The sequence below is a fragment of the Nicotiana tabacum genome, chromosome 22 (genome assembly GCF_000715075.1).
Source record: "Nicotiana tabacum cultivar K326 chromosome 22, ASM71507v2, whole genome shotgun sequence".
NCBI lineage: Eukaryota > Viridiplantae > Streptophyta > Magnoliopsida > Solanales > Solanaceae > Nicotiana > Nicotiana tabacum.
The window spans coordinates 159,119,707-159,191,795 of NC_134101.1; the positions used below are offsets into that span (position 1 = coordinate 159,119,707).

The 72,089-nt window shown below is 36.3% G+C and overlaps 2 protein-coding genes across 2 annotated transcripts; one reads left to right on the forward strand and one right to left on the reverse strand.

Annotated features, from left to right (window-relative positions):
- Positions 1-32,880: 32,880 nt before the first annotated feature.
- On the reverse strand, positions 32,881-34,146 carry LOC107801680 (putative galacturonosyltransferase-like 4). The gene has a single exon (XM_016625041.2). The coding sequence runs from the start codon at positions 34,100-34,102 to the stop codon at positions 33,014-33,016; it is 1,089 nt and encodes a 362-aa protein (XP_016480527.1). The 5' UTR covers positions 34,103-34,146; the 3' UTR covers positions 32,881-33,013.
- A 26,261-nt stretch (positions 34,147-60,407) lies between these two features.
- Positions 60,408-65,910, forward strand: LOC107816261 (exosome complex component RRP4 homolog). Its single transcript, XM_016641960.2, has 7 exons — positions 60,408-60,710; positions 60,800-60,901; positions 60,984-61,029; positions 61,674-61,763; positions 62,830-62,895; positions 63,078-63,146; positions 65,233-65,910. The coding sequence occupies exons 1-7, from the start codon at positions 60,559-60,561 to the stop codon at positions 65,683-65,685; spliced, it is 978 nt and encodes a 325-aa protein (XP_016497446.1). The 5' UTR covers positions 60,408-60,558; the 3' UTR covers positions 65,686-65,910.
- The last annotated feature ends 6,179 nt before the right edge of the window (positions 65,911-72,089 follow it).

A 72,089-nucleotide genomic window follows, 5' to 3' on the forward strand; every position in this document is an offset into this window, starting at 1 on the left:
TTTACTAAGAGATAGCACATGGCATGATAAACTTGAAGTTTTCATTTGCCATTTTTAAAATGAGTTATTTGAGAATTCAGATAAGCATATACTAAAGAACTAGAAGATTCTTCAGGAATTCTCATGTGTTGCTTGTTCTCATAATGAATTGATTATACCAGCTAAAGTTGGGACTAAGACCCCTGATTCTGAAATATATAAAAGGTGAATATGGGCCCATTCACCTATCATGTGAACCACTTATAGGTGCATATATGAGATGGTTACATGTGTAATTATTGTCAACCTGCAGTTTGGCATTTGGAATTGCTTTTCTCGATTAAGAGCATAATTTTCAGATTATGAAATCAAGACAGTTCATCTTGATAATGCTGGTTTATATCCAAGCTGGTTTAGCATTGAATACCTCATATTAATGGCTAAATCATTGCTTATGAGAACAAAGCTTTATGTGTTGGTCTAAGATTTTCTAAATTGCATATAGCAGCACTTGTATGCATCAGATCAACAATATATGATAAGTCCTCCCTTCACAATTGGTTTAGGATCAGAAACCAAATATTTTTACTATCTTTTGTTGCGTGGTATATGATTAATTTCTCTACCATAATACACAAAAATATGTTTCCCAAAGATGATTGGGGATATATGTTAGTTTTTCTAGCATTTGGGGGATGGAATAAACAGTTGAAAAATATGCTATATGAATCGAATTATCATGATCCTCACTTAGAAGATAATTCAAGTCGAATGCCAGAAGCATTTGCTGATCCAAAATTAAATATCATATTTCAGCTGCAAATGCTCCTATTAAAATTAAAGTCCCTGAAGGATAGAGTTTACTGTACGCATGAAGCGTGGTAGACCAATCGGTTCCAAAGGTAACAATCCTTGAAAAATAGTAGGAGCTAATGATCGAAATGATCATAATGAGGAGGAAATAAGCTCTAGAAGAGCCCACGACATAACATTTCATGAAACTCCCGAAAAAGTTCAGGTACCTAAAAATAAAGAAAGTGATGAGATCTCCACAAGTTATGTCGCTTCGGAACTGACACAAAATGATCGTCGACAATATATTTAATACAATATAGTGCACAATATTATAAAAGATTGTGAGGATCGTACTAGCAGTCTAGACACTTGAAGATGTCATACCATTTAGATACAAGTCTTAACCTATATGACTTATTTGGCTAAATCTATATGAAGATCCTTGAAGGATTGAAAATGCCCGAAGCATATAATTCAAAGTCTTGAGAAATGTACTCGATCAAATTATAAAGATCTTTGTACGGTTTAAAGCAATCTGTGCGCGTGTGGTATAATCGCCTCAGTAAATATTTGCTGAAAGAAAGTTACATAAATTATGTTATTTGTCCATGTATTTTTATAAAGAAAATGTCATCAAAATTTGTTACACTTGTTGTTTATGTTGGTGACATAAATCTTATTGAAACTCCGGAAGAGCTCCAAGAGGGTCTTAAAAATACTTTTACATGGACAAAGTGTACCCATTAAGTACACCAATGAATATTCAATCACTTGAAGTGAATAAGGATCCGTTCCAACCTCTAGAAGAGGATGAGGAGCTCTTTGGTCCTGAAATACTCTATCTCGGTGTAGATGGTGCACTTATTTATCTTGCTAATGCTAACAAAATTGGTGCAAATCGTATTGGTAATGCAGATGCAGGTTATTTATCCGATACCCATAAAGCTCGATTTCAAACCGGCAAGCAGGGAGTGCATATGATTGAGATCAGTGATTCATTCGAGAAACATGTGGGTTGGAATGTGATAAAAGACCCACAATATTATACGGAGACAATATTTCATGCATAACACTATTAAAGGGAGGATTTATAAAAGGAGATAGAACGAAGAACATTTCACCAAAATTATTCTACATACATGATCTTCAGGAAAATTGTGACATTGATGTGCATCAAATTAGTTCAAGTGACAATCCAACAGATTATCTTTACCAACATCAATTTTTGAGAATATGATATACAAGATTGGAATGTGGAGACTCAAATATTTGAAATAAGGTTTTCTTCAGGGGGAGTAAAATGCGCGTTGTACTCTTTTTCCCTTACTAAGGTTTTTCCCACAAGGTTTCCTTATAAGGTTTTTAATGAGGCAGCCAACAATGCGTATTACTAAATATGTGTACTCTTTTTCCTTCACTAGGATTTTTTCCCACGTGGTTTTTCCTAGTAAGGTTTTAATGAGGCACATTATCTTTTAATGAACATCCAAGGGGGAGTGTTATAAATATATTATATTATGGATGTTCATTTAGTACTCCGTTGTAAATAAGCTTCCTAAAGAAGCTTATCCATATGGGACTCCACCGTAAATATGTTTATCTATTTAAGTACTCTATTGGAAATAAGCTTTCTGAAGAAGCTTATCACTTCGATACCCGGTTATGGATAAACATTACCCCCGATAGAAGATTATCCATACCGGGTATAATAAGCTTATCCTTTCAATACCCAGTTATAGATAAACATTACCTCCAGTAGAAGATTATCCATACCGGGTATAATAAGCTTATCCTTTCAGTACCCAGTTATGGATAAACATTACCCCGATAGAAGATTATCCATATCGGGTATAATAAGCTTATCCTTTCAGTACCCAGTTATGGATAAATATTATCCTCGGTAGAAGATTATTCATACCGGGTATAATAAGCTTATCCTTTCAGTACCTAGTTATGGATAAACATTACCCCCGGTAGAAGATTATCCATATCGGGTATAATAAGCTTATACTTTCAGTACCCAGTTATGGATAAACATTACCCCCGGTAGAAGATTATCCATATCGGGTATAATAAGCTTATCCTTTCAGTACTCCGTTATGCATAAATATTGCTTTCAGTAGAAGATTATCCATATCTGGTATAGTAGCAGCTTACATAACAGCTTCCTTTCTTCTATAAATAGAAGAGATTTCAGTTCATTATGTACATCAGTTTGAATTCGAATAATATATCAATTTCTCTCTATACTTGTCTTTACTTTATAGTCTTTGTTTTATAACATTTCTTATATTATTGGGCCTGAATAACCTAAATAGAGGCATTTGCATCTATACCCGCTTTTTGGGCCACGTTTTAATTTGTGCCCGCTTTGCACAAAAAAATTACAAGCGTAACCACTTTTTCACGTAACTTCAGCATACGGGGCTGAAGTAGCAAAGGCAATCACGCAAAACTTCAGCATTCTAGTAGACGGGACTGAAGTAGCAAGTGTGCTGAATCAAGTGTTCTGACGTTTTTGTTTGTAATTGCTGAACTTAATCATAGTAGCTGAAGTTTTGTTCTCTATTTGCTGAAGTTTTTGTTTGTAATTGCTGAAGTTTTTATTTTTGTAACTGGCGAACTTCAGCTCTACAGCTGAAGTTTTTATTTTGTAACTGGCGAACTTCAGCTCTAGAGCTGAAGTTTTTGTTTTTGTAACTGGCGAACTTCAGCTCTACAGCTGAAGTTTTTGTTTTGTAACTTGCGAACTTCAGCTCTAGAGCTAAAGTTTTGTTTTGTAACTGGCGAACTTCAGCTCTAAAGCTGAAGTTTTTGTTTGTAACTGGCGAACTTCAGCTCTAGAGCTCTAGGGGGCATTTTGTGTCTCCTTTTGTTTATCCTCAGCTCTGCTTATATTCCCTACTGTCTGTTTCTTAAGTTTTATGCTGGCATGTTGTTTTGGTCCAGTTGGGATAACTAGTCCTCCCACTATTGGGAATTCCATCTCAGTGATATTCCAGTAGTCCATGCTCTTGGTTGTTCATCTAATGATGCATGAATTGCATCTGATGTCTACTGTTCAGGTATGTGATGCAAAGAAAGACTTTCAAGGAGTAGGAATTGATAACTTGTAAAGAAAACAAGAGAAGGTAAACACTTAAGAGTACACCAAGACAGAGAACTTGTCCCCTTCTTTGACGAAATTCACCTTCCCGCCTAGTTTCATGAACCTTACTTCTGAAAAAAGAAAAGATAAAACTTTGAGGAAAACGAAGGAGGAGGAGAAAAGGGGCTGAAATTGTTTAAAAAATGGGTACAAGTTAAAACTTTTAAAAAAATGGGTATAGGTTAAATGGGGGCGACCAAATAGGGCGCCCTGTGCAATTTTTATTATTTCTATGAAAATCCGAATAATAATAATAAAATATATATATATGTGTATATATATATATATGTGTGTGTATATATATATATATATATATATATATATATATATATATATATAATTAGTGTATAATCTATGTATACCAGCTACAAAAAGTAAACAGTAAATTCGAGCGGCTATTTGTGTAAAGATACCTAGCTTAAAGCCAAATTTTAGTGTAAAAATAGCACGGTATAGCCAGTTTTCGGACTGATCATTCAAAAATAGCCAGTGTTTTCGAAGTTAATGAAAAATAGCCACTATTTTGCTGCAACAGAGACGGGTCCAGCATAATATACTGGAGTTCGGTGCACCTGTACTCCAGCATATTATGCCGGACCGGTATATTTTGCTGACTCCGGTATAATATACTGGAGACTGGAGCACCGGTGCTCCAAACTCCAGTATATTATACTGGACAATTATACTTGCTAGAACTCCAGTATATTATGAGTTCCAGCATACTTATCCTGCAACTCCAGTATAATATGCTGGAGTTCAAGCATACTTATGCTGGAACTCCAGTATAATATACTAACGTATTTTTCGGGTTTTGAACAGTGTTTTCGCTCAGATTTATCTTTACATAAAAAGTGGCTAAATTGTAATTACTTTTGAAATTGAGCTATTTTTGAACGACCAGTTGTAAATCTGACTATTTTTAGTTTCTCCCAATTTTAGTGGGCCACAAACAAGGTAGGAATTGCACAGGGTAACTGGTTGTAGCACTCCTATTTAAAACATATTCGATTTTTAAAAATTATTTAAAGTTTAACTAATTTTGGCAAACTTCATACTAAACCTCATGTTGTTGCTACTTCGGTTCGCATTTGAAGTTGGACTCTATTAAAGTTTAAGTTCACACCCGAAAGTCCGAAGTTTTGAAAAGGCAAACTTCAAATTTAGACATACTGTCAAAGCCTAACTCAGCCACGTACGTCTAAAGTTTGAAAAAAGGGAGAACGACACATTTATCCATAAAAATAAAATTATTTATCTTTGTCTATCCATCAAACTAATTATAACTTTTACCCATAGTAGTTTATGGAGAATTTTGTCTTTTTTCTTCAATTCTTTTTTATTTCTATGCTTCTTCTTTTTTCTCCTTTTTTCTCGTTTTCTTCGTATTTTTTTCTTTTTTTCTTTTCTAATTTCATTTAAACTTCCTTTTTTTAATATTTTTTTTTCTCTTCATAATCTAATTTCATTTACTGTTTTAACTATTTTTTATTATTATTTTTTATACAATAAGAAAAAATAACTGATATAGTAAATATTTGTTTACCTTGTTTAATATAACTAGTATAATATACCTTTTGCCTTTTTCTCATTTTTTAAATTCAATTATTAAACTGAAATAATATCAGTTGTCACTTGATCTAATTCACTGAATATCACACTGACTATTGTTGGGCACCGTAAATTACATAATCAAATTCTAAGAATCAATACGTGATTGCCATGCAATGATGCAAACCTTGATCTCCTTCCCTACAAATACTAATACACACTCTACCATTAGCAGTAACACAACCAGTTATGGAGCAAGAAAACATAATCTACGGCCACCAAATCTCCATATGTACTAGTTAAAATAGAAATGCTAATAAAATATTGGAAAATGCAATAAAAGTATAAGTAGCAAAAAAGACTTCTAGTACCATATGATACCAATATGGTATACATGTATACCAACAGAGTATATGATTGCTCTAGAATATTGTTAAAACTATCTGCGACTATACTATTGTACCAAAACATTAAAGGATGCAATAAAAGTATGAGAAAATTACATGCTCGCATTCTAAGCTAAATATTCGCAAAACAACTTGCTCATTCCATATATTAACAGGGTATATAGTTGTATGGGGTCGTTCCAATAATTGCCTATAACTATAGAAACATTACATAATATACATAATCCATATACATCGGCACAAAAAAATTCCAACACTATAAATCATGTTCATATAAATAATTTCATAATAGAATTCACTTAAAAATACAGCTAAAATACCATATAATACCAATATGGCATATAGCTATACCAACATGATATACAACTTTACTGGTTAATTTTCCGCAACTATATGACTATACTACTATTACATAATACATATGCATAAAGAGAAAAATCAAAAAATAGTGTACCACATATTAATATATTAAAGTTTTCAAGATATTATACTACATTACTATTATTAAAAAAAATTAAATAGTGTATCAATTAAATATAGTTAATACAACCAAAAAATATTTCAATTATCATATAATACCAGTATAGTATATAGCTATACCAACGGGGTATACAATTGTACGCAAAGAGTTAAATTTTTTTATTTAATTATTAAATTGAAATGATATCAGTTGTCACAAAATCTAATTAACTCAATGAGAGATTATGCAATGAATAATACCTCCATAGAATTCCATTAAATAGTTCATTTAGAAAAGTATTTGAAAAACAAATGAGAGCTTCGTCTAAATTTTGAAAAAGGACATGGATATTTCAAAAGGCTGAAAAAGGATCCAATTATAACAATATATTGTTGCAGGATATTGTATACTATTACGGTATAATATTATCATATATTGTATATTATTACAGTAAATTATATGCTATTATAGTATATTGTTGCATTATGCTGCAATAAACTGTATAATATAACAGTATACTTTTATCGTATATATATTATAGCGGTATACTATTGGGTTACTATGTTTTTCTTTTATAATTTCCAGCTGAAAAATTCGATTCGAATCGCCTCAAATAAGCTTCAAATGCGACAAAATTTCAATATGAACTTCCCAAAAGGTAGTATAAATAATATTTTATAACAACCACTTTGAATCAAACAACAAAACTTCAAAAAGGAATTTTAAATTTAAGAGTTTCAAGCTCAACAAATGGTGGGTCTTCAAACACACACAAAAGTCCAGATTTGGAGTTTAACAAGAAAATCTCTAAAAATAACTTTGAACACAGCATCCAATTAAGTAATCAGGTGTTTTTAGGTGATTATTGTCATACCTCCTACTTTCCGCCCCCCGGCGAGGGTGCGAAGGGAGTTTTCTCCAGTTAAAGGACAGTCGAAATGGGATTTGTTTGTTTGTTTCAGAGTCGCCACCTGGGAATTTTAAGGCGTCCCAAGTCACCGGTTTTAATCCCGAATCGAGGAGAACATGACTCTATTTGTTATTCTGCGAACCAGAAATCTGAGTAAGGAATTCTGTTAATCCGGGAGAAGGTGTTAGGCATTCCCGAATTCCGTGGTTCTAGCACGGTCGCTTAACCATTTCTATATTTGGCTTAATTATCTTGATTTGTTAAATACATTTTTTATTGCATGATTTTTTTTTGTTACCGCTTTAGATTGTTTATAAATATAGACCCTTAAACGAATCACGCGTACGTATATTCGTGTTATATATTTTTTATGAACGTGAAGAATCGTGTCACGCATACGTGTACACAATAAGATTGATAATGTTATTTTTTGTTTATTTTTATTATAAAAATAGACTTATGTTCGAAATCGTGCTTAGAATAAAATTAAGAACGTTCGTCGCTCTTATATAATTAAATAGTGAACCGCACATATCGGGTTATATTAATATTGATATTCTCCAAAGAACCCCCTTTTTATTAAATGTTCGCTCGAAGTTGCGCGAACGCATAATCCGAATTGCTTTTAGAAATATAATCAGGTTACGCGAACGCATCCCTAATCACGCAAAATATTCTTAATAGTAGTATAGATTTTCCACAAATTGTTTATTACTTCCATATATTTTATATGAAAGTCATGAGAAATCACTATTTGGACTAAATCAAACTTAATTACTAACCTGCTTTCTGATTTAAACAGCTATAACCAATTTTCTTAAGCTCTGGACTAAATCTTAACTGAGAATGCAACCTTCTAACACAATTGTATCTAATCAAAACTTGTGAAATTACATTTAAACCCAACATCACAATCACACTAAACAACAGAACAATTCGAACTAACCTTGAAATAGAACTAAAATCAAACAAATGCAGGAGCATTGTCAGTATTGACACTGCCTGAAACCAACTGCTCAGAAATCAATACACAAATGTTTGATAAACTTTCTGACTTATTAAACAAGAACCAACTAATTGGCAAGAACTAATTAACTGATTACAACAAAATGATAACAGGTAAACAGGTTATTACAATCAACATTATCAGAAACAGGATTTTATAATATAACTAATCGACGAACTTAATCGAGTCGATTACACACATTGTCAATAATCACAACCAACAGAAACAATGCCCCTATTTGATCACATGAACGGGTATGAGACAGAATCAAATAAACAAATAGAAAAATTACACAGACTACTAAAATAGGCAACAATATACACGTAGGAAAAAAAAAAGAATACCTCTGAATCTTCAAATTTACACGGACAAAAGCTCAACTTTGGATTCGGACCTTTTGAGGCTGAACAGACTTTATTCGAAGTATTCTCAATTGAGAATACCTCGGTTAAAGTCTCTTAGACCTCAATCCCTTAATTAATCCGGACAAAATTCCACGATTGGCATTTTTTAGGGTTTCAAATTTTTTTTGATCTCAAATTCGAACACTTCTAGATATGTTCGAATCAAACCAATGGTGTTTTAGGCATGAGGGAGGTCAGGTGGATAACTGGTGTGAGTTTGAATTGAGTTGGGGTAGGGTTAGGTTTCACTCGAATCTTCAAATGAAGATTAGAGAAGCTCTGAGGTGATTCGAGGCCAACGAATAATAGATCCGTAATGAGGGTAGTTAGGGGAAGCTAGGGTGTTAATTTGGAAGTCATCGAAGAAGGTTGGGTTTTCAGACCAACCTTCGATCGAAGATTCGAGACGATATGGTCTGATTCGATGGAAACTAACACCAGATCCGTAAAGATGGGGTTGTGAGGAGTCGAGGGTGTTAAGGTGGGGTTGTTTGGACCACCGGAACCGCCGTGAGGTGATTTCCGGTGGGCGGTGCACGGTGGTGGACGGTGGAATTCATCTGACCTCTTTGAAAGAGATGATGAACAGGACAAGGGGGTGGGGTGTTTGGTCTGGGGGCTGGGGTAGGATTTAGGCTTTTATAGGGATGGGGTGGATTGATCTTGACCGTCCGATCAAGTAAGATACACGGTCAGGATCAGCTCACTTAACCAAACGATGTCGTTTGGTTTAAGTTGAGGGAAAGGGTTGGCTCGGGGGTGAAGTGGATCGGGTCTTGGTGAATTCCTGAGGCCGTTGGATCAAGATAGATGAACGGTTCAGATCTGATAGCTTAAAACACCGTCGTTTCATTTAAGCAAGGGCTGAACTGGACCGTTTGATTGAAACGAATCAATGGCCCAGATTTGAAGTGCCCATACGGTGGCGTTTGGATTTGGTTGTATGCATACTGGACTTGGCCGGGTCTTTTGATCGTTGGGCTTGATTTTATTTAAAAATTCTTGGCCCAGATCCGTTTTGCCCATTTAATCAACTCTTTTCATTTTCTAATTTTGTTCCTTAATTATTAAATTCCTAATTTTAATTATAAAAACAAAATTATCCTTACAAAAAATATTAATTACCTTTTAACAACTATTAACACATAGACAAAACACTAAACACACAATGACACATTTAAATGACAAAAATAGAATAAATACATATTTTTTGTGATTTTCCCTTTTAATTCTTAGATGCATAATTAAATCCTAGCATGCAACATGTATTTTTTTCTTTTTTTTTTTCATTTAACTATGACAAAGTAAACATTTACGGACACAACACAAATAATTAATAAATGCCTCATAAATTCTAAAAATTGCACACTAAGAAAACAATTATTTGTGATTTCTTTTGGAGTAGTTCTTGTGAGGCAAAAATCCTGTGCTCACAGCTGCCCCTCTTTGTGCGGAAACTCGAAGAGTTTTCGTACAAAGATAAAAGTGAGCGGTTACGAGCGATTTTTGCCTGTTTGAATACTCCGTGTGAAGCATTTTTGAAAGATTTGACCGAACCTCTGCTTCAAAGGTTTCCTATATATCCTTGGCTATAAAGGAATCAGGTCAATGTAGTTCGGGAAGTTTTGGGTAGCTGGGACTACCATGGGACTGTGATGCTACTGCTGTTTCGTGCTGCTTTTACTGCTTGCTGACCTCCTTATTACACCCTGCTTTAAAGGTAAAACAAAAAGCTAAACTAGACTATGGTATATGAATTACAAAATCTTATCTAGATCCTGCCCTTGCGTTTATTGTTGTCTTGATGTCTTGGTGACTCTTGGGCATCTTTTGCGCATTTCCTTTCATTGTGTTTCGTATTTCCTTTATCTGTTTGGGACTCTTGTTGTGTCCTGCTGGGGACTTAGTTGGTCTCCTCTGCTTTATTGACTCCAAGTGTGCTCCTTTCTTATATGAGTGGGCTCTTGACTGCTGACACTTCCATTGTATTCCCTTATTCTCCAGGTGGGCGCCTGACTGCTGATACTTCAGTTGTATTCCCTTATTCTCCAGGTGGGCGCCTGATTGCCATTTCCTTTCTTCATCCTTGTTCTTCAGGTGGACGCCTGATTGCTATTTCTTTCCTTCATCCTTGTTCTCCAGGTGGACGCCTGATTGCTATTTCCTTTCCTCATCCTTGTTCTCCAGGTGAACGCCTGATTGCTATTTCCTTTCTTCATCCTTGTTCTCCAGGTGGACGCCTGATTGCTAATTCTTTTCCTCATCCTTGTTCTCCAGGTGGATGCCTGATTGCTATTTCTTTTCTTCATCCTTTTTCTCCAGGTGGACGCCTGATTACTTCTTTCTTCATCCTTGTTCTCCAGGTGGACGCCTGATTGCTAATTCTTTTCCTCATCCTTGTTCTCCAGGTGGACGCCTGATTGCTATTTCTTTTCTTCATCCTTATTCTCCAGGTGGACGCCTGATTGCTTCTTTCTTTATCATTGTTCTCCAGGTGGACGCCTGATTGATATTTCCTTTCCTCATCCTTGTTCTCCAGGTGGACGCCTGATTGCTATTCTTTCTTCATCCTTGTTCTCCAGGTGGACGCCTGATTGCTATTTCCTTTCCTCATCCTTGTTCTCCAGGTGGACGCCTGATTGCTAATTCTTTTCCTCATCCTTGTTCTCCAGGTGGACTCCTGATTGCTATTTCTTTTCTTCATCCTTGTTCTCCAGGTGGATGCCTGATTGCTATTTCTTTTCTTCATCCTTGTTCTCCAGGTGGACGCCTGATTACTTCTTTCTTCATCCTTGTTCTCCAGGTGGACGCCTGATTGCTATTTCCTTTCCTCATCCTTGTTCTCCAGGTGGATGCCTGATTGCTATTTCCTTTCTTCATCCTTGTTCTCCAGGTGGACGCCTGATTGCTAATTCTTTTCTTCATCCTTGTTCTCCAGGTGGACGCCTGATTGCTAATTCTTTTCTTCATCCTTGTTCTCCAGGTGGACGCCTGATTGCTATTTCCTTTCTTCATCCTTGTTCTCCAGGTGGACGCCTGATTGCTATTTCTTTTCTTCATCCTTGTTCTCCAGGTGGACGCCTGATTGCTATTCTTTTTTCATCCTTATTCTCCAGGTGGATGCCTGATTGCTAATTCTTTTCCTCATCCTTGTTCTCCAGGTGGACGCCTGATTACTTCTTCATTTCTTCATCCTGGGCGTTTCCTTACACAAATGTTATTTTTGCCCCTGTTTCAAATCAAAGAAAATTCCGTTAGTTTAAAGCAGGGTGGTTAGTTGTGGCATTCTTGCTGAGGGTGGGGTTTCTCTTTGTCTTGTTTTGCTGCCTTGGAGCGGTTGAAAAGACAGTTTTGTCTTTGTAATTGATCCTTAACCACAGGATCCCCAACTGTTGTTTTCACTTCAAGCCCTTTCAATTGTAATCATATGTCTCTCCTGATATTGTTGAACCACTTTTTGATTCAACTTTTCTTACACTCATACCTTATTTTTATCCTATTACTTCCTGCCCATCATGGCCGTATTTTGCCTTATGCAATCTTGAATCTTGGTAGTATACCTTGACATTCCTTCTTATTTGATCGGGAACAAAACTTACCTCAAAATCTTTAGAAGAGTAAGATTATTAGTGACGAAAACATGACGATTTTCGGCAATCTTAAATGAAAAGAAAAAATCCTAATTTGGATGACTGTTGGAGAAGGAATAAAGAACTTATCTGATTGGAGTCACTGGCATCAATGATCAGGGTATGCATTTTGGATTAATCAACCCAGTCTTTTTAACCAATCTCTTTTTTCGATTGTTTCATTTTGTTTTCCCAAAATTTCCATAACCCAACTTTACTTTCACCAATTTACAAACCTTGTTCGACTTGCAGTATCCAAAAGAGTTTTCACCGACAAATCTTCCTCATTTGTTCATTTCTTAATTCCTTTTCGCCTTATGGTGTCTGCGAAGGTTTTCACCAATAAGACTCTCTCATTTTTCTTTCTCTCAGCTTCTGTCGCCTCATGGTGTCCGTGAGGGTTTTCACCTATAAGACTCTCTCATTTTCATTACTTCTTCTTGTTTGGACCAAAGTGTTATGAATCATCTTCATTTGTTTGACTCGGCGTTCTTTCTAAGATTGGTCGAAAGGTCTTTTGGTATGTGGTTGGAATGAAAAGGTATCAAAAGTTAAACAATTTTGATAGGGGTTAAAAATTACAACCCTTGGAATCATTTTTCTTATTTGCCAACACAATTACTGCCCCAGTTTCTTGATTGGGGTCTCTTGATGTTTCCTTTTGTGCACATTATGCATATTATGCACCCTATGACCGAGCCGTGAGGCACCTACGTATCCTCTTTGAGGAATCAGGTCAAACGTAGTTCACTACAATAATAGTGATTTTCTATTTTTCTTTTCTTTTTTTTTTGTATATTTTTTTTATTTGACTTTCATTGATTCCAAGAGAGGGTAAGAAAGAAACGAGTGTGGCTCAAAGGGGAAACAAAGGGTACAATGTTTGGATAGCAGAATAAATTACCTTTGTCATTCCAATCTTCGAAATAATGCCGAATACAAACATTTAATAACTTATACCAAGGAAAAATCATGCATAATATCTCTTTACCGCATCAGAATTGATAGCCATGTCTATGCATTTTCCTTCAATATCTGTTAAACATAATGCACCATTGGATAATACTCTGGTTACCAGGAATGGTCCTTGCCAATTCGGGGCAAATTTGCCCTTTGCTTCAGCCTGATGTGGAAGAATACGTTTCAGCACATGTTGACCCACTTCAAACTTTCGGGGACGCACCTTTTTGTTGTATGCCCTTGCTATTCTTCTTTGATATAATTGGCCATGACATACTGCTGTCAATCGTTTTTCATCAATCAAGTTTAACTGTTCCAGACGGGTTTTGACCCATTCATCATCATCAATCTTAGCTTCGGCGATGATCCGAAGGGAAGGAATTTCAACTTCTGCAGGAATTACTGCCTCAGTGCCATATACCAACAAATAAGGAGTTGCTCCTACTGAAGTGCGAACAGTAGTGCGATATCCCAACAACGCAAATGGTAATTTTTCGTGCCATTGTCTGGAACCTTCTACCATTTTCCGAAGTATCTTCTTTATGTTTTTGTTGGCTGCCTCGACTGCTCCATTCGCCTTGGGCCGATATGGGGTAGAGTTGCGATGTATAATCTTAAACTGTTGGCATACTTCCCTCATTAAGTTACTGTTAAGATTAGCACCGTTATCTGTGATGATCACCTTTGGGATTCCGAATCGACATATGATATTTGAGTGAACAAAATCGACCACAGCTTTCTTGGTCACTGATTTGAATGTTTTGGCCTCAACCCATTTGGTAAAATAATCAATGGCTACCAGAATGAACCTGTGCCCATTGGATGTTGTCGGCTCAATTGGTCCAATCACATCCATGCCCCAGACGACGAAGGGCCATGGTGCCAACATTGTATGCAACTCAGATGGTGGAGAATGAATCAAATCCCCGTGTATCTGGCATTGATGACACTTGCGTACAAAACTGATACAATCTCACTCCATGGTAAGCCAATAGTAACCGACTCGGAGAATTTTCTTTGCCAACACATATCCACTCATGTGGGGTCCGCAAACTCCTGCATGTACTTCAGACATGACAGCCGTAGCTTGTCTGGCATCTATGCATCTTAACAATCCAAGGTCTGGTGTTCTTTTATACAAAACTCCTCCGCTTAAGAAGAATCCATTTGCCAATCGCCTAATGGTTCTCTTTTGATCCCCTGTGGATTGTGCTGGATATATCCCAATTCTGATATACTCTTTGATGTCGTGGAACCATGGTTCACCGTCAAATTCCTCCTCAACCATATTGTAGTAAGCGTGCTGATCGTGGACTTGAATATGTAGTGGATCCACATAAGCTTTGTCCGGATGGTGCAACATTGATGCCAGGGTAGCCAATGCATCGGCAACCTCATTATGGATCCTTGGAATATGCTGGAACTCCACTGATTGAAACCGCTAACAAAGATCATGTAGACATTGTCGGTATGGTATGAGCTTCAAGTCTCGGGTTTCCCATTCTCCTTGAATTTGATGTACCAGAAGATCTGAATCTCCCATGACTAAGATTTCCCGGATACCCATGTCTGCAGCTAGCCTTAACCCCAAAATACAAGCTTCATGTTCAGCCATATTATTGGTGCAATAAAATCGAAGTTGAGCCGTAACAGGATAGTGATGCCCTGTTTCAGAAATAAGTACAGCTCTTATCCCGACTCCTTTCATGTTAGAGGCCCCATCAAAGAAAAGCTTCCAGCCAGGTTTTTCAATTTGATCCATCTCATCGATATGCATTATTTCTTCGTCGGGAAAATAGGGGTTTAATGGCTCGTACTCCTCGTCGACCGGGTTTTCGGCTAGATGATCGGCCAATGCTTGGGTTTTCATTGCAGTCCGAGTCACATAGATGATGTCAAATTCTGTGAGCAATATCTGCCACTTTGCAAGTCTCCCCGTTGGCATAGGTTTTTGAAAAATATATTTCAACGGATCCAGACGCGAAATGAGGTAAGTAGTGTAGGATGACAAATAGTGTTTCAATTTCTGAGCTACCCAAGTTAGGGCGTAACATGTCTTCTCCAGATGAGTATACTTAACCTCATAGGCTGTGAATTTCTTGCTAAGGTAGTAGATAGCCTGTTCTTTTCTGCCGGTGAGGTCATGTTGCCCCAATACACAACCAAAGGAATTTTCTAAGACCGTCAAGTAAAGAATCAAAGGTCTTCCTGGCTCTGGCAGAACCAGCACGGGTGGATTTGACAAGTATCCTTTTATCTTATCAAATGCTTCTTGACATTCGTCAGTCCACTTGACCGCAGCATCTTTCTTCAACAATTTGAAAATAGGCTCACAGGTTGCCGTGAGCTGAGCAATAAACCTGCTGATGTAATTCAACCTCCCTAACAAACTCATTACTTCAGTTTGGTTCCTTGGAGGTGGTAGTTCTTGGATGGATTTGATCTTTGATGGGTCTAGCTCGATGCCTCGCCGACTGACTATGAATCACAACAGCTTTCCAGATGGAACACCAAATGCGCACTTGGCAGGGTTAAGCTTGAGGTTGTACCTGCGAAGTCTCAAGAAGAATTTCCTCAAATCCCTAACGTGGTCGGCCTGATGCTTTGATTTTATGATCACATTATCCACATATACCTCAATCTCCCTATGTATCATATCATGAAACATCGTGGTCATTGCTCTCATGTAGGTTGCCCTGGCGTTCTTCAAACCGAATGGCATTACCCGGTAGCAATAAATTCCCCATGGTGTGATAAATGTCGTCTTCTCCGCATCTTCTTCATCTATTAGAATTTGATGATACCCGGCATAACAATCCACAAAAGATCCTATCTCATGCTTGGCACAATTATCGATCAAAATATGGATATTAGGTAATGGGAAATTATCCTTTGGACTTGCTTTGTTGAGATTGCAATAGTCGACGCATACTCTGATCTTGCCGTCTTTCTTTGGCACAAGAACGATATTAGCCAACCAAACAGGATATCGAGTAACTCGAATGACCTTTGCCTCCAACTGTTTGGTGATTTCTTCTTTAATTCTCACACTCATATCAGGCTTGAATTTTCTTAATTTTTGCTTGACAGGAGGCACCATTGGATCAGTGGGCAACTTGTGAACCACTAAATCAGTGCTCAAACCTGGCATGTTGTCATACGACCATGCAAAAATATCTTTGAATTCTATGAGTGCTTTAATTAACTCTTCTCGGATCTTTGGTTCGAGATGGACACTTATTTTAGTTTCTCGGATATTATTCGTGTCCCCTATGTTGATGTCTTCGGTATCACTCAGGTTAGGTTTGGTTTTTTCCTCAAAATGAATTAACTCTTTACTAATCTTTTCGAAAGCCTCATCCTCATCATATTCTGATTCATAATCACAATATACTTCTTGAATTATTATTTCGGAATCAGATTGACTTTTAAGACTGGGTTGAGGATTCCTCATGCATGCCATATCACTAGAGCCAGCGTAAAAAGAACTGTACAGAAAAAGAAAAAAAGAAAAGAAAAATATCAGGAATGATAATGAAAGGGAAACTGTATTTTATTGGATGATGAAAGATAACAAGGTTCGCACACTTCAAACAAACTGTAAGATAAACATTGGGATTACAACCCTGAGGTAACCCAAACAAACTGAAGGAAAATCAAAATAAACTACCAAGACTCCTTTCGAATAGGGAGAGGAGTGGCTTTCCAATTATTAAGCCTTGTCTCTGGCCCGACGAATTGCACTTCTGTGTTGCTAGAACCTTCACTGCTTTCCACCATATTCACATCGTCAAACAATTTCTCGAATCTTTCAATTAATTCCTCCTCAGGATTGACCAAGGATTTAGGAATCGTTGTTATCGGGTGATTTTTAGCACCGATCTTGATAAAAGACTTTGATAGATGTGAGACTGGTTTTGGAAGAACCCATGCCTTTTGTTTCAGTTTTCTGGCCTTTCTCACGTCTGTGACAGTGGGTATGAATCCCAAACCAAATGTTCCCCAGTTCTCGGGGAGAGATTCTGGTTGTATAATTCCTTGCAAAGATGAGCCCAAACCTTTGCCGGGTACAAAACCATTTTTTAACATTTCATAGGCTACCATGACTGATGCAGAGGTTGTCTGTGGATTCGGAAGGTACTTTCCCTCTGGAATTTTCTCTACCGACACTGTGTCGGACACTTGGTAAACCCATGGTTTCTGGTCATTTTCTATTCCCTCGACTGGTACAATGGCACCGCTGCGAGCATTTAAACTATCTTCCCCATGCACAACTATTTCCTGTTTATTCCATTCAAATTTGACTACCTGGTGTAGTGTTGACGGGACTGCTTTAGCAGCATGGATCCATGGTCAACCCAACAGCAAATTATAGGAAACAATTATGTCCAGCACTTGAAACTTCATTGTGAATTCAACTGGCCCTATTGTCAGCTCCAGCACTATGTCGCCAAATGAATCTCTACTTCCACCGTCAAACCCCCGTACGCAAATACTATTCTTCTGGATCCTCTCCTCTTTGATTTTCAACTTGCCCAGAGTGGAGAGATGGCAGATATTTGCGCTTGACCCGTTATCAATCAATACCCGTGTTACTACGGAGTTTTCACATTTCAATGTGAGGTAAAGAGCTCTATTGTGCTCAGTACCTTCCATAGGCAGTTCATCATCAGAAAATGTGATTCTGTTTGCCTCAAAGATTTTGTTGGCTATCTTTCCCAAATGATTCACGGAGATCTTATCAGGAACGTGTGCCTCATTCAGGATTTTCATCAAAGCTTGACGGTGCTCCTCTAAATGGATCAGTAATGACAATAATGAAATTTCAGCGGGCGTCTTTTTCAATTGATCCACAACAGAATAGTCATGGAGCTTCATTTTTCTCAAAAATTCTTCCGCTTCTTCTTCCATCATAGCCTTCTTTATTAGTGTTGGATTTTTAGTTTTTCTTAACTCCTCGGGAGTGAAACATCTTCCCGACCGAGTCAAGCCTTGTACCTCACAGACTTCTTCCTTGACTTCTTTTCCTTTATACATTACCGTTACCCGTTCGTAGTTCCATGGAATGGATTTGTTGCTGATCACTGGTAACTAGGTTACCGGCTTGATAATGACCCGATCTATACGGGCTCCCTCCACGACTACAATGGGTTTGTTGGCAACCCATGGTACAATTACTTTTAATCCTTCCTGCTTTGTAGCAACTTTGCTTGAAGATCCCTTCTCAAATACCACAGATGGTTCATCACCATTTTTGTTTTGCTCAGGCACCGACTTCTCCTCTGTTAACTGCTTAACTGGCTTGGTTTCATGAGACCTAATCATCATGACGGTTTGCGATGGCTTCTTTGTTTCCCCATCAACCCGTACTATCTCTATCATATTGGCCTCCTGATGGGTTGACATTGGATTTTTGTTGATATTGGGAGCTTCGGGGGTTTGAACTTCAATTTTGTTAGTATCAATCAGCTCTTGTATAGCATTCTTCAAATGCCAGCATTTTTCTGTATCATGGCCTGGTGTACCGGAACAATATTCACAGCTTATGGTGTAGTCCAGATTCTTTGGAGGAGGATTGGACAGCTTGGATTGTATAGGCCTTAGCATGTCTAGCTGTCTCAACCTATGGAACAGACTAGTGTAGGATTCACCCAATGGAGTGAAGGTTTTCTTTTTCTGTTCCCTTTCTCCCCTGAATGCTTGCCTAGGCCTAAAATCTGGTCCGGGGTAGGCTTGTGGGTAAGTACTTGGTATGGCAGGGGCACGCCAATGAGTGTGAGCAGGTGGTTGATTGTATGCTTGTGCATGATTGATGGAAAGATGAGGTTCCGACGGGTGATAGTAGTGTTGGGGTGAATTGTGGTGGTAAGTTGATTGGTGGGATCGATGTTGATTGTAGTAATGAGGTGAACCTCCGGATCCTGACCAAGTTCCTGAATCAACCACCGCTGCTTCCTCCCTTTTCTTTCTTCCAATTCCTCCTACTCCGCCTTGAATAGCTTGAGTAGTCGCCTTAATAGCCGAATAACGCATGATTTTATTTGTCTTGAGGCCTTCTTCCACCATACCTCCCATCTTCACTACTTCGTTGAATGATTTTCCTACCGCCGAAACCAAATGGGCATAGTAAGTTGGCTCCAGGGCTTGTAAGAAGTAGTCTACCATTTCACTTTCCTTCATAGGAGGATCCACCCTTGCTGCCTGTTCCCTCCACCGGAAACCATACTCTCTAAAACTTTCATTGTGCTTTTTCTCAAATTTTGTCAAAGATAGTCGATCTGGGATGATTTCCAGATTGTATTGGAAGTGGTAAGCAAATGCCTATGCTAGGTCATCCCAGGTGTACCATCTCCCATGGTCCTGGCGTGTATACCACTCTAAAGCTGATCCGCTCAAACTTTGACTGAAGTAAGCCATCAATAATTCGTCTCTTCCCCCAGCTCCTCGCATCTTGCTGCAGAATCCTCTTAAGTGGGCTACTGGATCGCCGTGCCCGTTGTATAGGTCAAATTTGGGCATCTTGAAACCAACTGGCAATTGCACATTTGGGAATAAGCATAAATCCTTGTAGGCCACACTGACCTGTCCTCCTAACCCTCGCATGTCTCGGAACGATTGTTCTAGGCTTTTGACCTTTCTGAACATCTCTTCTTGTTCAGCATTTTTGGCTGGCTTGTCAATTTCAGTTGGGAGGTCAAAACGAGGAGTAGTTGAATGGATTTCGAAGGCTTTGAAGGTGGGCTCCGGAGGGTAGTATTGATTGTCCTGGGCCTGGAGTATAGGCTCACTAGGAGATTTGTGGAATGTATCCAGGGGAGGTGCTACAAAGACAGGAGTCACTGGTGGAGGATGGTATGGAACTGATTTCGGAGGTGGAGATTGCGGTGTCTGAGAGGTGGTGCCTTGGTAGTGTTGGTAGATGGGGAAATTTGGGAATAGTTTAGTGGTAAGATTATCCTGAGCTTGGGCTAGTGATGGAGCAGGGTTAGCTGGGTAAGATGGGGGTGATTGCCCTGTAGACCAGGCTCGGTACATCTCAGCCATTTACTGCTTGAGCTTAAACATTTCTTCTTTCATTTTGCCAACGTCCATCTCCTCTATCTCAATACCTGTGTCGACATCTGGAATAGACATACTTTCGGGTATCGGTCCTTTTGATCTAGTGTGATAATGATAATATGCCAGTATCTCTTAGAAAAACTAACTGCTTAAATTCTGGAAATGAGCAAACTTGTTAGTTTTGAGAGTTTAACACATATATAATGGCACGTGGAGATGCAATGTTCCTAGACAAATAACCCTTTTCTATTATGCATTTGCTCGACTGCTTGTGTCATCCCAGCTTTCTTGAAATTTTTTATTGTTACTCACTCTCAATTTATTTATTATTTTTTATGATTGTGGTCGAATCTTATAGAGATTGCCTACGTATCATGCCCCCGCATGAATCAGACCTTACGTAGTTCGGACGTAAAGCAATTGTCAACACTTTTATTTATTTTACAAAGATGGAACAGACATTACATTTGAAAAAACATTATAAAATGGTTTAAAACTTGACACAAACCCAAATCAAACAAAAGACATAACTCTCAATAGTTGTGAACATGCTCCACTTCCCACTTTTGTTTTCAATCATTGGATCATCTGCTCATGGTGGGGCTTGACCCGGGTGTCCTCCCAGTGTACGATACATTCTTTCTAACTCCATCGCCAGATGACGGGCGAAAATAGGTGCGTGCTCTATAAACCTTTCACAATCCATCCCTTGGCAGTTTACATAACTTTGAGATGTGTAAACCGCTAAATTATGGATTTGTGCCCTGAAGTCTTGGAGACGTTGGTCTTGGTTTTGCAGTTGATGTTGGCGAGTGGTGGCTATATCTCTGATACGGTCTTCACGATCTAAAGCTGACTCTAATTGAGCTCGGAGTCTGGCCTGATCGAGTCTTGCTTGTGCTCTTTCTCTGTCGATGTCTGCATGCTGATGCTCTCTGTTGTATCTTCTCGCTTCTTCCAGTTGTGCATGAAATTGGGCTTCTTAATGTATCCAACGGTCTTTTTCCTTCTTGAATTATGCCCTGTCTTCTTCGGATTGCCTTACTTGGCGTTCCTTATTAGATTTGGCCTCTTCGTTTAATTGTTGGATTCTTTCTTTAGCTTTGCTCAACGCTTTTCGGTTTTTGCCAAAATGGAATCATAATCTTGCATTTTTTCAAAAAGACTGGCGATGATTTTTTGATCCTTCCAACTCCTCATTGGTGTTTCGGAAGCTTTCTTCATTTTTTGACATTGAGCGTGAAGATTTTTATTCTCACAAGCTAAACTCTTCTTCTCGCCTTCTGCTTCTTGTGCTTGCAAATCTTTCTCCAAACTGAGGCTCCTCAGATTTTCTTTTAGGGCATGGATAGTTGCTTTGTACCCTTTTTCCTTTTCTCCCCAAATCAACCGCTCTTGGATTTTGTCGTTAAAGGTTTGAGCATGGGGTCTTTTTGTTGGCCTTTTTAGATCGGGTTCTGGTGCATCATCCACGCGGGACCGTTTCTCAAACCACCTTGTATATCCTGGATTTATCTCGCCCTTTGTAGTGTCTGGAACTTGAGTATCATCTTTCAAGTATCGACATCCATTCCACATTTGCTGAATTAAAGCCTCGGGAAGAGTGGCTTCAGGGTGTAACTCGATTACTTGCATACTCAAATCTTCATCATCAGGAACTACTTGGTATCTCCCTAGTTGTCTTAAAACTCTTTGTGGCGCATATGGCTGGATGCTTCTCAATCCCAATAGTAGTAAATAACTATTTGAGGTTGACATGTGTATCACTTCCCTTACCGGGAGCCATCCCAAAGTCCACTCGATTCGACTTGCCGTTAAAGATCTTAGATGAAATACCCAGGCTTCGACCCTTTCTGGTGTCTTATAATCCTTTGTTCTTTCTTCATAACTCTCGATGAAATTATCATGGCTTGGACCAAACTGTATGAACTTAGGGTGATGTTGGAGATGTTCAATCATCCACATTTGCAACAAAATTTTGCACCCTTCGAAGATCGGGGCAAGGGTGTGATTTTCCTTGGTAGTGAGGACCTGTACGACTTTCGCTGTGCGAATATCAATTGTTCGTTCTTTGTTAGGGAAGACCATGATTCCTAGAAAAGCCACCATGAAGGCGAAGCGACGGTGAATCTGTCAGGTGTCTTTGTTCTGCTTGTTAGTAAGGCCCTTCTCATGAATTTCAAATCCATCTGGCTTTCCGAACCTTGAATGTAGGAAGTTGAAAGAACAACACCCGTTGATAATGTTGCTTTTTCTGATTTGATTACTGATGTTCAGGAGCCCAAAGAATCGATGCACTGAGGGAGCTTTTGGGAATATAAGACTTTGGTTTCTTAAATCTCCGTCAAAACCGGCATATCCCGCTATCTCTTCTAATGTAGGAGTAAGCTCAAAATCAGAGAAGCAAAAGACATTGTGAACAGGGTCCCAGAAAGTTACTAATGCCGCAATCAAATCATCACGTGGTTTAACTTTCATAATATCTGTGAGAGTTCCCAAATGTTTAATGACCCATTTTTGACCATCTTCTCCTAACTCATGCCACCACATCTGAAGCCGAAATAGAAACTCATCTGCATTTGCGGACGGTGGGTTTTGGGTAGTGCTCATTTTGTGTCTGCGATTAATTTTAACAAAAATCAAGACTCATTTTGAAAACAGACACTCATAAAAAATCATTTTTTTATATATATATATTTTCAAAACTTTAAAACTATTTTTTGGGAATTTTCTAAAAAACCCATTTTATTCCTTGGCTCTCAATGATTCCTCGGCTCTCACAATGATTTTTTTTTTCAATTAAGCTAGTCAACAAGCACATACGAGGCAAATGAGTGCACAAGTAGCAAATAGGATGCATCAGGATGGTCTTTTCATTTCGGGTTCACCTGTCCTAGACAGACCCAACCCGTGTGTTGAGTCTCCAAGGCCAAATGTACATGATGCAAATAGACGTTTCCTACTAGGGATCCGGCACATGGCTGAGTTATTCTAAGTGAAAAACCAGAGGCAGATTGTTCTAAACCTGGCTTACCCAAACGAACAATTTGAGCCGAAGTGGGGGCAACGTACCGGGAGCACGAAAGTCTACCCGGCCTAGTTACTTGTCCCAACTTCGTCTTATTTGGTATGACTTTAACAGAAAGGTGGGCCACGCGCACGTGTGCACCATAAATTCAGAAGACTCAGAAAGAAGGGGGTTTCGTAGCAATTGTATATACACAATTCAAATAATATTAAAGCAGTAAAAACATCATTTAGCATATTAGGCATATATCATGTAAACATCAGATAATAAATAAAGCCAACTATAACAGTTATTTTAAGCTCGAATTCTTAAACCCTGAACCAGTGGTTCTGGGTTAACACTTGGTCCCCAACAGAGTCGCCAGAGCTGTCACACCTCCTACTTTCCGCCCCCGGCGAGGGTGCGAAGGGAGTTTTCTCCAGTTAAAGGACAGTCGAAACGGGATTTGTTTATTTGTTTCAGAGTCGCCACCTGGGAATTTTAAGGCGTCCTAAGTCACCGGTTTTAATCCCGAATCGAGGAGAACATGACTCTATTTGTTATTCTGCGAACCAGAAATCTGAGTAAGGAATTCTGTTAATCCGGGAGAAGGTGTTAGGCATTCCCGAATTCCGTGGTTCTAGCACGGTCGCTTAACCATTTCTATATTTGGCTTAATTATCTTGATTTGTTAAATACATTTTTTATTGCATGATTTTTTTTTGTTTACCGCTTTAGATTGTTTATAAATATAGACCCTTAAACGAATCACGCGTACGTATATTCGTGTTATATATTTTTTATGAACGTGAAGAATCGTGTCACGCATACGTGTACACAATAAGATTGATAATGTTATTTTTTGTTTATTTTTATTATAAAAATAGACTTATGTTCGAAATCGTGCTTAGAATAAAATTAAGAACGTTCGTCGCTCTTATATAATTAAATAGTGAACCGCACATATCGGGTTATATTAATATTGATATTCTCCAAAGAACCCCCTTTTTATTAAATGTTCGCTCGAAGTTGCGCGAACGCATAATCCGAATTGCTTTTAGAAATATAATCAGGTTACGCGAACGCATCCCTAATCACGCAAAATTTTCTTAATAGTAGTATAGATTTTCCACAAATTGTTTATTACTTCCATATATTTTATATGAAAGTCATGAGAAATCACTATTTGGGACGCCTCTAAATTCCTCGAAAAGAATTCACAAATTATTGAATGTTGACCGCAAATTATATTTTTCGCGTAAGAATTATATTTCTCCAAGCCATTCAAATTTTAAAGAGTAAAAATAAACGTGGGATTAATACTACCATTCTTTCCGTAAATACAATATATGCATACCCAAAAAAGTGAATTGCATATAAAACTAGGAAAAAGAATTAATTTGATAAACAAACTAATAGTTTTCGAAGAAATTATATCTAAAGCGAACTCTATTTTTGTACATTTTTTGACTTAGATGGGGCGATTCGTATTCGCAAATCCCATCTCCTTCTCATCTACTTGTTTTTAGTCCAAAGTTATAATTATTCGGTTAATTTGCTTACGATGATATATAAAATCAAACCAATTTTTATTCTCGGCCTATGCATGCTATTTATGGTCACTAAATGTACCTTTTGTAAGAATTATTGACATTATTTTTTATACACTATTTTTAAGAAGTGAATTAAAATAGGAGGACCCTTTGTTGATAAGAAAGAGAATTATTCTACAAGTTGATTCAATAAAATGACATCACATATAACGTAGTTATACATCTGAACCGTTTCATAATATTCCAACATCGTGACGGCTTATATCAATTCACCTTTCACCTATAGTTATACACATAACCGTTATCATGCCATATATGAACAACATACAATTTACATCAATCTAAACAAAATCGGATTTTTGACAAGATATACTAGTAATATAGTTTCTTGATACTTCCTATTATATTCTATACTTAACCATCAATATCATAAGACTTAATTAGTGGTTAACTTTCTGCCATGTTCCCTGTCTTGACCATTCGAACATAACTACACTTAATGAAAATTTTGAAATAGATAACATTATTACAACACTTATACGAACTTCAAAAGGGAATGATTAACTAATAGTTATCATGTCAAGCATACTACTATATTAACCAACATGAAACAAAATTGAAATTTAAACTAATGAACTTAGACGAGTAGAAGACAGAATTATAATTTCAAACTTCATTTATTTAACCCAAGCAATATCAACAAACAGACCCGGACAGATTCAAGGAAAAATATGTTTCTAATTTTCTTTCCTTCTCTTCTATTTTTCTTGTTCCAGATTCTTTTTTTTTCTTAGTTCTGTTTTTCTTCCTCCTTTTCAGATTTCTATTTCTGATTTTTCTGCTCAGTTTTCTTTCTTTTATCTCCCTCTATGTATATTCTTTCTCCTGTGTGTCTTCCTAATTTTCAGATTCCTCTCCCTCTCTCTATCTGGTTCTCTCTATTTTCTCCTCCTTTTCAATCAATCTCAACTCCCCTTCTTATATAACTTAACTCCCCTAATGCTGCCCGGACCCCTTCTTTCTTTTAAAATCAGAAAATCCCACTAAAATTCTGCTTTATTACTTTAAATCCCATTATGTAAAACTTTTCCTGATTTTCAGCCCTTCCACTTTCCTTGGTTTCCCATTATTACATTAAATTATAGCCATCAACATTCCACTATAACATACTAATACTAACATATTATTCCTACTGTTTCTATCCCAGAAATACCCCTGAAATCCTACTGTTATTACTGCCCTTAGTACAAAAATCAGAATCTGATACAAAACAAATTTTATAATCTGTTCAAACTTAATTACTAACCTGCTTTCTGATTTAAACAGCTATAACCAATTTTCTTAAGCTCTGGACTAAATCTTAACTGAGAATGCAACCTTCTAACACAATTGTATCTAATCAAAACTTGTGAAATTACATTTAAACCCAACATCACAATCACACTAAACAACAGAACAATTCGAACTAACCTTGAAATAGAACTAAAATCAAACAAATGCAGGAGCATTGTAAGTATTGACACTGCCTGAAACCAACTGCTCAGAAATCAATACACAAATGTTTGATAAACTTTCTGACTTATTAAACAAGAACCAACTAATTGGCAAGAACTAATTAACTGATTACAACAAAATGATAACAGGTAAACATGTTATTACAATCAACATTATCAGAAACAAGATTTTATAATATAACTAATCGACGAACTTAATCGAGTCGATTACATACATTGTCAATAATCACAACCAACAGAAACAATGCCCCTATTTGATCACATGAACGGGTATGAGACAGAATCAAATAAACAAATAGGAAAATTACACAGACTACTAAAATAGGCAACAATATACACGTAGGAAAAAAAATAAGAAGAATACCTCTGAATCTTCAAATTTACACGGACAAAAGCTCCACTTTGGATTCGGATCTTTTGAGGCTGAACAGACTTTATTCGAAGTATTCTCAATTGAGAATACCTCGGTTAAAGTCTCTTAGACCTCAATCCCTTAATTAATCCGGACAAATTCCACGATTGGCATTTTTTAGGGTTTCAGATTTTTTTTGATCTCAAATTCGAACACTTCTAGATATGTTCGAATCAAACCAATGGTGTTTTAGGCATGAAGGAGGTCAGGTAGATAACTGGTGTGAGTTTGAGTTGAGTTGGGGTAGGGTTAGGTTTCACTCGAATCTTCAAATGAAGATTCGAGAAGCTCTGAGGTGATGCGAGGCCAATGAATAACAGATCTGTAATGAGGGTAGTTAGGGGAAGCTAGGGTGTTAATTTGGAAGTCATCGAAGAAAGTTGGATTTTCAGACCAACCTTCAATTGAAGATTCGAGACTATGTGATCTGATTCGAAGGAAACTAATACCAGATCCGTAAAGAGGGGGTTGTGAGGAGTCGAGGGTGTTAAGGTGGGGTTGTTTGGACCACCGGAACCGCCGTGAGGCGATTTCCGGTGGGCGGTGCACGGTGGTGGACGGTGGAATTCATCTGACCTCTTTGAAAGAGATGATGAACAGGACAAGGGGGTGGGGTGTTTGGTCTGGGGGCTGGGGTAGGATTTAGGCTTTTATAGGGATGGGGTGGATTGATCTTGACCGTCCGATCAAGTAAGATACACGGTCAGGATCAGCTCACTTAACCAAACGATGTCGTTTGGTTTAAGTTGAGGGAAAGGGTTGGCCCGGGGGTGAAGTGGATCGGGTCTTGGTGAATTCCTGAGGCCGTTGGATCAAGATAGATGAACGGTTCAGATCTGATAGCTTAAAACGCCGTCGTTTCATTTAAGCAAGGGCTGAACTGGACCGTTTGATTGAAACGAATCAATGGCCCAGATTTGAAGTGCCCATACGACGTCGTTTGGATTTGGTTGTATGCATACTGGACTTGGCGGGGTCTTTTGATCGTTGGGCCTGATTTTATTTAAAAATTCTTGGCCCAGATCCGTTTTGCCCATTTAATCAACTCTTTTCATTTTCTAATTTTGTTCCTTAATTATTAAATTCCTAATTTTAATTATAAAAACAAAATTACCCTTACAAAAAATATTAATTACCTTTTAACAACTATTAACACATAGACAAAACACTAAACACACAATGACACATTTAAATGACAAAAATAGAATAAATACATATTTTTTGTGATTTTCCCTTTTAATTCTTAGATGCATAATTAAATCCTAGCATGCAACATGTATTTTTTTTTCATTTAACTATGACAAAGTAAACATTTACGGACACAACACAAATAATTAATAAATGCCTCATAAATTCTAAAAATTGCACACTAAGAAAACAATTATTTGTGATTTCTTTTAGAGTAGTTCTTGTGAGGCAAAAATCCCGTGCTCACAATTATTTTGAGGATCACGTGTGACATTGAATAATACACGTGCCTTCTATTTAATCAGCAAAAAAAACAAATAAATTTCTTAAAATTCCCTGGGAATGATACATAAAAAAGAAGTTGCAATTCACATGTACACAATGTAGATAAAAAACAAATTAAGAAAAGAATACGATGAAATGTGAATGAAAACAATTGGACAAAAATTTAGGACAATCCTTTTGAAATTGTGGTATGTACGGCAACCGGGAGTTCCTCCGATCAACTTATTCCTCTTTTTCATTTTTCTCACTACGAATACCCTATTTCATTTTTATTTTTATTTTTAAATAATTATTAATTATATGTTTCTACGGTCAAAGTACATATCATAGACGGAAAGATAGTCAAAAGTAATGTGATTCAAGCATAAAATAAAATATAAAAAAAGGGAATAGATTTGCATTTTCCACATGGCCCTCATGTGGGGTAAAGCAAATTAAAGGGGAAATAGGAAATTAAATAGTCTGGTAATAAGTTTGTGTTGTATAGATTGGAATTGTAATTACTTTTCAAATGGGCAACATCGGGGTATTTGTATCTATACCCGCTTTTTGTATCACGTTTTAATTTGTGTCCGTTTTGCAAAAAAATTGCAAGCGTACCCGCTTTTTTGCATAACTTCAGCATACGGGGCTGAAGTAGCAAAGGCAATCACGCAAAACTTCAGCATTCTAGTAGCCGGACCTGAAGTTCAGCTTTAGAGCTAAAGTTTTTGTTTTGTAACTGTCGAACTTCAGCTCTAGAGCTAAAGTTTTTGTTTGTAAGCTTCAGCTCTAGAGCTGAAGTTTTTGTGTTGTAACTGGGAAACTTCAGCTCTAGAGCTGAAGTCTGAGGCAATCACTACTGTTTTTGGTATTTCGCGGTTGATCAACTAGAAAGAAAAGAGAACTAAATAACTTCAGCTCTAGAGCTGAAGTTTTTGTTTTGTAACTGTCGAACTTCAGCTCTAGTTCTCTTTTCTTTCTAGTGTTTGTGTGTTCCAGTTCTTTTCTTTCTTCTTCAGCTTCTGCTTTTTTGTCTTTCGTTTTGCAATTTTAAACTCCAGTTATTTCTTGCTTACTGAATTATTAATACTCTTGAATTCAAATTTTATTTTAAACAAGTTCCCTTCTAAACCTACCTGATAAAGATAAAGAACTATCAATATACAAGCGTATTCAGCATAAATTCTTATTATGAGTAGAACAACAACTTCAAAGGTATTATATTACAGAATACAGATGTACATTTAAAGTAAACATAAATTGTTTCAATGTGTGCTGAGCACCAAAAATAAATACGTACTACATAAAAGGTAAAAGTTAGAAGGAGGAGGAGAAAGGGGAAGGAGGAGGAGAAAGAGGGCTGAAGTTATTTAAAAAGTCGGTACAAGTTAAAAGTTTAAAAAAAATGGGTATAGGTTAAATGAGGGAGACCAAATAGGGCCTCGTGTTTTACAACATCGGGTAATTATTTTGGCCCTGATAGGCACTGTGCGTTATTTCCTCTTGAAAAAATCAGACTCGCCATTTTCAATTTTAGTTCCGCAAGTCTAAATTGGATTATGAGGCGATTAAACTTTAAAAACTTTATCAATTTAGGCTATTTTTTAAAAAGGAGTTCTCCAAACGGCTATTTGTGCACTTTGTCAAACAAATAGACACAAAGACCACTAATTTTTAGTTTATTTTATGGTTGATTGTCCGTGGACAATGTCACTTTAAATTATTATTTTAGTTTTCTATCATTTGCTCCTCTTTATTTTAGTATGCTCCAGTGATCCAATCTTCTTCATCTGGTCGCAGTAGATCAATATGGATCCGATAATCTGTTGGGTGTATATTCATGGATGGATAAAATTACATTTTACTCTTATAAAATGTAAATGATCCCGTAGGTGTATAGGTCAAAATCTGACCACGGTAGCCGACCCAGTTGGGTTTCCGCCTAAGTGGCGGACTAACGAGAGACATCACAACCTACTTCGGTCTAAGCACTCACAGTGTACATTAAGCTAAAAACAATATTCAAGTAACGATAAAAACGGTCACATCGTGAAGGTACATCGGCCAAAGAAGATAGCAAGGGCCCCAGGACTATATATAGGGGGAACTCTCGCAGAGAAAGGGAGCTTTTTGTTTTTTCTCTCTCTATTCTCTCCTTCTATTTTCTTCCAAAAAAGGATGCAAAATTGATCATCTTCTCTGTCTCGTGAAAGAAGAAATGACAAATATCAATAAAGATTGTTCGCTCTTATTTTATTCTACTTAATATTTTCTGATTCATTTTCAGATCTAGGGTTTATTATGCTTGACTAAGATTAACCTCATCATCATCATTAGTTGTTTTAATCATAAAGGTTTTGACATCTTTTGGTCAAACAGTAGGTTGGGTAGCTTTTATTATCTCCTTTTCCATTTGGATTTTTATTCTCTTAATGTTTTGGAGTATCCGGATAATTATATATGTGCCAATCTGGATACTGACAGATATAATACTATTTACTCTATAGCTTACTCAAGGCAATTATGGGTGTATAGTAAGGATGTGCTAACTTGAAAAAATAGTTAGAAATCTGCAGCTGGTTAAACTTACCAAAGATGTAAAATTCTTTATGTATCAGTTTAAAAGAATTGAACCTCTTTTCTTTTTTAGAGGGGGAGGAACTTCTTTTTTCCTTATTGAGCAGAGGTTCAAACTCGTCCTTTTGTAATTTAAATATTAGCTACTGAATACTTGACTTTGTCCTTGAGATAATGGGGAGGAAACATGGGAACATTGGATGATCAAATATGAATTGGACGGTATAGATTCAAGATTCTAAGGTGTACATGATTGGAAGGAACCTACAAATAGAACACAAGGATGTGTCGACAGGAAAAAATGTGGGAAAAGAATGTAAAATGACATTTAACACAGACACATTTACCTTTTGCGGATTGGAATATAATTATGCTTGGGAAAAGGGGTATTTGCCTTTTGATTATAGTAGCATCATATGAAAAATAAGCCAATGATGATAACATATTATAAGGATATAATTCAAGTTTTATTTACTGACAGTATAAAAAATATTTACATAATCATATCATTCATTATGTATAACATGCTATCACAAGTATTGATAATATATACTTAGTAGTATAACATATTGATAAAGTAAAAAAATGTATATACCTTATCCTAAGGAGTAAGGATATATAGCGGATAGGACACAATGCTTTAGAGTAGAAAGAACAAAGAATCACACTACAAAAAAAGTGTGGTAATGTTGCCCGGCTCGGCAAGAATAGAATCATTTTCTTTTTATCCTTTTGGTTCATTATATAGATAGATGTGTATACACAACTGCTACTACTTCTACAGCACAAAACAAAGTCTATCAATCAATGGAAAAAGGAGGCAAGATTCATAATTCTCAATCACGGAACATATATAGCGTCTTCAACTTCATCATCAACACTATTTGGGTGACTATGGGTAATAATCATCCAACAGTATTTTATGATCACTCTACAAACCAAGTCCCTATTGAATCACCAACTGATTTAAATGGTGATATAGAGATTGAGTTCAGGCATTTGGAGATAGTTGGTGGAAACAACAAAGAGAAAGGAACAAAGAAGTTTGTGAGCATCAAAGAAATAGCTCAAGAAAGAAGTGAAACTAAGCAAATTCCTGGTGCAGCAGCAAGGAGGCCTTCTCTAAATGTGACTTCCAACATTAATGAGAAGACAGAAGCCTTTATAAATAGTAAGAAGGAAGCTTTACGCAGGTCTTACACCGAAAACGACAAGAAAGCTTAGCTACCATATAACAGAGATTCTGGTTTCTTGATTTTGCCTCATCTGATTATGTTCTTTGATCAACTGTTGTGTTATGCATAACAATTTTAATTAAAGCTATTGCTTTGCAAGTATATTGATCAACCAATGATTTTTATTTCTCGCTAATACTTGTCCTCTTCTTCTGTTCTGTCATTGTGAATCAAAAACTAAACACAAATAGGATGTTTATTTCAAGTAAACTCTCTGCAGTATGTTCATAGCGTTAATTGGTAAAGACAATTCCTGCATTAAGCATCATGCAGAGTCATCTGAACGAGCAAACTTGAAAGAATATAGGAGAACAGAACATATTGAGTCTTATAGAAAGGACCTAATTAGCAGCAGGCTTGTACTAATTTAGTGTAGTACAATAACATAATCAAATTGAAAAACAATAGAACAAATCATAGTTGCTGTGATTATCAGAGAGCCATCAGCGATCTTATTTAGATAGCCATTATTTCCATTTCATAAACTATAAAGAGGAATCAGGGGATTTCTTTGCTTCTGGCTATTCTTGATTACATAAATTATCATGTGCTAGAAGCTAATAAAATAATCTTCCATCCTTCCTCCTCCTCTTTTCTTACTAAATTAGAAAACAAACACAAGTATCTATTCTTTTTTTTTTTTGATAAAATTTCCCCTTTTTTCTTCATTTTTTTTCCCTCTTTTTTTTTTTTTTTACTTATCTGATGTTTGCTTCTCTTCCTAATGTAAAATACACTTCCCTCAAACCTTATATATTTAACCTGTGCCCTAGACAAAAGCGGATGCAGCCTATATTCAATGGGTTCAACCGAATCTAGTCATTAAAATTTCAACAAATATTAAATTTTGAATCCGTAGTTTCAGAAATACAATTTGTTTTGTACTAAAAACCTTAAAGATTGATGAACCCATCAAGTTTATATCCTTATATATATTTCACCATGTATCGACACGTTACTCCTCGAATGAATGTCTGGAGGAACGATAAAGATCGTAAGGAGCCCACAAATGATCAACACTACATGGTTTTCTTGAATCCAATCTCAACCATGGCTTACCTTTGCCACTCCAATGGAGTAGGCTAATAGGCCCAGGATGCAAACTCCTGCATTTACCTTCAATATTATCACCACCTAATCCATGTTGGTTCCATCTATGATCAATTGGCATTATATTTCCTGCCCATACAAGCAAGAATGGAGGCATAGAACCCAATTGATATATCCTCTTTTGCTTCTGCACAATCATCCAATCCTCAACTCTCTTTGTATAATTTCCTTGTCTCCACTTATCCACATCCATTACCATCACCCCCGTGTTAAAATAGCATGGTTTTCGCTGCTCAAATGTTCTTGGCATATATGGATCAGACCAAAATGTTTCTGTAAAATAAGTGGTAAAATTTGCATGACAATATTCTGGTGCAGCCAAAACTTTGTCACCTAAATCAACCTTCCATAATTTAGCAATGTCATCAACCATGACAAGGTCAGAATCAAGATAAATTACGCGTTTCACTTCATCAGGAATCAAATTAGCCAAGTATATTCTTGCATAATTCAAGGGTTGGTCTAAAGCTTGGCGTATAGACTTGGAAATTAGGCCACGGACCCTGTGGACATCAAAGATGTAGACCTTAAAGCTGAGGTAGGGAAATGTGGACTTAATGCTTGAGAATACCTCGTGTTCATGTCTTACCCATAGAAAATGAAATGTTACATTTTCAGGGCAAGTGGAATGTTGGAGAATTGATAACAAAGCAGCCATGGTACCTCTTAAATAATTAGCATCAAGGGTCATGGCCACGTGAATCCGGTCTGTGGCCAAAGATCCACATGTCTCCCCATTGCGAAAAGCAGGTGCCTCGCGGAAGACAGAAAAGTTTGATCCACCCGGTCCATTTGCCACCTCCGGTTGATCAATAGGTTTTTGTAGAATGGCAAGGCGAACATTGGTGGTGGTGATCAAGGAGGTTTGATGGGAAAGCAAGAGAGACAGGAGGCCAAGGAGAGGAAGAGAAGAAGAAAGGCTCCAAAAGGCCATCCAGCTCTTTGCATTTGAAATAATAATGTTAAGTTTAGGAAAAAGGAAAGAGAATTATCAGCCATTGAAAGCTGGTTAAGAGAAGGTTTAGGAGAGGTTACAAATGATTGATTCATAAGAAGAAGAATTTTTTTAAAAAGTTGGTAGGATTGTGAGGGAGAGAAGAAGCTGCGGAGAATTCTTCTAATGACCTCTGCCTTATTTTCTACATATATTCCATTCCCCTCCATTTGTATCACAAAACAATACTAGTATTTAACTAGCAATTCATTTTCATAGATTGACAAACGCTTGCCATTTATATTTTAAAGGATACGTAACAAATACTTACTCTTTAAAAGTCATAAATTAAACTAACTATATATATACCTAAAAATACTTACTTTTACTAACAATACGCCATTTTAAAGGAATTTATGAACTATTTTGATACATAATTATTTGATACTTACTAATTTTAATCTCATACTTTTGTAATGTAATTTGAAGGTAGTAACAGTGGTACTATTTGTAAACAATAAATTTGCGTCGAGAAAATAAAATCAAGACCAAAAAATATTGCAACAATCATAGTATTTTATTTCAAATATTTGAGTGTTACAATCTCTATGAATCCTCTGATTCTTCTTTTCAATAGTAAATAAATTCAAGGGCCTTTGAGCTTAATCTTGAATATGTAGTTGTTGCCACGAACGATGATCTTGTTCTTGAGCTTTAGCTTGATTGCTTGACTTGACTTTGATTGGTTCTTCGTTCTTGAGCTTGAACTTGATTGCTTGAAGCTTAGCTTGAAACTTGTGGAGAATTTGTAGTGTTTGATCCACAAGCTCTTTCTTGCTTCTTGTTATAACTTTTGGTGTCTTTTCTGAGTTATGAAGACCCTATTTATAGTGGTTGGAGGGAAGAGTTGTGATGAGAACAAACTCTTTCTGACCAATCATATCGAAGCGTGACAAGGCCACATTTGATTGGCCAAAACATGTCACTTGCACGCGTGGCGCGGTTTCGTTGGCCTTCTAATGTGACTTGGCATGCCTTGTCATTTCGACACATGGCATGATCCTATTGGCTCTTCCATTTGACTTGGCATGCCACGTCATTACACGCGTGGCACCAAACTGGGCCTCTAGGAAGGATATCTTGGGCCTAATGAAGTGCGCTCATCACTTGTATCCAAATTAAATGGGCTAGCTTAATGGATTCAGACTTATTTATTTAAGGATTTTTTCATTCATATACACTATTTGAAACTTTATTACCCTTAATGTACATGTTTAGCTAATTATCAGGCATAAACAAGTTTTGTTTATAAAATATATACAACCCACCTTAAAAGGCTCTCAAATTCATTATTTGTGCCTTCGATCAAGGGATTTAGTTACGCCCTTTTCCTTCTTTTTTCTCTTCTTCTCTTTCCTTATTTTTCTCCAATCATCGGCGGTGCTCGTCAATTGGTACGCCCTTTGCTTTTAAATTTCTCCATTCTCGTAGCCTTCATTCTACTAGCATAATTACATGTTTGATCGCAAAATTGGAAAGTGAAGCTGCTTTAGTTGCGAATAAGCTTCCATATTCATCCACGCTGATTTGGAACAAATTAAGAAGTAGCAGTTGTCAGCAAACACTAACAAAGTCAACCCAGAAAAGATACAAAAAAGAAATAAAAAGTAGTTGTTAAAATCAAAAGACAAATGGAAATTTTTATGTTAAAATTTTTGACAGAACAGAATTATTTATGATATGAAGTAGCACGAACAACGGAAAAGATTCAGTGATGTGACCTACTTAACAAGCAAACTGGAATCAAAGAAGGAATCCTTTTCTCTGGTGGGGGTGCCTTTTATATAATAAGTCTTTTGTATATTTTATATCTGATTTATATATAGTAAAAGTAAATTTTATACAATTAATTATTTAATATATAATTTATCTACAACTTTCACACATTATTTCTACCCAATACAACTACAATAATATACAACTTAAATAAAATTTTATACAATATGTCTTTTGTATATTTTGTATCTGATTTATATATAGTAAAAATAAATTTCATACAACTAATTATATATTATACAACTTATCTATAATTTTCATAGATTATTTCTACTCAGTTATATACAACTACAATATCATACAACTTAAATATAATTTTTATACAATGTTGTTCAACTTTCATACAATAGTTAAATAAAAAAAAATATATAAACAACAAAATACAATTTTTTTTACAATATACAATAGTTAAATAAATAAAAGAAAAATATATAAACAACAGAATACAATTTTTCTACAATTTTACTACAATTTCGTAAATATAATGTATATCATGTCTTCTTCTTCTTCTTCTTCTTCTTCGAGTTTCAATTTGAAATTCAGCCAAAATCAAGTCTAATCTTCACCAAAACACCCTCAAAATTGAGATATAAACTCCAAACCATATTCCCAATTATTTGCAACAACACCCAATCCAAATAAATAATAAATTTTCAAAACCCAAATTCGAATTCAAAGTTTCAAAGCTTTTTAATGGTTGTCAATGGTCGAATTACTGCTCTCTTTTCCTTTGCTTTATGTTGGCATGTAAATTTATTGAATTCACATTCGATAAAAATTTTGAATTATATTTTAAATATGCTAGTCCGAATAACTTATGGGCTAATATAATTTAATTAATTATTTAAGTCCAATAAATATTGACTGGGCTAGCCCATTTAATTGAGCTAAAGTGATGAGCCCACTTCATTAAGCCCAAGATGTCATCTTCCTAGAGGCCCAGTTTGGTGCCACGTGTCAAATGGCGTGGCACACCAAGTCAAACGGAAGAGCCAATGGAATCATGCCACGTGTCAAAATGACTAGGCATGCCAAGTCACATTAAAAGATCAATGAAATCGCGCCATATGTGCAAATGACATGTCCTGGCCAATCAAATGAGGTCATGTCACACTTCAATCTGATTGGTCGGAAAGTGTTTGTTCTTATCACAACTCCTCCCTTCCACAACTATAAATAGAGGTCTTCATAGCTCAGAAAAGACACCACAAGTTATAGCAAGAAGCAAGAGAGAGATCGTAGATCAAACGTTGCAGATTTCTCTAAAAGCTACAAGCATTCAAGTGTTCTAAGGATTAAAAGATCAAGACGAAGATTCAAGAACAAGCTGCAAGCCCTTGGATTAAAAAATACGTCAAGATCAAAATCAGGCCTCAAGAACTTGGATTAAAATAAAATTAAATTCAAGATTAAGCTCAAAAGCTCTTTTATTTACTGTGAAAAAGTAGAAATAGAGGATTCATAGAGATTGTAACACTCAAATATTCGAAATAAAATACTACGATTGTTGCGATATTTTTCGATCTTGATTTTATTTTTTCAACGCAAATTTATTATCTACAAATTCTGGGACGCCCCAGTGGGACATTCTCTACCTCTCATCTCAATTTTTCAATCACCAAAGTCCAAGAACATTGAAATGGCTTCGAAGAAAATCAACTCCAGATCAACATCCACCAAGGCTACTAACTCCAGGTTCTATGTTGATGTGGAAAGCATCCTCGATGTTACCTTTGGAAGCTTCAGACCAGTTACGATGAGCAAAGCAAGCTCTTTAGGACAACAAGCACCCCAAGTGTCGTCCGCATCAACCTCTGTTTTCGAATCTTCATCCTCAAAAGGAGCAAGATCTTCCACAAACACACCTGAAGGAGGAAGTGATGTTGTTGAAAAGATCAAGAAAACTCTTGCTCTTCTTGACCTCTCCGGGTCCAAGCACTCTAATGTGAAGGAAGATGATGATGCTTTAAGTGATGGATCATCCCCACTTACACCACATAGAGTGAGCCAATCAAGGATCAATCTGTGTGAAATCCATGCTACTCTCCATCGTCCACAACAATCATGTAAGCCATGGTGACAAACACTTCATCTGTGGAGGAGCAATTGGCAAACTTGACGGAAGCAATCGCTGGCTTGACCAAATGCATGCAAAATCAAGAGGCTAATTGACAAGTTAACAAACAGGGTGGGAATCTTGATGGAAGAAGAATCCACCCATGCACCCGGCAAGCTCCCAGAAGTCTTAGAGAGTGACTCTCCCCCAAGAAAAGTAGCATCAACTAAGGCTATCCATGTCTCATCTGAAGGGATGATTCTAATCAATCAACTGAAGGAGTTCATTGAAGGAACCATTAAGAACAAATATGAAGTTGCTGCCAAATCCTCCCTTACATATGCAAAGTCGTACACTACAAGGGTCTATATGAAGATGCCTGCTGGCTATCACTCCAAAGTTTCAACAATTTGATGGTAAAGGTAACCCAAAGAAACATGTGGCGCACTTCGTGGAGACGTGCAACAATGTTGGGACTTATGGAGATTACCTCATCAAGCAGTTTGTCTGCTCGCTAAAAGGAAATGCTTTTGACTGGTATACAGACCTCGAGGCTGGATCTATAGATAGCTGGGATCAACTAGATCAAGAGTTCCTCAATTGCTATTATAGTACGAGACGTACTGTGAGTATGATAGAACTTATAAATACTCATCAACGAAAGGGGGAACCAGTTATTGACTTTATCAATCGTTGGAGGAATGCAAGCCTCAACTGCAAATACAGGCTTAGCGAAGCTTCAGGTATAAAGATGTGCATCCAAGGCATGCATTGGGGACTGCGCTACATCTTGCAAGGTATCAAGCCTAGCACATTTGAAGAACTTGTGACTCGTGCCCATGATATGGAGTTAAGCATGGCCTCCACTGGAAATGAAAGGTTGCCTATCTATGAGCCTCGCAAAGGCAACGACAAGCAAGAAGTCAGGAAGTGAGGCAAGTTCGTACCCAAGTCTGAAAACAAAGAAACTATGAATGTCAACATGTCATCTGTGAAGTTCACGACGAATGTGAGCAAGAATCAAAGTATGAAATCCACTTTTTTCAAGATAAGCCAAGTAGAAAGTTGACTCTAAAAGAAATGCAAGAGAAAGAGTACCCATTTCTGGATTCTTATGTGCCATCCATTTTCGAAGAACTCCTCGAGTTGAATCTCATTGAGCTTCCGGAGATGAAGTGACCAAATGAAGCTGGGAAAATGAATGACCCAAATTACTGCAAATATCACCGACTTGTAAGCCACCCTCTGGAGAAGTGCTTTGTCTTCAAGAACAAAGTTATGGACTTGGCCCGTGAAAAGAAAATTGTGCTTGAAGATGAGAAAGCAAACACGAACAAAGTCTCTATCACCTTTGGATCATTCAATCTAGATGAGTTATGTAGTTTAAAAGGAATAAAAAATGAGGAATTACTGGAGAACAACAAAGTTGAAGACGATCAACCTGATGATGATGAAGGTTGGACATTGGTGACTTGTCGTAGGCGCCACAAAAAGAATCAATAGAACAACGAACAAGGAAGATAGTGGTAAAAAGACCAACGAAAAAGAATCCAGTTAGGCATTTGAAGAAAGAAAAAGTGGAGATGCACCACCCTCAAAAGCCATGACATACAATGACCTTGGAGGATTTCTTGCCATCTTGGTTCCGCATGAAGATTTCCCATGATGGTATTTAGGCCTCTTATTGCAATGCTAATAAAGGGGAAGCAAAGAGTGATGACCTACCGTTGGCACAATCTTCGGAAAATCTCATCGAGTCCACTCCTCAAGAAGTTAATGCTTGTGAGGAAAAGGTCACGTTCACAAATGACAATCTTCTGCTAGGTGACACTCTTCATAACCGCCCATTGTACCTGGCTGCTATATGCGTGATGAAAGGGTAAATCGAATTTTGTTTGATAGAGGATCCTCAATGAACATTTTGCTAATTCGCACTGTGAAAGAACTTGGTATTCCTATGAACGAACTCTCGGAAAGTCGTGTGATGATCCAAGTATTCAACCAAGGGGGGCAAAGAGCCATAGGCGCGATCAAGCTAGAAATCACCATTGAAGATATGCAATCAAATGCATGGTTACATGTGATCGATGCAAAGACTTCATACAACGTCTTGCTTGGAAAGCCCTGGATACATTAGAATAAAGTAGTTCCATCTACCTACCATCAATGTTTAAAATACTACGAGGATGAAGTCAAGAAGAAGATAGTTGTTGATGATGAGCCATTCACCGAGGCTGAGTCACACTTCACCGATGCAAAGTTCTACTTGAAGAATCGCATTGTGAAGGAGCTAAAAGCTGATGATGGCATAAAAAACAAGAATGACGAGCCCATAACTAAAAGAGCAGAGGTGACTACTGGTGAAGCCGAAGTTATTGCTAAAGAGGTACAACCCAACGCGAATAAATCTTATAGAGGGAATATTGCGTCTTGTGGCAAGAAAGTAAGTCATGCTCTCCAATATGTCCCTAAAAGGACGAAATGTGAAGGTGAATCGTCTAATCTCCAAACTAACATGCTAAAGGAGTTAACTCTTTCGGTAAAACAAATCGAGGCAGTAAAGTTGTCCTCAAAGCCACTTGCAGGGTTGTAGCCCAAAATCGTTTGCAGAATATGGTACTCCCTACAAAGCAAATAGATGAAGGTTTTGATCCAAATGCTTATAGGCTATTTGCAAAAGCTGGATACAATCCTAATGAGCCGTCAAAGTTAGAGAAGCTACCATCAGAAGCTGCAACGAGACAACCACGTGAAGGTTTGGGATACAAACAACCGTCACCACTGTGCATCTCCATAAGAAGGGCGAGCAATAATTATATCACTGTAGAAGATGAATCGGCCGCTTCTTACAAGCCTTCTGTCTTTGATCGACTTGGAAAATCACTTGTGAGGACCTCCGTGTTTGAGAGATTGGGTCCATTAAAAAAGGGGGAACAAGTTCTAAAGAAATTTTCAAAGCATAAGAACACCCGCTTCGCCCAAAATCCAGAAGATCTTGAAGGATTTCCAAAGTTTGGTTCCTTCTAGAATGAGGTAACAAACAAAACTTGTGGTTTCATGTAAAGAAGTACTTAAGGTAAAGCCATATACTGTGGTCTACACTAATGAACGTGACAAAGATAAAGAAAGTGTGGGTTCTTCGTATCATATTAATGTATAAGGAGAGAATGATATTCCATCTTCAATGGAGGATAATGCATAATTGAAAGATGTTTCACTGTGTTATCACATATCCTTTAACGATGGGGACCCTCAAGAAGATGAAGATGCGAAAGATGCTCCACCTGAACTTGAAGAAGGAGTGAAGATGACAGTTGATGCCTTAAAAGAAGTTAACCTTGGCACCGATGAAGAACCAAGACCCACCTACCTAAGTGCTTTACTAGAAGTTGATGAATAGAGCACTTACACTGAGTTACTCAAGGAGTTCAGGGATGTCTTTGCTTGGAGTTACAAAGAGATGCTTGGCTTGGATCCAAAAGTAGCAGTCTATCACCTTGCAGTCAAAAATGGCGTTCGCCCTGTTAAACAAGCTCAAAGGCGCTTTAGGCAGGACTTGGTTGCCTTGATTGAAACCAAAGTTAACAAACTCATCGTAGCTGGCTTTATTCGTGAAGTTAAGTACCCAACATGGGTTTCAAGTATTGTCCCTGTAAGGAAGAAAAATAGCCAGATTCGAGTGTGCGTTGACTTTAGGGATCTTAACAATGCATGTCCAAAAGATGAATTCCAACTTCCTGTCCCAGAACTGATGATCGATGCTACTATTGGGTACGAGGCAATGTCATTTATGGACAGTTCAGCAGGCTATAACCAAATTCGCATGGCGCCAAAAAATGAAGAGCTTACTGCATTTCGTACCCCCAAAGGTATTTATTGCTACAAGGTAATGCCTTTTGTCTTGAAGAACGTAGGTGCTACTTACCAAAGAGCTATACAGAATATTTTTGATGACCTTCTTCACAAAAATGTCGAATGTTATGTTGATGACTTGGTGGTAAAATCAAGAAAGAAAAGCGACCACTTGAAAGACTTGAGAATAGTGTTTGAGTTGCTTTGGAGATACCAACTTAGGATGAATCCATTAAAATGCGCCTTTGGAGTTACCTCCGGAATGTTCCTGGGTTTTATTGTCCGACATTGAAGGATTGAAATAGATCAAGCTAAAGTAGATGCAATCTTGAAAATTCTTGAGCCCTGCAATATTCATGAATTAAAAAGTCTACAAGGAAAGCTAGCATACCTTAGGAGATTCATCTCAAACCTAGCTGGGAGGTGCCAACCATTCAGCCGCCTTATGAAGAAAGGTGTCCCTTTCAAATGGGACCAAGCATGTAGTAATGCCTTTGAGAGCATTAAATCCTACTTAATAAAGCCTCCGATTTTGGCAGCCCCTATACTTGGAAAGCCGTTGATACTATACATTTCAGCACTAGAAAGGTTTGTTGGAGCGTTGTTGGCCCAAGAAAATAGTGAAGGGAAAGAAAACTCTCTTTACTACTTGAGCAGGATGATGACACCAAATGAGCTGAATTATTCGACAATTAAAAAGTTATGTTTGGCGCTAGTTTTCTCAATCCAAAAATTGAAGCACTACTTTCAAGCTCATGTCGTTCGTTTGGTTTCTAGAGTGAATCCCATCAAGTTCGTGATCTCAAAACCTGTCCTTAGTGACGACTAGCAAGGTGGTACCTCCAGTTTCAATAATTTGAAATCGTGTACATCCCACAAAAGGCTGTAAAAGGACAAACGTTAGTGGACTTCTTGGAAGATCACCCTATATATGATGATTAGGAGATAACTGACGAACTACCTGATGAGGACGCCATAGTCATTGAAGTTCAGCCTCTACGGAAGATGTACTTCGATGGTGTTGAGCATCGCGGAGGGGCTGGTACTGGTGTAGTATTTGTCACTTCTCAAGGTGAAGTTTTGCCAACTCTTTTACGTTGATGCAACTCTACTCTAACAATGTTGCTTAGTATCAAACACTAATACTTGGGCTCGAAATGGCTGTCAAAATGAAGCGGTTGCAATTGCAAGTCTTTGGTGACTCTCAATTAGTGGTCAATCAACTTTTAGGTAGTTACGAGGTCAAGAAGCCTGAACTATGCCCATATCATGATTATGCTAAAAAGCTAATGGGGTGGCTTGGTGATGTGACTATTCAGCATGTGCCAAGGAAAGAAAATAAAAAGGTTGATGCTTTAGCTACCCTAGCTTCATCATTAACCCTGCCTGATCAAGCACAAGTTACTATCTGCCAAAAATGGGTAGTGCCACCGCCAAATGAGGCTGAAGGTGAATAAAATGAACTCAAGCATCTTGTCACGGTTTCTGAAGTTGAGAAAGAAGAATGGCGACAACCCATTATCGACTACTTGTGCTATGGGATACTTCCAGAAAATTCGAGGAGATGGAATGAAATCCGCTGTCGTGCACCTCACTTCCTTTACTACAAAGATACCCTATATAGAAGATCATTCGAGAGAGTACTCCTGCGATGCTTAGGGAAAGATGAAGCACTCCAAGCTTTGGAAGAATCGCATTCTGGGGTATATGGGTCACACCAGTCTGGACCAAGGCTCTATTTCCATATAAAAAGGATGGGATATTATTGGTCAACGATGGAAAAAGATTGCTTGGACTACGCTCGAAGATGCGAGGCTTGTCAATTCCATGCAAATTTTATTCATCAACCTCCTGAAGTGTTGCACCCGACTGTTGCATTCTGGCCATTTGACGCTTGGGGATTGGATGTTGTTGGACCACTGCCAAAGTCCTCTGGTGGGCACCTATACATCTTGGTTGTAACTAACTTCTCAAAATAGGCTGAAGTTGTTGCTCTTAAGGAAGTAAAGAAGGAAAATGTTGCAAGTTTCATACGAGTAAACATTATTTATCGTTTTAGCATTACTTGTTGCATAATAACAGATAATGAAAATCCATTTGATAATAGGTTGATGAACAAGATTTGTGATCTCTTTGGTTTCAAGCAACGTAACTCTTCGATGTACAATGCTGCTGCCAATGGTCTAGCTGAGGCATTCAACAAAACTCTATGCAACTTATTGAAGAAAGTCATCTCCAAATCCAAACGAGATTGGAACGACCGTATGGAAGAAGCTCTATAGGAATATAGGACAACTCACCGTACGCCAACACAAGCGACCCCTTATGCACTCGTTTATGGATTTAAAGCCGTCTTGCCACTCGAGTGTCAAATATCTTCATTACGATTAGCTATTCAAGAAGGCATCACTGATGAATAAAATGCTCGACTTCGATTAGCAGAGTTGGAGGCTCTTGATGGGAAGAGGTTGGAAGCTCAATAGAGTTTTGAATGTTATCAAGCTCGATTGTCTCACGCCTTCAATAAAAGAGTTCGGCCGAGATCCTTTCAAGTAGGAGATCAAGTCCTTGCCATACGAAGACCCATAATTACTTCCCATAAACCTGTAGGGAAGTTCACTTCAAAAATGGGATGGGTCATATGTTGTACAAGAAGCTTACTCAAGTGGGACTTACAAGTTGGTTGATGCAGATGGCATGAAAATCGTCCCTATCAATGGCAAATTCTTAAAGAAGTATTATCCTTGAAATTGCGACGCTCCTCGACGTACAAGCCTAAACTTCAAGTCATGACGCTCCTTGACGCATGAGCCTAAACTGCATGTTGCTACACTCCTGGCCCGCATGAGTATAAACTATGTACGACCCCTACAAAAAAAAAGAGTCTGCTAGGTTGAAAACTTCGAAATAAGTGGCCTAGGCAAAAGTTAGGACATAAAAAAAATCACCCAGTCTGAACTACGGTATGACTTGATCCTCTCCGAGGTACGTAGGCAGCTTGGAGTTTCATTCTAAGTTCAGTCGCATAAGTTCAAAAGATACATATTTCCCCAATTGTTGTTCGAATGAAGTATGAAGGAATGTAAGATCAAGCTGAAATGTCATCCTCCTGTTGAACTTTGATCTCATTTGATTTAAAGGGGCAACCCTCCATGGTAAATTGATATCTTCAATGGGCCGATTTTAGGAGGACGTCAAGTATTTGCATTAAAGTCCAGGGATTCTCTATGTCTTCAGGTTCGCCAAATCATCAAGTTCGTTGGTCTCCAAATCCGCCCTCTGCCTAAAAAAAAGGGAAGAGAAGAGAGGCGTCAAAAGGAAGCACAAGTATAAGGAAAACATTACTTGGCACAACGTTTCAAATTCAGTGAGACTTGAACTCAAGATATTTGTGAGAATATAGCTCTTAAATTTCTATTGATGGCAAGTAAGACATCTTCCGATCTCGAGGCTTCCATACCAAGATATGAATTTTTTGGTGAGACTGCGCAAATCTGAAATTGATAGCATGGTGCAAGATAAAATTGAATTCAAAATATTATATGGGACAATTTTGAAGTTGTTTGATTGATAATTTTGGATATGTTCTAGATCTTGAAGTCTAGTTTTCAATAAATCAAACGGTTCATAATTTCAATATTCCTACACCAAGATATGAAATATTTGGCGAGACTGCGCAAATATAGAATTGATAGCGTGGTGCAATATAAAGTTGATTTCAAAATATTATCTGAGATGATTCTAAAATTGTTTGATTGAGAATTTTGGACATGTTTTAGATCTTGAAGTTTAGTTTTTAAGAAATCAAACGGTTCATAATTTCGACATTCCTACACCAAGATATGAACTTTTTGGTGAGACTGTCTGGAATTGATAGCGTGGTGCAATATAAAGTTGATTTCAAAATATTATCTGGGACGATTCTGAAGTTTTTTAATTGAGAATTTGGATATGTTCTAAATCTTGAAGTCTAGGTTTCAATAAATCAAACGGTTTACAATTTCGATATTTCTACACCAAGATATGATTTTTTTTGGTGAGACTACACAAATCTGAAATTTTCAACGTGGTGCAATATAAAGTTGATTTCAAAATATTGTCTGGGACGATTCTGAAGTTGTTTGATTGAGAATTTTAGATATGTTCTAGATCTTTAAGTCTAATTTTCTTAAAATTAAACGGTTTACAATTTTGATATTTCTATACCGAGATATGAATTTTTTGGTGAGACTACATAAATCTGGAATTGATAGCGTGATGCAATATAAAGTTGATTTCAAAATATTATCTAGGATGATTCTGAAGTTGTTTGATTGAGAATTTGGATATGTTATAGATCTTGAAGTCTAATTTTCAAAAAATCAAATGGTTTGCAATTTCAATAGTTCTACACCAAGATATAATTTTTTTGGTGAGACAGCGTGAATCTAAAATTTTCAATGTGGTGGAATCTAAAGTTGGTTTCAAAATATTATTTGGGGCGATTCTGAAGGTGTTTGATTCTAAATTTTGGATATATTTTAGATATTAAAGTCTAATTTTTGAGAAATCAAATGGTTCATTATTTGGACTCTCCCACGACAAAATATGAATCTTTTGTTTCAAGTGATTAAAGCTGAAAATTATGCGACTAAGATAAAAGTCGAACAATGTAAAGCAAAAGAGAAGCTGAAACATTTAAGCCCTCGAAGTCTCCAAGTTGAAATCTTCAAGTTTGTCGGTCTTCAAGTTGAAGTCTTCACGTTCGCCACCCTTCAAGTTGAGATATCTAATCCCTCCAGGTCTCCAAGTTGAAGTCTTCAAGTTGAGGTCCTCAAACTCGTCGGTCTTCAAGTGGAAGTATTTGAGCCCTCAGATTTTTCAGATTGAAACATCAAAGTCTGCCGAATCTTCAAGTTTTTCGGTCTTCAAGTTGAAGTCTACAAACTCCACTGAATCTTCAAAGTTTTTCAAGTGTTCAAGTTGACGTCATCAAGTCCATGAAGTCTTCGAGTTGAAGCTTTATAACTTTCCAATCTTAAGGTGGGCATATAAGTCCCTTTGCACCTTAAGTCGGCCTCTTCGTGGGTTTGTCCTTAAAAGGAACTATAACTTTCCAATCTTAAGGTGGACATATGAGTCCCTTTGCACCTTAAGTTGGCCTCTTCTTGAGTTTGTCCTCAAAAGAAACTATAATTTTCCAAACTTAAGGTGGACATATAAGTCCCTTTGCACCTTAAGTCGGCCTCTCCGGTAGTTGAACCACATTAAGAGTAATCTCTCCGATAGTCGGGCCGCCGCCTTAAGAGTAATCTCTCTGATAGTCGGGTCATTTTGAGAGTAATCTCTCCGATAGTCGGGCCGCCGCCTTAAGAGTAATCTCTCTGATAGTCGGGTCATTTTGAGAGTAATCTCTCTGATAGTCGGGCCATTTTGAGAGTAATTTCTCCAATAGTCGGGTCATTTTGAGAGTAATCTCTCCGATAATCGGGTCATTCTGAGAGTAATCTCTCCGATAGTTGGGCCATATTGAGAGTAATCTCTCTGATAGTTGGGTCATTTTGAGAGTAATCTCTCTGATAGTCGAGCCACATTTAGAGTAATCTCTCCGATAGTTGGGCCATTGAGGGTAATCTCTCTGATATTTGGGCAGGGATGAGTATCCATCCCTTCACACCCTAAGACCGCCTTCTTCATGCGTGGATCATCTTGTTGAACAAGAGCATATCTTTCTCGCTTGACCTACAAAAAAGAAAAAAGACAACAAAGGAATAAAAGCACCAGAAAAGAAGAATAAATTACCTTCGCGTTGATACTTCCGAGTCCACAAAAATAGACTCGAGTGGCTTGCAAATACTACAATTGAAGAGCATGTTGCTTTATATAGATAGCAAAGGTCTACACTGACCAAGCATTCTTTTGATGTGGGATAAAATATTGTAGGCAGTCTCCTAGTATGAGTGGTTAGTGGACGTCTGTTCCAATTCATGTTGAGATCGGATTGGAGAGTCCACTTTGGAATAGAATAAGGACTCTGTGTGTATTATGTCTGGGCAGTGAAAGGGGATTATACGACCCTTTAAATGAAAGAAAACATTCTAGTTATAACTAGAATAATTACTGCAAAGCTAATCATTTTAAAGTCACTTAAAATGAAAAGGATGACTTTTGAATTGAAAAGTCTACAGCTTTTATGTTTCACGTGATCAAGTCAACAACAACAACAACCCAGTATAATCCCATTTAGTGAGGTCTGGGGAGGGTAGTGTGTACGCAGACCTTACCCCTACCCTGAGGTAGAGAGGCTATTTCCAAATATACCCCCGACATCCTTCCCTCCAAGAACTTCCCACCTTGCTCTTGGGGAGACTCGAACTCACAACCTCTTGGTTGGAAGTGAAGGTTGCTTACCATCAGAGCAACCCCTCACGTAACAATAATTTTGGGATTTTGCTTTAACATCCCATATGACTATGTCGGAGCCGGTTCAAGTATACAAATATAAATACTTCAAGTCTAGTCTTTAAGAGTTTAAAAATCTTGACGAGTCTTGAAGTAGGGGGCATTTGTATGCATGTAAATTTAAATTTATATTCAATAAAAATTTGAATTATATTTTAAATATGCTAGTCCGAATAACTTATGGGCTAATATAATTTAATTAATTATTTAAGTTCAATAAATATTGACTGGGCTAGCCCATTTAATTGGGCTAAAGTGATGAGCCCACTTCATTAAGCCCAATATGTCATCTTCCTAGATGTCCAGTTTGGTGTCACGTGTCAAATGACGTGGCACGCCAAGTCAAACGGAAGAGCCAATGGGATCATGCCACGTGTCAAAATGATAATACATGCATAGTCACACTAAAAGACCAATGAAATTAGCCCACGTGTGCAAGTGATATGTCCTGGCCAATCAAATGTGCCCATGCCACAGTTCAATCTGATTGGTCGGAAAGAGTTTATTTTTATCACAACTTCTCCCTTCCTATATAGGGTCTTCACAACTCAGAAAAGACACCACAAGTTATAACAAGAAGCAACAGAGAGCTTGTGGATCAAATGTTGCAGATTTCTCTAAAAGCTACAAGTATTCAAGTGTTCTAAGGATTAAAAGATCAAGACGAAGATTCAAGAACAAGTTGCAAGCCCTTGGATTAAAAAATACGTCAAGATCAAAATCAGGCCTCAAGCACTTGGATTATAATAAAATAAAATTCAAGATTAAGCTCAAAATCTCTTTTATTTACTGTGAAAAAGTAGAAACAGAGGATTCATAAAGATTGTAACACTCAAATATCTGAAATAAAATACTACGATTGTTGCGATATTTTTCGATCTTGATTTTATTTTCTCGACGCAAATTTATTGTCTACACTTTGCATTATTGAAATTAGGGATTGAGAGATAGAGAGAGACGTAGAGAGAATTTTTAATTCTTTGCAACAACACCCAATTCAAACAAATAATATTTTTTTGGGTGAATTCTCTAAGAAAACACCCCAATAAAATGTAGGAATATCGGTTCCTTTGCCTTTTTTAGGGCTGTTCTTTGAAGCTATTTTCTTCTTCATTGAATATCAAGCTAAGCACAGATGTTAATGGAGGTGATTTTTTGAAGAATAGAGTAAAAATTTAGAATGCTTATGGAAGAAAAGAGGAAATAGGCGTTAATGGAGGGATTCTGAATTTTGTGAAGAGAAAATCGTGGGTGAGTGCAAGATACGTGGGGGAGGGGAGGGGAGTGGAAGATACGTTAGAGTGATTTTAGGACACTAATTATTATCATTAATTCCCTTAAAATGTACATAAATAATAATTGGGTATATAATATATAATTGTCGCACCTCCTTTTTACCGCGCCCGCGAGGGTGCGTGGGAGTTTTCTCCAATTGAAGGACAGTCGAAACGGGATTTATTTAATTATTTCAGAGTCGCCACCTGGGAATTTTAAGGCGTCCCAAGTCACCTGTTTTAATCCCTGAATAGAGGAGAATATGACTCTGTTTCTGCGAACCAAAATCCTGAGTAAGGAATTCTGTTAATCCGGAAGAAGGTGTTAGGCATTTCCGAATTCTGTGGTTCAAGCACGGTCGCTTAACTGTTTTTATTATTGGCTTAATTATCTTGACTTTTACTAAATGCGTCCTTATTGCATGATTTTTACTACCGCTTTTCTTTATACTGCTTGTGATTAAAGGCCCTTCTTTGAATCGAATCACGCGTACGTATATTCGTGTTATAAATTAAAAAAAATGCGGAATTGTGTCACGCGCACGTGTGCACGATAATCTTGATAATATATTTATTAAAAAAACAATGATTTTTTCAAAATTGTGTTGAATCAAGAATATTCGTCTTTCTTAAATAGTGAACCGCACATCTCGGGTTTTATGAAATAAATTTAATATATATTTTTTTAAAAGAAATTCGTTTTTTATTAAATATTCACTCGAAATTGCGCGTACGCATAATCCGAATTTTTGCTTTTAAAAATATAATCAGGGTGCGCGAACGCATCCCTGATTGCGTAAAATTTTTTGTTAATAATATTATGGATTTTCCACAAAATTGTTTATTATATCTACACATTTTTTTTTATGAAATTCCTGTAAAATTCATATTTTAGGGGATGCCTTTAAATTCTTAAAAGAATTCACGATTTATTAAATGTTGCCCGTTGACTATAATTTCCGAGTATTAATTATGTTCATCCCAAGACTATTCAAATTCAAAGTAAAATAAGAACATGATTAAACAAATTAATACTATTCTTCACAAATACAACATATACATATACCAAAGGATGAATGCCATATGAAACTCATAAAAATAATTTATGAAGGAAAGAAGTATTTTTTTTTGAACAATTTTTATTTATCTTAATTAATGCAAATTCTACTTTTATTTACCATTGATATAAAATGTTGCGATTTGTTCTTATACGTATCATCCCATGTACTTGTTTTTAATCTAATAGGCGAATTTTTTTTTTATTAAATCGTTTATGATGGCAGATAATCACCAAATTGCTAAGAAAGGGAATTATTATGCAAATCGATTAATAATATTGCCTTACATGCAACATAGTTGAACGTTTGAAACATCCATAGCATTTTAACATCGTAATGAGCTATTCAACTCAACTCACTATCCATTAATGGTTCTATATATACCTGCTATCTTATACATGAAAATAATATCAACACCATTTACCTTATTTAACAATAGATATCACTACTGTAGTTTTCTTGATACTTCTACATCACTTCTTACTTAGCTAACAACAAAAATTAAATAATGACCAACATTCATGCCATATTCCCTACTTTGATAATTTAATTGTATCTTCCGCTAATGAAAATTTAGAAATTAACCTTATTACAACATTTCAAGCACCTTCAAGAAATGACATTTAATTTACAGCCGTTACGTCAAAATATACTACTATTAAACCAACGCGAAACAAAGCTGAAATTTAAACTAATGAACTTGAGCGAATAGAAGACAGAATTGCAGTTCGAGCTTCATCTTTGTTATACTCAAGGCTCTTCACAACATGAGTTTTAAGAATATGTACCTGGAAACGAGGGAATAAGAAGTGAATTTCAGCAGTAATGGCAGCAACAAAAATAGGCAGAAAATGCCAAATAAGGCAGCTGATTTTGAGCACAATCAACGAGTCCCGTGAAATCAGACCAATAGTAACAGAGATTTGAGAAAAAAAATTCAGATTTAAACCACACAGTATTAATAAACAAACACGGACAGATTCCAGGAAAAATATGTTTCGGGTTTTTCTTTCCTTTTTCTATATCTGTTTCAGATTCACTGTGTGTGTGTGTGTGCGAATACTCTCTTTTGGTTTCTTTTCTGTTTCTTCTTCCTCTTCAGATTCCAAGAGGAATCTGATTTTTCTGCTGGATTTTCTCTTTTATCTCACTCTAGGTGTATTTTCTTAAATTCTCTTTCAAAATCTGTTCTAAAGTCTGCCCTCAAGTCAGTCCCCATTCCCCCTTTTTATACAGGTCTGCCTGGACCCCTTTTTCTTTTTAAAAAACAGAAAATTTCCATTAACAATATGTTTTTCCATTTTAAATCCCATTAAGCTAACTTTTCCCTGATTTTCAGCAACCCATTACCCCTTGTTTCCCATTACCCTATTAAATTAAAAGCCACTAACACTCCACTATCAGCATACTACTATCCTCACTGTTTCATTACCAGTAGTACCCCTGAAAGCTTACTGTTATTACTGCCCTTAAGGAAATCAGAATCTGATACAAAAAATAGATTTTAAAATTTGTTCAGAATCGAATATCCTTCTGAATTAAACAGCTATAACCAATCCTATTAAGTTCTGGACTGAATCTTGACTGAGAATGCACTTTTCTAACACAATGGTATCTAACCAACATTTGTGAAATTGAAATTAAACCTAATATCACAACAAATTATACTGAATTCAACATAGCAAGCCAAACTGAATTTCAGCATTGAACTAAGATCAAACATACACAGGAGCATTGTCAATATACTGACTGTGAGCACGTGATTTTTGTTTTACGCGACAATCGCTCCAAAAGAATTAAAAATGTATGTGTCATGCGTAATTTAAACCATGACCCGTTCGTTAGATGGAAAATTACAAAGAAATACGCATTTTTCTTTTGTCCTGATTCGCCACCCTGTTTAATTTTACCTTCTTTTAACATTTTATATGCTTGAAATAAATATGTTAAGTGGTTAATTAATGGTCTAGTTTTATTTAATTAGGGTGTGTATTTAGGAAATTAGAAATAAACAAGAAAGGGGGAAAATTTGTTTTAAAATGAATTTGGGTTACAAAACATTTGAAAACTGAAGCCCAAATGGATGGCCCAATCCACCGGTCCACACAGCCCACTCCCCAGGCATCAAAACGACGTAGTTTAATGCCAAAACTACGTCGTTTCAAGGCCAATCCATCCCAACCATCCAAACCAAGCCGATCCAACGGTCCGAATCTCTCACCCGTAACCCCATTTGCCCGACCCGTTACCCAAACCAACCCTGCCCCTAACACTCGAAACGACACCGTTTCCCTCAAGTGGAAGGATCTTGGCCCTTCGTCATGCCTCATCCAACGGCTGAGGTCCATCCACTCACTCCATATATAAGCTGCCCCTCATACCCCACCCCCTGTCCAAATACCCCTGCCCTTCATCATCCTCACAAAGAACCCCGGAACCCTAGAGCCGCCCCCGATCTCCCCTTCACCAGGAACCCGGCGGCATGAACGTCGGTGACCTTCCCCTGAACACCATAGAACCCCCATGCCATCCTGAACCCAATTCTATCAACCCCATGCTTCGAATCACCCCCCAGGTCCTCGAATCTTTATTTGAAGATTCGAGTCAAAACTCGATCTAACCCAACCAACCCCAGTTTCATACCAGACACTCCCCGGACCCTCCTCGTGACCAAACCATACTTGGTTTGGTCCGAATCTAACCAGGGAAACACGAATCCCAGATCTAAGTTTTGAACTCTAGTTTTCCCTGTGCATGTTCCGTGCTTTGTTCAAACCGAGGAGATTAAGGTCTAATGGACCTTAATCGAGGTGTTTCTCATCCGAGAAACACTTCGTTTAAAAGTCCATTCAACCTTAAAGAAGGTCTGTTCAAACACCAGTGGATTTTTCTGATTTTGTTCCTTAAAAAGATTTGAGGTGAGTCTTGTTTTCTTTTCTTTATTTTTGTTTTATTCCGTGTGATTTGTTTTTAAAAGTCTGTTCATATTTGTTTTGATCTTATCAAATTTTGTTTGTCCACTATGCTTAAACCTCTGTGTTTGTCTGAATCCCTCCCCTCCTATTCTGATAAGACATGTGTATTGGTTGTATCCCAAATTTGTACTGACTTACTGATTCCTCAAAGTATAATCCTGCTTAATCAGTATAAGTCGAGTCATGTGTCCCATGCTTTTGAATGTCTGATTTGGCTACGTTTGTGTATGTTAATGCTAATACAGTCGAGTCGACATGTGTCGTCAATTAGTTTCAACTGTATGAACAAAGTTAAATCGATTTGCTTCTATTGAACATTTGCCTGAATCAATTAAGAGCCAGTTTAGTTCACTTATAGCTGTTGGATTGTTTGTGCTTAGATTCTGAATTGGAAGGCATGTGCACTCGTGCACAACATGTGCATTGGTGCATCTCATGTGCTTTGTGCACAGCCTGTGGCCTGCATAAAGGTCCTTTGTTTAATTTTAAAAATGGTTTGACAGCATATGCTGTCAACATATTCTACTGCCCATACCATGCTTTAAGTTTAAAAAGTATTAAACCCTTTAAAAGTAAATCTGCCAGGGAATGTTGATGGGAGTTATATACTTAAATAACTAATTGGGATCTGAAAAGAAAAAAGACACATGGGAGGGGTACGGTGACATTTTGAAAAACAGGCTGTTAAAAGAGATGGTGTTGAGGCTATAAAAGGAGGAGGACCAGACAAAGAAGAAAAAAGAATGAGAGGAAGGGAAGAGAAAAACAGATAGACTGTGAGGAATTCTTTGAAAAAGAGAGTTGGAATACACACTAATTAGAGACACACAGATAGAGCACACAGAGATAGGGAGAGATACTAAGAGGGAATATCTTGAAGTTCAAGTTTTTGAATCCAGAAAACTGGAAAAGAATCTGTCTGATAACTCAAACAAACAAAACCAGAAATTGCTTCCTTTCCTTTTGTTTCTGACTTCAACTAAATCCAGACCTATTCTGTGCAATATTGAGTTCTCACAAAAACTGAGTCTGCTTGTTTATTGTTTGTTCTACTCGAAAGTTTAGTTTAGTTGAGGTTGATCTCACTCCAATTGTTTGAGAGTTGTAGTTGCTACTCTACTGTTTCTTGTTGCTGTTGCTATACTGCCCTGCTGCTACCGTTGGTGCTGTTACTGCTGCTGCATTTGTTCATTGTTACTCTACTAATTGCCCCTTTCTTCAATTGCAAATATTCCCAGGTACACAATCTTTGAACCTTGTATTGTTGAAAGTTTGAAGTTGAAGCAAAAATAAAGAAATGAATACCAGTTTATGTTATAGCATTGGTGTAAAAAGATAGTTCGAATGTTAGTTGGGCCTGTATTTTTACTGCGAACTGCAAATATTCTGTATAAACTAGCATACATTCTGTTTAAGATGAACTGTTAGATAGCATGGCTCAACAGTAATGATAGTATGACATAGACAGCATGTTTTGATTTAGTATACATTCAGTTCAGTATAACACTTGTTTGATTTAGTATGACTGTATAGCATAGAGTCATGGTAGCACTTGTATGCATTTCGCCTAGACCACTGAATTGACAAAACAGTGGTACTGGGTCCGGAATAAATGTATCCCGAACAAACTCCCATACAGTCACATTAAGAGTCTGGCTATGAATGCCAGTTCTCCTGTCAGTTTATTCGTTCCAATGCAGGTTCGATACTGGGTTTCGGTATAGATTCTTTTGATGATTGTTGAGAAAAACTAGTAATCCTTTTTGAGTTCAATTAGTAGTAATTTTCATAATAAAACAGCCGATTTTTTTTTGTCAATTTCAAATAGTTTAGAGTGTTTAGAATAGAACTTGGAGGTCGTTAAACATAACTCAATATATGTTGTTAGTTTGTTTGCAATCTCACTTAGCGAATTAATAAGCATATTCACTTGTTGAAGACAAAGCATGCGGTAACCCTCGCCTCATGAACAATCAATCAGGTAATCAAACAAGTTTAGGTTCGGCAAACATAATAAGGATTCAGTCCGTATTTGTCCAAACCAGCAAAATTCGGCATCATCCTTTTCTTTAAAGATAAATGTAGTAAAGACGTAGTCATTGTAGGGTACCCTTCTAAAATAATGAGACGAGCCTCGCCGAATAAAAAGGCAAATTGCGGGGCCCTCAATAATTGGTCATAATAAATACTTAGAATTTGGGATGGACTGTTTAGTGAATTCCACTGCCTTCCCCAAAGATAATAACGCGTTAGACTTTTTAGGCGCGACTTAATTAAATTACATTCTTAAATTCGGGTGCGCATTTATGTGACCCAAATTCAAATCTCAACGGAGTCGAAATGTGTTAACAACTACGGGTGCATTGATTGTGATGTGGTTCGAGATGCATTTTCACGACGTTGCAATTCTATAAAAATAAATGATAATAATAAAAGCGGTTTAAACTTAATAAAAGCACGTAAGTCATAACATGTATTTAAATCAGATATTTAGCCATTATAACAATTTAAGCGACTGTGCTAGAACCACGGGATTCGAGGGTGCCTAACACCTTCCCTCGAGTCAACAGAATTCCTTACTTAGAATTTCTGGTTCGCAGACTTCATTTGGAAAAGTCGAAAATTTCCTCGATTTGGGATTCAAGATAAACCGGTGACTTGGGACACCAAAAGCTAAACCTTTCCCAAGTGGCGACTCTGAATTAAATAAATAATCCCATTTTCGAATATTGTCACTTAAATTGGAAAAACTCCCCTCGCGCATTTAACCCTTCGGGGCGGGCGCGCAAAAAGGAGGTGTGACACTGACAATGCCCTGTTCAGAAAACAACATATACAACATACATTTGAATTCACTGATTCGCAAACAAACATGATTTAATTGACGAGTATTAATCAGTTGACTATTTACAACATTTGTCCATAATCAGTCTAAAACAAAAAAATAGACTGTTTCAATCAGCATTATCATAAATGAGAATTCATAATATAACTAATCGACGAACTTAATCGAGTCGATTACTTACATTGTGAATAATCACAACCAACAGAAACAGTTTCATATTTTGATCATATAGACGAGTATGATACAGTATAACAACAAAAGATGGGAAAATTACAGACTAATGAAACAAACATAAAATACACGTAAAATACATAAAAGAAAAATAGAAAAAATACCTCTGAATCTTCAAACTTATTCAGGCACAGACTCAACTTGAATTCGGACATTTTTGAGGCTGAACAGACTTTATTCGAAGTATTCTCAGTTGAGAATACCTCGATTAAAGTCTATTAGACCTCAATCCTTCACTCGAATCAGAAAAATTCCGAGATTGGAAATTTTTTTAGGGTTTCAGGTTCTTGGATCTTAAATCCGAACATTTCCGGGCTGATTCGAAGGGAACCAAAGATGACACAAGGGTGAGGGGAGCCTAGGGGTCATTTGGTGTCATTTTAGAACAAGTCTGAGTTTGTTCTTGTTTGGTCCGAATCTTCAAAAGAAGATTCGAGAAACTCGGAAGTGATTCGAGCCAAACAAGCAATAGATCCATACCTAGGGTGGTTAGGGGAAGCTATGGTGTTATTTTGGAAGCCATTGGAAAGGTTGGAGTTTTCAGACCCACCTTCGATTTAGTATTCGAAGAGTTGGGGTCTGATTCGAAGAAAACTAAGGTTAGATCTGTGTAGAGGATGTTTAGGGGATTCTAGGGTGTTATTTTGGTGACCGGCGGCGTTGATGCCGCCGGGTTTCAGGTAGTGGGATTCTAGGGCGGCTAGGGTTAGGAGTGGGGGTTTGGGGACGATGATGAACAGTGAGAGGAGGGGGGGTGTTTAGTTCGGGGCCGGGGTAGGGGCTTGGGACTTATATAGGGGTGGGGTGGATTGATATTGTCCGTTGGATTAGGCAGGATGGATGGCTGAGATCTATTCACTTAACCAAACGATGTCGTTTGGTTTAAGTTAGGGGGACGGGTTGAACCGGGTATTAGATCGGGTAAGGGTCTCGGGTTAGGGTGATGAAATCTTGGCCGTTGGATGGACTTAATCCAACGGCCCTTGATGAAGGATGATGAAACGTCGTCGTTTGACGTAGCCGAATTGGATCGGACAGGCTTGTTTGGATTGGGCTGTGGGGGGAGTTAATTTGATTTGGGCCTGGATTTTAATCCAGGTCCGATTTTGCATATATATACATTTTTTTTATTATTTTTTTTAATTTAAATTTCTAATTTTAATTATAAAACAATTTTAACTTCACAAAAAATATATTAATTATTCTATAACAATTATTTAACACATAGACAAAACATCAATCACACAGTGGAATATTTAAAATAGAACTATTGCATATTTTTGTGATTTTATTTAAATTATCTTTTAAATACATAATTAAATCCTATATGCATGCAACCTGTATTTTATTTTAATTTTCAATTTATTATGACAAAGTAAACATTTACGGACATAACACAAATATTTAACTCCACGCAAATTCAAGAATTACACAGTAAAAGAAATTTATTTTATTTTTTGATTCATTTTGGAGTAATTTTCGTAAGGCAAAAATCACGTGCTCACAATAATTATAGTAAAACTTGAGTGGGGAGGGTAATATAGTTTCATATAGTGTATAGAAATGTAAAAATCTCTTTATCTAATTCATATATATTGGACTTATATAATTAATCCACTTATTAGCCCAATAAATTTATTTGAACTAATATCTATTGAATTTAAAATATAGTTCAAATTATTTTATGAATTTAATTTTAATAAAATTTATATGTCTACACTATTTTCAAGAGGGATGTTAGTATCAATAACAAGAGTCCTGGTCATGAAGAACAACTGATTCGAATGAAAGCGTTAGATAAGATATTGTCCATTACATGTTTGCACCTCATAAAATTAAAATAAGTAAAATTATTCCGCATGTATCTGATTGAACTTTGATTGTTCAACTTCATAAATTTTGACGATATCAATCATCCTAACCTCCGCATATTCTTCAATAGATAACTATTTACTCAAATCTTTATTTTAATAGTGTTGATTTTATTTTATAAAATCAGAACTATTAATAAAAGGAAAAATTTCACTTAAGAACAACTGAGCTTTCCACATTTCAATTTTATAGCCCATATTTCAATTTACAACCAACTAGCCCAAAAATAATAGGCTAAGATTCAACATCCAACTTCAATAGGTTCTCAAAATTACTATTTAATTTTTAAAAAAGATTGCTCAAGCTTTTAAGTTAATTTTCGAATTAGTAACTGTGACACAAATATTAGTTCAACAAACCAAATCCATTTCGGCAGTGAAAATTAGATTTTTAACAAGTTTAAATATGTGGATTTAAATTTTGAATATGATTTTGTGAGAAATTTAGAGTGGGTGTTATTTAGACTTGTTAGAAATAGTATAAGGAGGTTGTATATAAAACTTGAAGTCATTTAATGGAGATTTGAACTGATTTTGAACAAGAATTGCAACCAAAAATCGTGGAAGAAGTTCGTCTACAGACGTTTGTATAAAAATATATAATAGTGTACAAGATGTGTTTATACACTATTATACAAGATTATACATAATTATACAAAAAACTGACTTCGTCTTCTTTCTTGTATATTTTCTGAAATTTAACTCAAATCTTGCTCAAATCGACTCCAAATCACTTTAAATTTAAACTTTTAACTCTTTTTTTGATATTTTCAATCAATTGGAACAACACCCAATCCAAACAACTAACAAACTCAAAAAAATCTATTTTTTTAAAGCAAAGCTTTGAATGGCCTTCAATGGTGAACTTCTATCCTTCAATTTTTTTACATTGCAACAAGGTGACATAGGGGGAGAAACTGTAATGGCGGACGACCCCTTGAAGCATATGTACAAGATGTGAGAAGAAGAGAAGTGAAAGCAATGGTTGTGAGGACACCGATTTAACCTCATAGTTTTTAGAAGCAATGGTTGTAAGAACACAAATTTTGAATTTGCAAGAGCTAGTGTTTTCAAAATATGTACAATATGGGCTAGGTCGGATAAAACTTAAAAACATGGGCCATTTTTTGGTAAAAATAGCACGGTATAGCCAGTTTTCGGATTGGTTATTCAAAAATAGCCAACGTTTACCAAGTCAATGAAAAATAGCCACTATTTTGCTGCAACAGAGACCAGTCCAGCATAATATACTGAAGTTCGGTGCACTTGTGTATGAACTCTAGCATATTATGCTGGACCGATATATTTTGTTAGCTCCAGTATAATATACTTGAGACTGGAGCACCGGTGCTCCAAACTCCCGTATATTATACTGGATCGGTATACTTGCTAGAACTCTAGTATATTATGCTGGAGTTCTAGTGTACTTATGCTGGAACTCCATCATATTATGCTGGAGTTCCATCATACTTATTCTGGAACTCCAGTATAATATGCTGGAGTTCAAGTATACTTATGCTGGAACTCCAGCATAATATACTGGTGTATTTTTTGAGTTTTGAACAGTGTTTTCGCTCAGATTTATCTTTACATGAAAAGAGGCTAAATTTCAATTAATTTTGAAAGTGAGCTATTTTTGAACGACCAGTTATAAATCTGGCTATTTTTGAATTTCTCCCAAATTTTGTTATGGTGTGAAGTCATATGTATTTTCTTGTAATTCTTTCTTAATAAAATGCCGAGAAACAAGTTACATCAAATACCTTTATAATATTACTTAATTACAAATTCAATCCCTTTACTTTAAAATCATTCACTTATAGACCCAATTTTCTTTTCTTTTTGTTTTCGTTCTTTTTCATCCACCCCATTCAAACAATTAAAACTTAAAAGAGTGCGTATGCAGGGTTTAGGGTTTATTATTCTGCAACAGTAGCTCTCAAGAGTGAGTGACACTATCCTTCCTTTTTCTTATTCTTCTTCTTCGTCTATGCCGTAGGCAGACACCGAATCAGAGATGAGAGGCGTACAACTACCTTTCAGCAACACCCAAAAGCTAAGATACGAAAGAGCATTGGCGCAGTTGGAATCCCTTTCTTCAAAAGTTAATACCAATGCCACTGTCATTGTCGCTGACACCATCCCCGTCGACGAAGATGGCGCCCTCAAGTGCCTACTTCTAATCCTTTTAATTAGTTGTATTTTAGGGCAAATTAGGGAAATTGGTATTAATGACTTATTTCTGATTTGATATATAGGGGACACGGTACATTGGATATGGGCAAGAATGTGGTAGCAACTGTCTGTGGAGTGGTTGAGCGCGTGAATAAGCTTGTCTATGTTCGATCTTTAAGGGCCAGGTTTGCTGCTGTTAATTAGAATTTTGCTGATTTGTTAGTTCTTAATCTGAGGATTGAGCTTAAAAATGTTTTTATAATACAGGTATAAGCCAGAAATTGGTGATATTATAGTTGGCCGTGTTATTGAGGTAGCCCCATTACTAGATTTTGTATTCCATGTTGTTAGTCTCTTTTCAAATTTCTTTCGTTATGGTTGAATTGAGTTCGTGTTTGGGCGTTCAATTTGCTGCTAGTCTTACTTCAATTCCTTGTGAAATTTGGGCTATACTTAGAAGACACAACTAGGACAAAACTTGTCGGAATGTTAGAGTTGCTCTTTTATTGAATTGTTGGTAAGGGGTTAAGGAGTGGAAACAAACTTCCCCATTTTTTTCTTTGAAATAGGGGAGCATCTTGTGCACAGTTCACTTGGAAATTACACTTCTTTCCAACTGTATCCCCAAGTATTTGTAAGCAATAGGAGAGAGTGTTAAATTCATTTTGTTGCTCTTCAGTCTTTCCTAGTATGATCATAAAAGAGCTGGTCTTTTTCAGTCTACCATTTGTTCAAAGTACTTATAAGCTGCCACATTAGCTGAGGGTAGCATATTCCTAACCTAAACAGTGCAAATCTTTGGTGCTGAATTTCAAAGAAAGGGCATTAGGAGGGCAAAGAGAAAACAAATACACTTGTGTCCTCCTTTTTTCTGGTCTCCATTTATTTTGGTAAGCAATCAATGAGTTCTTGGGCTCAGATATATATCTTATGATTACTATTATTCTTGATGTTAAGGTTGCTCCAAAGAGATGGAGATTGGAAATTAATTTCAGCCAAGACGCCGTACTAATGCTCTCTTCAATGAATCTGCCAGATGGTATTCAGGTTATTACTTACTATGTACCACTCTAATTGAAAGTGATCTCTGGTTTGATTTTGTTCCCATGATGATGGTTATGTTTATTGTATACTTCACAAGTCAAGATAGTGTAATTTGGAGCCTTTGTTACTTCTTTTCTGCATGTAAAGAAACATTTTTAAGGAATCTGGTAAGTACTGAAATCTGAACCTCCTTTATTCTGTTTCACCCTATACACCCACTTTAACCCTGAGCATATCAAAATCATAGAGAAAAAAGAGCTGAAAAGATTCTCACTATGGCTGCTTTATATCATTTTTCCAAATTGCTCAGTTTAACCTCTGCTCTTTTTCCCTCTGAGGCCTAAAGATAGACCATTTTACTTTAGGAACATGGATTCAACTTTGGTCCACTTTGAAGAAGTTGTCTCGGTATTTTTGGAATTTAAAGTCACTCGGAACTTCCTTTGGTAACATGAATAGATTAGCCTGTTGAATCTATATCTAAGATAGCATGTATTCTTATAGCCGACCCCAAGTTGCTTCGGATAGAAGCACAATTGTTGTTGTTGCTGTTATGGATTCACTTCAGCCTGCCAACATAGGATGACTTTTGTCTAGCTTTTAACTCTACCAGAATCTTATTCAAAAGAACAATGTGTTGCCTCAACATTCAAATAGTTAGATCTTGGTAGGCTACAATTTTCTCCACAATTCCATTCTCTAAATTTGTCATCTAACAGCACAATGAATGTATCAGAATAAGTATAAAGTTATATTATTGTTCAATTATTAAAAAAAATATGCATGAGCCCACTTCCTGAAGCTTCCACTAAAGAGATCTGAAGCTCCTCAGGGTTATTGAAACTAAAGAGTTAGAATAGTGACACATCTATAGAAGTTGGATATTGTTTTGTGGCATGTGATGAAGAAAAGATTTAGCTTTTGAAGCTTGTCCCATAAAGAAAATATACTTTATTTTCCTTTTCCTTTTTGTTTCCCTGGATACCTAAAATTTGTTGCATTCTTTTAGTCTTACCAAGAGTCATAGTCATGCTAAAATTTCATAATTTATCTTATTTTGTAATTCCAGAGGAGGCGAACTGCAATTGATGAACTCAATATGCGAACCATATTCGTGGAGAATGATGTCATCTGTGTAAGCTCCCCTATTCCTTTGATCATTTGTCAAATTCTTGGAAGGACCATTTAAGGTGTGTCATGCAGTGGAGTGTAATGAATGCAACCATGTCCCATCTCTCCTTTCTATTTGTATGTGCACGTCATGCTTCTTTTCCTTTCCGCAAGTATACTATTCAAAGTGAAATTGCACATCTTCAGGCTGAAGTCCGTGGTTTCCAGCATGATGGCAGTCTACACCTCCAAGCTAGAAGTCAAAAGTATGGAAAGGTGTGTTTTCAGAACTGAAATTAGGACATAAAATTTTGTTTCATAGTTTTTATTGATTATTAGCTTGGAAATGGACACCTTAATTTTCTCTCACCTTTTCTCCTCCCCCTACCTGCTTGACCAAAAGACCTTTGTGTGAGATTTGGACTTGGATACAATATCAACTTCCACAAGGGGGGGATATAAGTTTCTAGCATTCACAAGGGATTTCATATAGTTAGATTTACGGTCGATAAGAACCATGTATTAAACTTTTTATATTTAATAAGGTGTAAAAGGATCTTTCATAATAGCTCACCTGGAGTTGCTTGCTTGTAGTAAGAAGGAATGTGATTTGTCTGATGAAGTTTTAGAAGTTAATGCTAAATTTCTATGGTCCAAATAGTTTTTGCCCAATATTGTCTGTTATGTTTGGGGTAAGTCTAATGTCATTAAGAAAAGTCTGGTGTCATCCTTTAAATATGTACCTGAGCACATATCATCCCTTAAATTTGCTAAAGCTGAGCAAATTTGGTCCAACTAACACAAGGACACAAACTAAGTCTAAAAACTAGCGGCAGTAATCTGGAAAAAGAAAAAGAAAAACTATCTAATCCTTTTCCCAATTTAACTTTTTCCCAAAGCTGCGCTGGAACTTGTGTATATCGTGTCACAGCTGAAACTGGTGAAGGTTGTTCTGTTGCTAAATTTGAGATGCTGTCGTTTACTATTTTGGCTGCTGAAATTGTGTTGATGATAAAGCTTAGACTATGTTCTCTCAATTATTTGGTTGTGAGTTCTCCTCGTCTTAATAATTGGTTTGTGAATAGTTCTGACTGCATCCTCAGCTACATGGTTGAGATGTAATTTTCTTTTCTGAAAAATGATTTCCAAGAGGCATCTACTGTCTAAACAATGAGCCAGCTAAGACATCTCTACTGCATCAAGAATAATACATCTGAATATCATCACAAAAGCAGCCTCGTTTGGAAGCTCTGCGTTAAAAGATGTTTTGCCTAATGACCTTAAATCATTCCCAGAAAGGCTAAAAAATTTGTAGCTCATGAGCCAATCCTTGCTTACACATCTTACCTTTTCTTCTTTGCATATCGATTACAAATTCATCAGTGTAAAAATATATAGTTACAAAACACGTAGTTGACACTTGACAGATACTACTTCACCCGATAAAAAAGCACACACTACATATATTTCCAATAAACTATCGTCTTTACAAAGCTTCACCAACATAGTATGCATACACGGTACCAAAACCGTCTACTCATATGCTGCCTCCATACAAAGTCCTATGCTATTAAAATGCAGCCCCTAACAGTTTCAGCAGCACGGCTTCAGCATCCAAAAACAGTTTACAGCAGCAGATATCCAATGCAGTATATATAAATTCTATTTAGTGGATATAGTAGCATGACAACTTTAACCTGTTACAGCATAGTATACCAGTGTTATTTGGGGAAAGGTCGAGTGGAGAAGGACTCATGATAGGATCTTTCTTTAACCCAGATCACGTGAATTCCATGTTGAAGAACTGTTAAATTTTTAATTCCAGTTTGATTCCTTCTATTAATTTGATGAAATCTGCTCAATATTATCACAGTTAAAGGGATGATATGTGCACAATTGTATATTTAAAGGATTAAAATAAATCTACCCCAAAGCATAAAGGAAAATATTAGTTAAAACCTAATGGTCCAAACAGCAGAATTTTTACTGAACAAGTTTGAACAGAGAATACAGAGGACCTTGACAGATCTGCATTAGATTGGTGTTTTGCTGAAGAACGTCGGCAGGAAGGTCTTTTACATGCTGAAATCACTGTCACATCGAGCTAACAGTTGAGCGACGAGTCTTCGAGCTATACTTTTCAGTTGCTGCTCGTCATGTTTTCTCCCTTTTTTGTGGAGGGAGAGGGGTGAATGGGTTGTCAATTTTACGCCAAAGCTTTAAAGATTTTGTTTGTTAACCCCTTGAATATGTTTCAGAATTCTGACATTGTTTATTAATTTGTTTGAGAAAGTGTGCTCGGATATGTTAGTACTTCTAGCTGGTTGAATTCTTCTGAATATTTCTTCTTTTTTGCTTATAGCTTGAAAGAGGGCGACTACTCACAATCCCTCCATATCTAGTGAAGAGGCGTAAACAGCATTTCCACCATCTAGATCAGTATGGAGTTGACTTGATACTTGGCTGCAATGGATTTATTTGGATTGGGGAACATGTTGAAGTAAAAGATGCCATGGTAGAGGATCAAGTAAATAAGTCTGATCCAGAGAACACCCATTCAGGAAGCTTACCGGATTCTAGTGAAGAACCGACTTCTACACCACCGGAAACAAGACAATATATATGCAGGATAGCAAATGCCATCACGGTATTCGCTGCTTTAGACTTCATGGTTACTTTGGAGGGTGTAATAGAGATGGTTAACTTGAGCTTGTCTTTGAACCTTGGTGTGGATGAGATGCTTAACGCAGAATTCCATGTTCAAGTTGCTGAGAAAGAAGCTGAACGACGGAGCACGTTGACAAAAAGAAGATAGTAGTTACAGGTCATCATTTACATTTGCCTTTCTTGAGTTATGCAAGTTAGAAGAGATTAGGAATCCGTTAAACTGAACCGGTTTGCACTATGTCACCCTTTAATTGGAAAGATAGATTGCTTTTGTGGAAGAGTTTCCTTCTGAAGGTCCTGTTAAATTTACTTCTAATTGATGTGCATTAATTAAGGAATGAGCAGGCTCAGGATAAAATGTTTTGTTCCCAGCAACGACATTTACCTTTGTGTTTTTGCTTTCATCGGTCGGTTTGGTATGATTCTGAAAGATTTTGGTTCGGTGGATTTTATTTTCGGATTTAAAAACGTTTATAACAATACTTCCGTTTTTCGGTGTCGGTTTGTACAATATAGTAACTTCGATATTACTCTTTAAAGTTACATTCTATCAACTCAGCTTGTAATCGTGATTCATGGAATTGATTTTTCAGACTCAAGCAAAAAAGAAAGAAAAAAGATAAAACCAAAATGTTAATATTGTTTAATTCTAATTGTTCTTTGCTTGAAAAGAAAAGCAAAGGAAAAACATCCGACATAATATTATTAGAACCCAAATGTCATGGACTATCAAATTTATAACGAATATGTTTGCGGTTACTTAACCAATAAAATTTAGGGTAACAAATTCCACTTACCATTTTAATACTAAAAAAATCTCAGGTTTTAAACTTATTAATCACAACTCTCTGTGTGTGTTTTTGGGTGGGGCGGCGCAGCGGAGAGAGTTTACTAGACAAGGCTAGTTCAAACCCAAGGGCATTGAACTACTAATAGGTAAGTGACAACTAAACTACTGACAATATTTGACACGTGAAATATTCTTTAGGACATAAAATAACTCAAGAAATATATGATAATTAAAGTAATTTATAAGATAAAATTCAGATATGACCGACTACGTATGGAATTTTTATAAGTGGTAGCAAATATGGGTAAATCAATGTTTGAAAATCAAGTTTCCACCATATGCCAAGGCAATCTATGCAAACATTAAATTGAAAGATTTATGAAATTCATAGACATACATCCCAACTGTCTTCATCACTCATAGGTATAAAAAAAAATTAAAATATGGTAAAATAGTAATGCATTATTTTTATAAAAGAAAATATGTCTTTACTAATTAGACATCTTTGTATGTTTCGTTTAACATTTTATAAACAAAAAAAAAAGTTAGGTACAAAAAGGAAAAAAATCAATAACATAGATCGAACGATAAAAAAGTAAGAATGCAAGAAATTAGGGGAAGAAGGAATTTTGAAAGCTGCAAGTGTAAAGAGGAAAAGCAAAAGGAAGAGGAGGTAATAACATATGGTTGGATTCTTTTCCTCCTTTCCATTAATATAGTTTACATGATCATCATATTTCCTTCATTTAATAACAGAAAATGAAAAGATATTGGAAATTAAAGGTTTTAGAGACTAAAAATGGGGCACCAGATAGTTGAGAAGCTTTCTGTAACTGAAATAAACATAATAAGATGTCACAAATAGAATAGAAAATGATCGATTTCAATTATTAAACAAATTATATAAAAAGAATGAAGGGGAAAAGCCAAAAAGGGATAAAACAAGTAAATAAAATTCTTGGCCAAACAAAGGTGTCAACTCACCATGTTTATGCCCACTTATATATAAAAAAAGAGAAATTATTTCTTACTTTAACTTATCAACCCATATATGTTCATGTTCCTTGGATCGCACAAATGAGATTAACCTACAAACATCCATTTTCTAAATCAAATAAGTACGAAATAGCAGAGTAATTAGAATAAGTTAATGGCCTACCATTGATCTTTTTTAACTTATGAATATATAATTCCCCCTACTATATTAACTTCCCAAAATTTTCTGTTTTATTTTTTAGATTCCCCTTGAAGAACTTTCTATGCTTAAAGAAAAGGACGTTTCATTATTGAATCATTGAGTTAAGAGTATGTAAATCAAATAAACCCATCGATTATTCTTAACGTAAAATTGCCATATATAGGGCATTGAAAACATTGCCCTCCCATCTCAGAAGCAGCAAAAAATAAATAAATGGGTGTAATATTACGATAAAGCAATAAATATGGTACATTTTGAATAAATTAGTAATAACACTTGCTAAACATTTTTAGGATGATTCTCAATTCCTTTTTGGCAACACCACTATTCATTAATGGCAAGATTAGGAGTTGAGATTGGCAGGTATCTTGAGTATCTCTTCATTGCAAATGCTTGTGATTCTTCAGAAATTGTTTAAGAGATAGGCTAATGAAGTAGTACCATGAACATGAGATATACAAATGCTAGACATATCTATATAGTGAGTCTGTGAAAAATGTGGTGGTCAGGTTTTAATTTTGAGAAGCCGTTTCAAATTCTATAATTAAGTGTGAGCCTTTACCTTTCAAAACTCATCGAACAAAGTTGTAACTTGCAACAGAAAAAGTTAAATACAGTGTTTATGGATTAATGTTACGTCATTTAATCAAACTTAATAAAGGTAGAATACAATTAATATTTTAATTAGAAAATAAGGATATAAAATAGAGTAAACCTCAAAAAAAGGAGATAAAAAATAAATATGAATAGAGGCCATAGAGAGGTGCCACATCAGCTTGTCTATGCCTAGCTTTATTTATATATAGATATAGATATAGATATAAATATAGATATAGATTATAATGTATGAAACTATTAATATTCTACTTAGTCGTGAAAAATCCCTAAGAGCATTTAGCAAAAAAAAAAAAAAAACTTGTATGTTAACATTTTCTAAATGGTAAAAGTTGAAATTACTATGTGATGAGAATTTTAAAACATTATGTTAACATTGAATATTTTCTATATATGACATAAGTTTTTATGGATAGCAGAAATGCATGCAAATGGCTCGAACACCATCATGATAAATAAGTTCAAATAAAAATATATGCAAATTTATTCTATAATTTCAAACCACTTATATCAAAAGTTGGGTTTAAAATACCAATTTTGTCAAGCCAGCAGTTTAGATTTTGGTTTGCCTTTTTATATTAGATTGACTATTATTATATTTATATCTATATCTATATCTATCTATTATACTATATTAAAAACACGAAGGCCTTTAGCAAAATGTCGTTCACCTTTTTTCCCCCTTTTAAAATAGAATTCACACTACACAAAACAGTCATTTATTATTTTCTTAATATTTAGGAATAATTATTTAATTATATTCCTACTATTTGGGTTTCAAAATCAACTATGTTTTATGTATGAAATCTTTCATTTCTTGAAGTAGATTCTAAAAATTGATTTTGAATACCATACAAACTCTCGGTCGAGCAAAAATCTTCCCTTTTTACCATGATTCTATAATTAATTTAGTTATATATCTCTAATCTCTCACCTTAACAAAGGCACTAAAATGTAGTCATAATTCAATAGAAACTTTATATTCATAGGAAGCTTAATATATTAAACCCAAGTTATGTTCCACAACAAAGTCGCCAACGTGATTCTTGGAACAGACTAGAATGTAAAATTAAATATGTTTCAAACAACAGAGGCTTTTAGAAGTTTTGAATTAAAAATTCATTTTCGATACGAGCAACTACATACTTAAATTTTGGTAATAAATCGTAGCAATAAGAACTGGTTAAAGCTAGCGAGAAAAGAGGAAAAGTCATAATATACAAAAGCAAGTACAACAATTTTTCTAACCGACGTACAGATAAAATTAAAAAATTAATATTCAATTTATGTTATTTAACTAAATAATCGTAATAAAAGTATATGTGACCCTGATTGCATCTTTAAGGATGACGTGGAGAAAAGCATTCCAAATATATTTTTGAAAAAGCTCTTAAATCTTCAAAGAGTATGTGTGCATGTTGAAACTAAAAAAGAAGCATGATAATTTGTGAAATTAAAATGATAAAATTATAAAACTAGAACAAAGCTTGAGGTAAATATATTGACCGATGATTAAGGACTTGTACGAGATATTTTTTTTTTATTGAGTTATCTACAATATTCATCAATTTCGGGCTTATACTTTTATTTTATAACTCAAACATAATTTTTAATATAATATTAATGTAATTTAAAATAATCTACTCATTGAGATGGTACGTGTGCACAGTGGCATACGCAGAATTTTGTATAAGCGGTGTCTCCATTTAAACAAATAAAAAATTACCGTAAATTTGTACAACATATAAAAATACAACCAAAAAAAACAAAAGGAAGCAGCAGAATCCTTTCACGTTTAAAATAATTTACTGTCACTACCATTTGCAATTGACTTATGATCCATTGGTCTAGTGTTTTCATAATGTCAAGGAGGTCAGCGGTTCAAACCCCCTTCAGTCACATCTATTTTGTGCATGGGCACAAATTTTTTTTAAAAAATGCTGCTGTAGGTTCGAACACGCGCCCTCAGGGCAATAGTTCAGACTCTGACCGCATGAGCTACACGGACCATAGTAATAGGCAGTGTCACTTATATTATTTAACTGATTGTTGCGTTTCTATATTTGAAATATATATACATAATTAGTAGAATAATTCGACGAAGCGGTGTCACGTGACACCGCTTGGGCTAAGGTAAATTCACCCCTGCGCGCAACGCGTGTACCCTAAGACTAGTAATCATAAAATAGATGTCCTTTTGTATATGATCATGTATTTGGTATGGTTATCTGGTATTTTAATTTTTTTAAAAAATCATAAACCATACCGAGTACCACAAATTTTAAAAGTTTATACAGAATAACATATCAAATACTACCAAAATACTTCTACTATATCCACTTTCTGAGTTTTTTTTTGTGAAAAAATGACAATCTGATTTCTGGGTACTGGATAGATATCTTTTAAAAGATATAAACAGAGCAAACTAAAAAGTATGATTTTAACTTTCTTGAGTCTTTCTTTTTGCAAGAGCTACTAGAGGACATTAGCATAACTCTAGAGGAAATGCAGAACACGCGAACATTGGTGATGGTGATCAATGAGATTTGATGGGAACCACATGCTATCAATGACAATGTATACAAATTATACGTACTAACTGCAAGGCATGCAAATTAACTCTTAAAGCAAAATGTTGTGCGTGAGGCAGGTGTGACTCGACACAATTGGAGGCCTAAATCGTAATTACAATCAAATGTTTTTCAATCGATTTCTTTGGTAACTATTTTCAATTGATATGCCTAACCGATTTAATTACTCTCGAGATAATGTTGATCTTATATATTTTTATTTTGAAAAACTTCATCCATTGAGACAACTGTTAGGCATTCGAAAAAGAATATGTAATTAAGTATATCGATTAGAATATTATCTTATACTTTTACTATTTCCTTAATACTTTTAATTTGAATTATAAATCTAAGCAATCAATATTTGAGTGACTATTAAGCTTTAAGGATCATCAAAGGTTAACACAATATTTATTTTATTTCAAATTCTCATCATTTAGCAATCTTAATTTTAAAATAATACTTATAGGTTTTAGTGGGCAGAAAGTAAAAAAATATAAAATGAATGTTACATCTAGTTAAGAAAATTATAAAGATATATTTACTATACTCAAGAGAACTTTTCCATCCCTCAACAATTACATCAACTTTATATTGATAAATTTTACTATAAAATGCTTAATTTTTTTAATAAGAAAATTAACACATAAATTGGGGCCCCTCGAAATTAGGGGCCTAGAGCATATACCTTACTTGCCTAGCCTTTGAGCCGGCCTTGGTGTGAGGCAACGACTGATAAAGCCGATCACTAAAGAATTCTTTCCGCAACAAAAACTATTCATACAGTGGTAAAAGAGCTTCAATCTCATGGTTAATGCGGAATTCGTACGGTTAGAACTTCAAGAAAAAGTAAGATATCATAGATCACGACCTAATTATAGCGCTCAGCGTCGCCGCTAGGCAAGCCAACGGTAAACTAGCCATATATCCATTCTTTTTAATATTTTAGAAATAGTTGATTTTTAATTATCAAATAAGTAAGAGGTGAGAAAATTTAATAAAATAAAGTGTAACAATTATAAGAACAAGTAAGGTGAAATTTAATTCCAAGACCTGGCGTCAAAAGTGTATGAGCTACTAGTAGAATATACAAAACACTAAACTAGTGTCTGAAATAAAATAGACAAAAAGTAAATACAAAAGAGAGACTTCGGGTACTGCAGAACGGACTCGAAAGGCAACTCACCACTAAGTCTCATAGTATCAGGAGTGCACGCCGGGATGACTACCATATGCACTGGCTCAGATCTTGCACGTCAGTGCAGAAGTGTAGCGTGAGTACATGAACAATATGTACCCAGTAAGTATCCAGTCTAACCTCGACGAAGTAATGACGAAGGGATAACATCGACACTTACTATGGCCAATAATAAAATGCA

What these genes read in the sequence shown, in the direction of transcription:
- LOC107801680 (XM_016625041.2), bottom strand. Translation starts at nt 34,102, where the DNA reads ATGGCCTTTTGGAGCCTTTCTTCTTCTCTTCCTCTCCTTGGCCTCCTG.
- LOC107816261 (XM_016641960.2), top strand. Translation starts at nt 60,559, where the DNA reads ATGAGAGGCGTACAACTACCTTTCAGCAACACCCAAAAGCTAAGATAC. An exon ending in TGGAGAATGATGTCATCTGT is followed by an intron (nt 62,896 to 63,077) that starts GTAAGCTCCCCT and finishes GCACATCTTCAG; the next exon opens with GCTGAAGTCCGTGGTTTCCA. An exon ending in GAAGTCAAAAGTATGGAAAG is followed by an intron (nt 63,147 to 65,232) that starts GTGTGTTTTCAG and finishes TTTTGCTTATAG; the next exon opens with CTTGAAAGAGGGCGACTACT.